This window comes from Lactuca virosa, chromosome 1, assembly GCF_052849685.1.
Source record: "Lactuca virosa cultivar CGN04683 chromosome 1, Lactuca_virosa_CGN04683_v6, whole genome shotgun sequence".
Classification (NCBI taxonomy): domain Eukaryota; kingdom Viridiplantae; phylum Streptophyta; class Magnoliopsida; order Asterales; family Asteraceae; genus Lactuca; species Lactuca virosa.
The window spans coordinates 44,359,090-44,430,601 of NC_136426.1; the positions used below are offsets into that span (position 1 = coordinate 44,359,090).

The 71,512-nt window shown below is 38.5% G+C and overlaps 6 protein-coding genes and 2 non-coding genes across 8 annotated transcripts; 5 read left to right on the forward strand and 3 right to left on the reverse strand.

Moving 5' to 3' along the window:
- The first annotated feature begins 21,652 nt into the window (after positions 1–21,652).
- LOC145118795 (Rieske (2Fe-2S) domain-containing protein) lies at positions 21,653–22,975 on the forward strand. Its single transcript, XM_079054487.1, has 3 exons — positions 21,653–22,173; positions 22,294–22,554; positions 22,635–22,975. The coding sequence occupies exons 1-3, from the start codon at positions 21,793–21,795 to the stop codon at positions 22,812–22,814; spliced, it is 822 nt and encodes a 273-aa protein (XP_078910613.1). The 5' UTR covers positions 21,653–21,792; the 3' UTR covers positions 22,815–22,975.
- A 111-nt stretch (positions 22,976–23,086) lies between these two features.
- Positions 23,087–26,862, reverse strand: HSD5 (hydroxysteroid dehydrogenase 5). Its single transcript, XM_079054423.1, has 6 exons — positions 26,599–26,862; positions 24,570–24,762; positions 24,366–24,451; positions 24,140–24,271; positions 23,868–24,032; positions 23,087–23,587 (listed from the first exon to the last, which is right to left on the reverse strand). Exons 1-6 carry the CDS (start codon positions 26,791–26,793, stop codon positions 23,273–23,275), a joined length of 1,086 nt encoding a protein of 361 aa, XP_078910549.1. The 5' UTR covers positions 26,794–26,862; the 3' UTR covers positions 23,087–23,272.
- Positions 26,066–26,138, forward strand: TRNAK-UUU (transfer RNA lysine (anticodon UUU)). The gene has a single exon. It is a non-coding gene; the product is annotated as a tRNA-Lys (tRNA).
- On the forward strand, positions 26,239–26,311 carry TRNAK-UUU (transfer RNA lysine (anticodon UUU)). The gene has a single exon. It is a non-coding gene; the product is annotated as a tRNA-Lys (tRNA).
- A 911-nt stretch (positions 26,863–27,773) lies between the features above and the next one.
- On the forward strand, positions 27,774–30,952 carry LOC145118983 (putative serine/threonine-protein kinase At1g09600). The gene is made up of 6 exons (XM_079054652.1): positions 27,774–28,121; positions 28,452–28,791; positions 28,883–29,170; positions 29,251–29,900; positions 29,975–30,293; positions 30,378–30,952. Exons 2-6 carry the CDS (start codon positions 28,459–28,461, stop codon positions 30,522–30,524), a joined length of 1,737 nt encoding a protein of 578 aa, XP_078910778.1. The 5' UTR covers positions 27,774–28,121; positions 28,452–28,458; the 3' UTR covers positions 30,525–30,952.
- A 247-nt stretch (positions 30,953–31,199) lies between these two features.
- Positions 31,200–34,418, reverse strand: LOC145118887 (electron transporter, putative (DUF179)). Its single transcript, XM_079054572.1, has 3 exons — positions 34,038–34,418; positions 32,084–32,220; positions 31,200–32,003 (listed from the first exon to the last, which is right to left on the reverse strand). Exons 1-3 carry the CDS (start codon positions 34,276–34,278, stop codon positions 31,326–31,328), a joined length of 1,056 nt encoding a protein of 351 aa, XP_078910698.1. The 5' UTR covers positions 34,279–34,418; the 3' UTR covers positions 31,200–31,325.
- A 1,430-nt stretch (positions 34,419–35,848) lies between these two features.
- On the forward strand, positions 35,849–37,171 carry LOC145113476 (immune-associated nucleotide-binding protein 9-like). The gene is made up of 5 exons (XM_079049560.1): positions 35,849–36,068; positions 36,202–36,476; positions 36,592–36,756; positions 36,854–36,925; positions 37,064–37,171. Exons 1-5 carry the CDS (start codon positions 35,849–35,851, stop codon positions 37,169–37,171), a joined length of 840 nt encoding a protein of 279 aa, XP_078905686.1.
- Positions 37,172–38,572: 1,401 nt separating this feature from the next.
- LOC145119065 (uncharacterized) lies at positions 38,573–41,373 on the reverse strand. The gene is made up of 11 exons (XM_079054726.1): positions 40,975–41,373; positions 40,632–40,806; positions 40,380–40,538; positions 40,213–40,306; positions 40,013–40,083; positions 39,808–39,859; positions 39,604–39,652; positions 39,400–39,537; positions 39,191–39,310; positions 38,946–39,107; positions 38,573–38,815 (listed from the first exon to the last, which is right to left on the reverse strand). Exons 1-11 carry the CDS (start codon positions 41,283–41,285, stop codon positions 38,809–38,811), a joined length of 1,338 nt encoding a protein of 445 aa, XP_078910852.1. The 5' UTR covers positions 41,286–41,373; the 3' UTR covers positions 38,573–38,808.
- Positions 41,374–71,512: the final 30,139 nt, after the last annotated feature.

The following is a 71,512-nucleotide window of genomic DNA, read 5'->3' on the forward strand; positions in this document are numbered from 1 at the left end:
TCTTGGGGTGTTACAGTACTGATAGTTAATGAACAACTAACACAATGATCATGTAATTAGTGAACACATAATTAATTTCATATATTCGGATTATGAATGATATGATCTAGTGATTTCTCATCAATGGTAATGACAATCAACCGAAGCATAACATGGATATCTAAGCTCTCTAACACATCCAAAGTCACAGATTAACATTACCTAACCCTAGGATTTGATCAATCTATAGTCCTAACAGTTTAATGGTCATAAACTAATCAAGATTCAAATTAATGTAATTAGATTGGTCCTCTCAACTACACATAACTCAACAATAGACAATAAAAATCATAAAATTTAACATAGGTGATGGTTAATCAAACACATTAATTACCAAACTAATAAAATCCAAAATCATTGAAATCAACATATAGAATCGAGTTTTATCTACTCCAAACAAAAGCAATAGGTTTTAACACCTGAATTCAGAAAGTAAAATCAAATGGAACATAATTGGAATACTAATCATGATCAGAAAAGCAAACCGAATGATTGACGACATGAATGTGCTCTCGAATCCTTCAGATATTTGCTCCATATCAGCTTAACGACCATCCGGCCGCCTTCTAGACCCTTAAAACGACAACTTGGGGGTTTATAATCGCAGTAATCGATCTAGGGTTGAAGATTCATTAGGGGTAATTTTTGGTTCTATTTATAGCTTTTAACGTCGCCATGGCGTGGTGAAATAGTTGTCGCGCCGTGGTGATGTGATTCCTTGCCGTACATGAACTCCTAGACTGACACAGAGAGCTTTTGGTGATTTTTTATTCTCACGTCGTGAGGAAAGAGGTCTCACATCGTGAGAACTGAGAATTCGCATTTTTCACAAAAATGAAAGTCGTCCAAAATTTTGTCTACTTTTCATAACATTTTGAATTTCGTCAATCGGAGTTACGAGTCATGAGATATGACCAAAATACTGACGATGGGTCAAGTTGTTCAGCAACATCCTTTTTGCGTCTTTTTAGGTCATTTCTCCTGCTTTTCGCTATAGCAACATGTTATATCTGTAAAATATAATTCAAAGCATTATAAGTACATTTTAGTTCTAAATAGCATTAAAACATAGTATAAAATAATAAAAAAACGTCATAAATATATGTATAAAATAAATATTATCACCGTTCGCACCAAAGATGAGAGAAAAACATAAAAAAATGTAACTATTAAAAAGGCTTACCAGCTATCAATAACACTTCCATACTACAACATTTTTCTATATTCTCCACTATTTTATTAATTATTATTTTAATCAAATGATGAAGCAAAAGCTAAACACACCAGATTTTGATTCACCTACCGATCCATACATGTTAAACACAACACCGTGACAATACCCACATTTTGATTAACTAACCAACGACTTCGTAAATTCGTTACAATGGTCCATAAAAAAATTTCAGTTTGGTTTTGTTTGGTCTAAATTTGGTTTTAGTTTGGTTTGGCTTTTGGTTTTTTCGGTTCCAAACCAAATACTTCCCACCCTTAAGACCACACCAAAAAGTCGGATGTTGGTACAAGACCTCAACGATTACACATTTCAATGCATCTATCACGTCAATTTTCCTCCATATACAAATAGTAGGCCAAAAACACCATTCACAAATCCTCATTTTACGTCCAAACTCACACCATTTTTGCTCTCAATAGTTCATAAGAGCTTCTTCCAATCTTCAAACCATCTTCATACAATCTTCAAATATTCATATGCTTGCCCAGTAACCTCATCAAACTTTCCCAAAAAAACTCCTTTAAACCTTGTAAGTAACCTTACACAAACTAGTATTATTTAACATTTAAATTGTTAGTTTATCTAATTTGCACATGTATTATGTGATTAAAACAAATTAGGATACGACTAGTTTCGCGTGTTCTAACCTGAAGAACATTCATATCATTTCGTAAGCCAGCCAAGAACACACCCGAGGTGAGTTGATACCCCTACATTTTCCATGATTTTTCCATGTTTTAGGGGGGGGGGGGGAATAGAAGTAAAACACAGGAAAATCTTGTGTTAAAATACGAACCGTTACATTTATATTTTTACAAAATATAAATATACATATGGATACATGTTTGATTACAATAAAACTTTAATCATTTTGTAACATGTCGAGCAAAAAGGGTATAATTATATAAACGAACATATATAATTATTTCATTTCATTTTATTATCATGATAAATTTGATAATAATATACAAAGGGTTTACTATTTCAACGAAACATTTATATAACCTATAATATGTATAGTTTATGGAACATACACACTATTTTACCATGTTGGGGGCATAGAAAATAATTATTTAAAGGAATAATTATTTTCACACTATGTAAACACTATGAAAAGAAAATACATACATTTACAAGAAAAATGGATTTCAGTACACTATACGTAAACAGGTTAATACAAGGTTGTGAGACACTATCTTCACGTACTTTCCAGAGTACACTCTAAAGTCCTATTTTATAACCAGAGTCTCTTGTAGGGAGAGCGTGACACTTGTGTATAGATCTATACGTGACTGACAGTCCCGCACCTAAACTGTTAGCTACAGTTAGACCGGTAGGTCTGGGGTGACAAATGTCGTACCATTCCGACGCCTGAAGAACGCCGTACAAGCCACTACTCGCTAGTATGGTTATAATAACTCACATGCGGTATTAACTAATACATTTGGTTTACGGAGCTAACTTACATTCAACCAGTTTTATTAAATAATAAAACTACACTACACTATTTCATAGTACAGTTGGTAGTTCCAGATATATACATTCAAGGGGTTTTACACAGAATACAACTACAGTCCACTATATTCAGTATAGTACAACTTACATTTCGGGGAACATATATTCAAATAGTTTTATAATTAGTAAAACTACTTTCAAGTGCAATAATATTCATACATTCTCGGTCTTAGGGTATTTAAGACTACAATTTATTTTACAAGAAAATATTGGATTTTCAGGCATCACATTCATTCATTTTACAAGGAAAAACAACAGATTTCTCATACAAACGCTTACGAACTTACCAACTTAATTGTTGATATTTTTCAAAACTACTTGTATTATCAGGGAATCACTAAGACAAGTAAGAACAAGCTTTTGAAGATGAGATGCTAAGATGTCGGTCAAGTCTTATATCATCATATTGCAATTGATTTTTGAAACATGTAATATTTACAAACCATGTAACTTTATCAATTATATATATGATGGTTGTGTTTGCTTTGATCTCTATTATGCAATTGTTGTGATACTATAAATGACGTCATCCACCCTCGGACGTTTCCGTCGTTTACTCGGTTCGGGGGTGTGACAAATAATATAAAGATAAGAGTGATATAAATGATATGGAGTGAAGAGTATTTTCCTTAGTATGTAACTATAATGATGATTATTTCTTTGGTATATGGTATAGAAGTTGTTATGTTATGATTTGACGTTGATGTGACAATATTTTTGGCGTGGTGGGAATGTGGTTATACCCACGATCTTAAGTTTCATTAAGTTTGGTCGATTAAGATTTCTATCTATATAGTTTTATGGTTTAAATAATATTAGTAATGGTGGGAATGTGGTTATACCCACGATCTTAAGTTTCATTAAGTTTGACCGATTAAGATTTCTGTCTATATAGTTTTATGGTTTAAGTAATATTAGTAATATTTGGCTGATTAAAGGTTATAATTATGTCAATATATTATATAAAAGACGTAAATCTGTAACGAGGAAAATCCTCGATAAGGATCTATATTCTTCATTAAGGATGAGGATGCCGATGCATATATATTCGTGATGTGGTTGACGACGAAGATAGGGATGGAGACCATATCCTTGTATCTCCGTCCCCTCGTTGCCATCTTTACTCACATAATTAAAACTTATTCAAAAAAAGTGTTTAGGAAACTCAAGTATTTTTTAAAATAGTCTTTTAATTACCTTCAAATAGGAGATTTTAAAAACCATGTAAAATTTGATTTTTTAGAACTTTTTTTTTTAGCTTTTTAACTATATAGCTGCTTCAAAGGGAGATTTTAAGTCAAATATTTTTTAATTTATTATTTTATTGATTTTTTCATCACAAAAAGATAATCTAAACATTTTTTTAAACTCATTTTGCATCACCATAAATGAATAAAAACTTTTGTCCAAATACTCTTTTAATGTTAAAAAAAATCATAAATACCCCTTAAAACCAAAAGACCATTTATGTAATTTACTATAATATTTGTTTTAGCACAAGGGTTTTTCTAATTTAATAATTTATCTTAATAGATATTGAAAAATATACTTTTTTTTAGACAAAATTGCAAAAATGGTCCCTGTGGTATGCATTATTTTGGGGTTTTAGTCAAAACCATGATTTTTTGGCTTCGTGGTCCTTTTGGACTAGTTTGCATGTGAAAATGGTCCCTCCGAAAATTGAAATGACTAAATTGCCCTCTTGATATATTTTTTATATTTTTTTCTATTTAATTTAATGTTTTATTAATAATAAAATGGGACCCACACCCCATTCTCTCTCTCTCCGTTTTGCCTCCAAGAAACTCTGTCGGAGGTGATGCGTTTTTCGGCCACCACCAAGGGCAACATACCCTTCCTTTCTCCTTCTTCAATCCCAGCTGCCAAACACCTCTGTAATTTTCAAGAAGCACCACCCAAACACCCCTGCCCCTTCGTGTTTAACTGTCGGCGGGAGGAGGAAAGTGATGGGTTTTGAGCATTCTAACACTTCCTAAGTGTACATGCAACCCTAATAACCTTGAATCTATGTTTTCTCTATATACATGCAAATTTCTTTTTCAAGGTTATTTCCTAACTAACATGGCATGGGGATTACATAAAACATAAAAACTAGTAGAAATACATACCTTGTTGTTGCTTGGGTTCCTTCAAGACTTTGTGAGCCTAGCACCCCAAATGTTGTGCCTCAAATGCTTCACACAACACCACAAGACTTGGAATAACTTGAGATAATACTTCTAGCACTCAAAATCGGTTATGCCCTCTCTAGTAACACTAGGTCCACTAGGTCACCATTTTGCTAGCCATAGGGTTCCTTTTATAGTGTTGTCACAATTAGGGTTTACACATGAATGCCCTTAATTGTCATGACTCTTGATTTCCCATGACCCATGGATTTGTAACTCCCATGGACTATCCATGGAGCTCCATTTGGTTACATCCATAACCCATAAACCATGGATCATTAATCCACCATAAAAGAATTGATGATTGTCATAATCAACCCTATATATTTAATTAGTCTCACTTTGATCACCAAATTAATCCTAGATTAATACTTGATCAATACTAATTAAATAATACTATTATTAATATATTAGAACTTATAATATATTAATAATCATAAGTGCCTTATTCTCTCATTTAGTCTATCCAAGTATTGCAATGCCATGCAACCCAAATGGACCATGCCGGGTCGGGTCAAGTACATACCAAATAAAGTTATGGACTTAGACACTATATCCAACAGTCTCCCACTTGGATAAGTCTAATAACTATATTTGCAAATATGACTTCAAAATCCGACTAGCAATCGTAGCTCTTTCAAAGTCTCTCGGAACTGAGATGATGATGATACGCCATTTAAGATAAGTGATCATATAATCCTCTGTTCTCATGATATCAGCCGGACAAACACATGGAAGATGGTCTTACTTATTGTCCAACATTTGTTTCTCGATCTCTGATTTGTTTCGACATAGAACTAAATTGAACACATCAATTAGGTTCTGACCGGGCCCGGTACATAGGTCAAAACCAAATCATCGAGGGGCCCAGATATCGCTTCTATTTCTAGAAGGAATATATAAACTTCGACTGATATGCTTGTACTAACTACTTGTTGAATTATTCACAAAGGCATGTTTTATAACATCGAGTTACCAATGCGTTTTCGTACAATCAATGAATAACCAACTCATAGTCAACAACTCATATCTCTAGGTTTGAAGATTTATATGATATTACCGTATCACGATCACTCGAGATAAATTCCATGAAGTGATGCAAGTGAGCGTGGGTTGGATCCAATACTCAGCCCTTATGAGTACTCATGAATGTTGTAGCAACCATTGCATTGTCCAAAGCACTTTTAGACAAATCATACAAGCCAAATTCATGACAGTCTTAAATCAATACTTACTTCCAAAGTTTGACTGACTGTGGATGGTTTGAATAATAACATAATTATTCTGGAAGTAAAAACATGCAAAATTGAAACATAGTAAACAATCAACACAAGATAGTAACACCTTACTCATAAATAAATAACAACTTTTATTTATCATCAAATGTCAATTACATTTTACAAGTTTCAGGAATCTAATTATTGAAACTAATATCATCCTTCAGCCCAATGCGCCTCGCATGCTGTAAATGCTTAACCCTGCTCAGTCCCTTCGTGAGGGGATCTGCCGGGTTCTCATCTGATGATACCCTCTTAGCCACGAGGAGTCCTTCTTCTATTCGATGTCTGATGAAATGGTATTTTCTGTCAATGTGCCTAGATCTCCCATGATCTCTTGGTTCCTTAGCCAAAGCAACCGCACTTTCGCTGTCACAGAAAATTTCCATTGGCTCTTTTATAGCTGGTACAACTCCAAGGTCTCCGATGAAGTTCTTTAGCCATATCGCCTCCTTAGCTGCTTCACTTGCTGCTATGTACTCTGATTCACAAGTAGAATCAGCTACTGTATCCTGCTTGGAACTTTTCCAAGTAATTGCCCCTCCATTTAGGATAAAGACCCAGCCCGACTGAGAGCGGAAATTATCCCTATCAGTCTGGAAGCTAGCATCGCTATATCCTTCCACTCTCAAGTCATCACTGCCTCCGAGGGTAAGGACCCAATCCTTAGTCCTCCGCAGATACTTGAGAATGTTCTTTACCGCTGTCCAGTGTGCCTTGCCAGGGTTCCCTTGATATCTACTGACCATGCTCAAAGCAAAGGCCACATCAGGGCGAGTACAAGTCATAGCATACATGATCGAGCCCACAGCGGAAGCATATGGTATATAACTCATCTCAGCTATCTCAGCCTCTGTACTCGGACTCTGAGTCTTACTTAGCTTGGCATTACTCTGGATTGGTAATTCTCCTTTCTTGGATTCTTGCATGCTGAACCTCTTCAGCACCTTATCCAAGTAAGTACTTTGACTAAGCCCAATTAGTCTCTTACTCCTATCTCTCAATATCCTTATCCCTAGGATATAGGCAGCTTCCCCAAGGTCCTTCATAGCGAAACACTTCCCAAGCCAGGACTTAACCTCCTGCAAGGTTTGGACGTCGTTTCCTATGAGAAGTATGTTGGATTAGTGTCTAAGACCGTAACCATATTTGGTAAGTACTTGACCCGATTGTGCATGGTCCTTTTGGGTTGCCTTCACCAAAGCAACTTGACTGGAGAAATAATAGAGAAAGAGGTTATTATGATTTATTAATATGTTATAAGAATAACATATTAAAGGAGAAATCATATTTGTTTAATTAATATTGGTCAATAATTAATTAAGAATTAATTTTGTGATCAAATGTAATTAATTAAACTAGAGGGGCTGAATTGTAATTATGTGATAGTTACAAAATAGGGTAAGGATTATCCCAAGGATAGGTTGGACGAATTTAAGGTGATAAGGCCTTAGAATTCGTCCATGATAAGGATTCAAGGCTTATCTTATGGGTTGCTTGGTGGGCAAGCAACTAGATAAGGATAAGGACTGAAACTCTAATCTTTACACCTATATAAACACCCATTTGGCTCATGAATTTGTATATACCTTCCCAAGGCTTCTTAGGGACGAATTTTTATACCTCTCCTCTCTCTCTATATCATCTCCAATTGCTTGTGGTGTTTGTGAGCCATTAGAGGCACTACACTTGTGGTGCTTGCTTTCAAGACTTATGGTTTTGAAGATTTAAGTTGTTATTACAATATAACAACAAGAGGTATGTAATCTAACCTTTTTGGTTAATTTCGAAAATAGTAAGCATCATTAGGGTTTTATTATGTGTTCATAATGTTGTATAACTAATAGTGATAACATAGATCCAACTCTAGGGTTGCATGCACACATAGGATTGTTTGTATAAAACCCATCAGTGGTATCAGAGACTTTGGTTAACTTGTTTTCAATTAGTATTATTCAATTGTATAAACTTGACATATTAGGGTTTATTGCCAATAAACCCTAGGAGGCTAGGATTTTCGAGATTAGGGTTTGCAAACCCTAATTTGCAAAAGTTTGAATAAGATTTTCAAACCCTTTCCTTAAACCTTTAAATTTCGAAATCTAGGGTTTGTCTTAATCCCTTGATTTTCGAAATTGGCCTCCTCCCCTAGATAAGATCCTAAATTTTAGGGATTTGGATTATCCTATATCTTGTAATTATCCTTTAATGGTTATATATGGTAATTAAAGATTTTGAATTATCCTATCCCATGATTTTCGAATTTTAGAAGGATTAAAAGGATTAGGATAAATTAATTGTTTAATTGGTAATTATCCTTCATGATTTAGATAATCCCTTATGATTTAATAATTTAAATTAATAGTTTAATTCAAGATAATTATTAAATCAAGAGTTTTAATATTTAAAATTTTAATTTAAATAGTATTAAATTTCGAAAATTTTAAAGTGAAATTAAAACCTAATTGTTTTGAAAAGTTTCAAAACTTGCCCTCAAGTTTTGGAATTTAAATTGTTTGATTAAAAGGTTTAATTTTGAAAAAGTCTAAATTCTAAAACCCTAATTTTGAAAAATTCATATTACACCCTTATGGTTTTATTAAATTAGTTAAGTGTATAACTAAAAGAGAGTTAATAAATCCATAATGATATGGTTTATATTTAATTAAATTAAAAGTGTAATTTATAAAATTAAACCACCTAGTATTTTAAAAGTGTAAAATACATCCTTATACTATATATATAACATTGAAAGTCTAATATTATATATGTATAACTAAAATGCTAGTCTTACCGTTAGTAGGCCTCATTCACAAAGCCGATCTATAAAGGGGGTATAAGGTTATGGCCTATAAAATGCCCGTTTAATGGGTGTCCACTCTCACCCACCGCTTCCTTGATTGGTGGAGGGTCGTTAGCCGAACGGGTAGGATAGGGCAAACCCTTTCCATTAAAAGTATAATGAAGTATAAAGTAACTAAATGTTTTTACAAAATTCCCAATCTTAGTTACTTTAGGCAAAAGTGAATTGATGCAATCCCATGAAATTACACTTTGTGCCCTTGCAAAGACGTTAGTGGAGCGCGTGTGGTTAACCGGCACACTAAATGGTTCTAAGCAAAGGTAGCAAAGGATGACTCATTGTTTGTCATAGTTCGGTGGAGCGTGTGTGGTTAACCGGCACATCGAATAGGTGACTGTAACATTGGGGGCACCATGTAAGTTTGCATGGTTATTCACACCCTGTTTTGTGATCCTCGGCATCCCAGTCACAAATCGAGGGGCATATCGAGATTTAAACATGCCATTGAAAAGTTCAATGAATCTCAAAAGATCTAGGAATTTTCAATAGATTTAAAACTTAAATTTCTTTTTCGTTTTTCAAGGTGGAAATTAGTGAATCGTCATTCACTTACCTTCAAATGTTCTGCAATTTGGGTTACGGCATCCCTCTCCCAAATTGTAGAGTATTGTGTTGGGTCCTAGCCTTAATATCTCATTTGGGTGATTTATTAAGGATTCAATCAATCAACTAACTTGAATTTTTTCTCCCGTTTTGTAGATGTCAAAGTATGACAACTATGGTCTTCCCAAATCCCGTGGAACAAGCTTTTCACATGAAAATGATATTCCATGATTCGTTCGGGGAACAAGAGATCATGCTTCACTTCCTCCTCCTATTATTCTCCCTAACCCACAAGTTCAAAAGATTGAAAAGTTCAAACTCACTCAAGTCCTTTTGGCAAGTAAACATGAAGAAGGAAAATCAGTGTGTGCACACGTCCTAGAGATGAAGTCACACATTGATAAGTTGAGAATGTTGGGATCGGTTGTCTGTGAGGAGCTGGCTGTTGACTGGGTCCTTTAGTCACTTCCTGAATCATGTAGTGAGTTCGTTAGAGAGTACTATATGATGCATCACAACGTGACCCTCATTGATCTCACCTATTTGCTTATAGCTGTTGAATCAACAATGATTTGGCATGCTGGTCAAGCAAATTTGTCTGGTGAGTCAAACTCCCAAACTGCAATGGGCACTGGCAACATCGGAAGTCTAGAAAGAACTAAGTCTATGATTGTCCGATGTGCTGTGCCAAAGGAGTCCATTTGATTTTATTGCCAAGAGAAGGGACATTGGAGACGAAGCTGCCCTAACTACCTGAGAAATCTAAGAGATGGGAGAGTCAAGATGCATGGCTCTACTTCAGGTAAAATCCATTAACTAACTCTTTTAAGTTCCTATTCTAGATTCTTAATACATAATGTGATAAGATTACATTTTGATGTTTTATAGGATCGAAGAAAAGAGAGGAAGCTTAAGGGAAGAAGTGAGCTGAATCTAATCGTGAAGAAATGGATTTCGATCGCATTGCTTGAAGATTAGAATTTTGAGCTACTACTTGGAGTTAGAATAGATTGCTATGAAATATGTATTAACATAGTTTTTCAATTAAATTGCATTGTAAGGACAAATTTTTCCGCAATAAAATAAATTTTGATTTTATATTATTTATTTATCCTTGCAATGGCGTGTATGAAAAAATTGATGTTTGTAAGTTTCTATTATTAGCAATAATGGATTTGATTCTTAATTGTATCATTTGTGGAAAGGTCAAGAATTTACCAAATAGGGAAAGTTTCTCATCGCCCAAGTTTCAATTGGATAGAAACTTGGAATCATACAACTTGATTGCATGATGAATGAGAAATTTCATATTTGGAAATTTAGACAAATTCTTTGACAAAGTGTCAAGTGTAGGACTAGGAGATCGAGTACACAAAGTTGTGTGTTGATCAAATCCACCACAAGAGTAACAAAGATATTCGTCATGATTTACTAAGGTTAAGTAAATATGATTATACTCATAAGATTAAGTGTAATTCTGAGTTGATTGAAAGAGCTTCAATCAATAGCAGAACGAATAAGAAGAATCAAGTAAGCAGAAAGATAAAAGTTTCTCTATTCTAAGAAGAAAGGAGAGTACCTTTTATTATGTTTTATGATAGGTCTTAATGATGAAGAACCATATCTCAATTAATCTTCTAAGTGAGTCTTAGTGCAATTGTATGTCTGAGAAGAGGAATCAAGAATTGAAGAAATGGTTAAATCAAGAAGTCAATCATACTTCGTTCCAAAAACAAGTCTTAGAGTTAAGATTGTGACATTGAGTGACAAGTCTTAAGAAGGTTTATAACATTCATCAAATGTGGAAAGTTGTGATGTCTTGGATAAGACAAAGACCAACTAGGACAAATTTTGTGAAGTGTTTTGTCTTGATAAAAGCTACACTAACTCTTGAATATTTGTTTGTCGAGAAATGTTTATTGACAAGAGAATCTTATATCTCAAGGAGTCAGTGGGAGTCTTAATGGTCTTGAAAGGTTTCAAGAACAAATCAAGAATAAACCTTATCATTCATCACTAGCACACGACTTGAGGTTTACAACCTATCGTGTTAACACTAATTTTATTTCTGTGCCATTCCAATCGAGTTAATTATGCATGTGAGTTCTACGAGTTCTCAATGGATTGTATAGGGGCAAGACACCTTGTTCAATGGAAAGTACATTGAAACGAAGGGGTGAGCTGCTCAATAACTTGGAAGTAATGGTGGGACCCTTGATGGCAAGAAATTAAGAAGAACAAGTTCTATCCATAAGAGTTTGGATTTGTCACTGACATTATCTTGTGATTATGGTTATGACGAATTCACATGGACGGGAATGTATACACCACAAAATCTAAGTGTCATAAGGTTTCTCTCATTCATGAAAATGGTTGTGAGGAAACGCTTTCACTAAGAGAGATTTTGAAGATAACATTATGTAATTTGGGTTTCTCAAATTCAACTATGATTACGGCATACCTCTTCATAGTTCCAATTGTGGGAAATGGCAAATGGGTCTGAACATTTTAGACTTGTTGATATGAGTCCTAGAATCGTTTAGACATATACATATGAGTTGTCCAAGGAAAAGTGTATGAGTTTGAGAAGCTTAGATAAAGTCTTATCAAAGCATCTAGTATTAGAAATATGAACTTAAGAAATTGTTTTCTAGAAGTTCAGCTAATTTCTGAATACATGTCGAAGCTAGTGGAAGCGTAAGTGTTATGCTGGTAAAGAAATAATCATCATGTAAGTGGGAGCATGATTATTATGGTAAGTATTGCCAGTTAGCAATATTAATTATAGAAAACAAGAGTTATACTTTGCAAAGTAGTAAGGGTTGAAAAGTTGTTTTGCTATAATTAAGGGAGAGAATATTGTGCTTCATTTCAAATCTAAAGTTTAGATTGAGAAATTTTAATAAATTTAGTCAAAGGATACATAGTGTCTTCTTAAACTTCGATTATGATTACGGTATCCCTCTTCATAGTTCGAATTGTAAGAACGTGACACATAAAATATTATGGCAGAAGATTGATAGAGTATCGTATCTTTATTATGCATCGTGTCCCATACGCTTCGGGTAAAGGATCGATTGCAATTGTAAGAACGTGACACATAAAATATTATGGCAGAAGATTGATAGAGTATCGTATCTTTATTATGCATCGTGTCCCATACGCTTCGGGTAAAGGATCGATTGCAATTGCTATAATATTTGACCATTCTAAAATTTTTCCAAATGTCTAGCGCATTAAGAGGGAAAAAGGACAAGAATCGGTTTTGACTAAGATAATTAAACAACTATCAAAGGACGACCCAAAAGTTCGCTGAGGATTGGTCGCTTGTAAGTAGTTGGAAGTATGGTATTGAATGGATCATATCGACATTATTATGAATAGATAAGATTCTATTAAGAATGAGTTATCATATGGTAAATATGGAAATGTTTCCATAATTGGGAGTTGGAAATTAAGAATTTACATGATTAGAAAATTTTATGCAAAAGGATGTTCAAAGGAATGTACTTTGAGTGAGAGACATCACATCTATAGAATTGTTCTGTAACAATTTTGATAGAGTACCTTGTGATTTCATTGGCCGAGTCTTTGTGATTTTTGTGCCGTGACTTCACAAGAGGATCATTGCATAAAATATTAGAATTTGACATATTCTAAAAGGTGGCAAGAATTTGGTATTCTTACACTAATTATAAGGATTGGGGATTGTGAAATGAGTTGCATTTGAAAAGTTTCAATTAATCTATTTCACAAAGTATGGACCATAGGAAACCAAAGTGTGCATGCTTTGAGCATGGGACAATTGTGGTTATGATTCGAGTTATAAAGTTGATTATCTGAAACATTAAACAATGAATAATGAGTAATCGATATGGTGATAAATGAAAGGTGTTTTATTTATACTCAAAGGTTTGAGACCATATAGGATTAGTATTATTCTTGTGTTTCTCTTTGCATGTTTTGACTTCCAGAATAATTGAGTTTATTAAGAATAATCGAATTAATCAAACGGTCTGCAGTCGTTCATATGTTGGAAGTAGGTATGAATGAAGACTGTCATGAATTGGTTTGTAGATTGTCTAAAGTGTATTAGACATAGCAAAGGTTTGCTGCAACGTTCATGAGTGCTTATGAATATGATTTTGAGCATTGGATTAAACCCACGCTCACTTGGATCGCTTCATGGATTTTATCACGAGCGATTGGTGAGACGATAATATCTTGTATTCTTGAAACCGAGATGTGTGAGTTGTATCTTGCGAATCGGTTACACATTGATAATATGTAAACGCACCAGTAACTTGGTGTTATAAAACTTATTGTTGTGTGTGATTTGGTGAGTGAGTGCAAGCAAACATTGAGTCGAAGTTTATCCGTTCCTTTTATCCAAAGTGGGATAAATGCGATATTTGTGGGCCCCTCGATGATTTAGTGATGACAAACGTAAATGCTCGGCCGGGCTAGGGCTAATTTGATTTGTTCAATTAGTCAGTCGTCGTAAATCGGAAATCGGGAAACAACACATAGACTGAGAGAATGATTTCAATCCATGTCTCACGTCTATACGATATCTAGAATGGAGGAATATATGATCCCTTATCTAAAGGACAGGTTACTGATAAGATCAGAGTTCGACAGCGTCTTTGAGAGCTATGATTGCTAATCGGGTAGTACTTACTATTATAGTTACTAGACTTATCCAAGTGGGAGACTGTTGGATTAGTGTCTAAGACCGTAACCATATTTGGTAAGTACTTGACCCGATTGTGCATGGTCCTTTTGGGTTGCCTTCACCAAAGCAACTTGACTGGAGAAATAATAGAGAAAGAGGTTATTATGATTTATTAATATGTTATAAGAATAACATATTAAAGGAGAAATCATATTTGTTTAATTAATATTGGTCAATAATTAATTAAGAATTAATTTTGTGATCAAATGTAATTAATTAAACTAGAGGGACTGAATTGTAATTATGTGATAGTTACAAAATAGGGTAAGGATTATCCCAAGGATAGGTTGGACGAATTTAAGGTGATAAGGCCTTAGAATTCGTCCATGATAAGGATTCAAGGCTTATCTTATGGGTTGCTTGGTGGGCAAGCAACTAGATAAGGATAAGGACTGAAACTCTAATCTTTACACCTATATAAACACCCATTTGGCTCATGAATTCGTATATACCTTCCCAAGGCTTCTTAGGGACGAATTTTTATACCTCTCCTCTCTCTCTATATCATCTCCAATTGCTTGTGGTGTTTGTGAGCCATTAGAGGCACTACACTTGTGGTGCTTGCTTTCAAGACTTATGGTTTTGAAGATTTAAGTTGTTATTACAATATAACAACAAGAGGTATGTAATCTAACCTTTTTGGTTAATTTCGAAAATAGTAAGCATCATTAGGGTTTTATTGTGTGTTCATAATGTTGTATAACTAATAGTGATAACATATATCCAACTCTAGGGTTGCATGCACACATAGGATTGTTTGTATAAAACCCATCAAAGTATGTCATCCACATACAACACCAAGAAGCTAACTATGCTCCCACTAGCCCTGACATACACACAAGACTCATCCTCACTCCTAGAAAAGCCAAACTCTTTGACTTTCTCATCAAAGCAAAGATTCCATCTGCGAGATGCTTGTTTCAATCCATAAATGGATTTATCAAGCTTACACACTCTATTAGGGTATCTTGTATCGACAAAACCCTCTGGTTGAGCCATGTAAACATCCTCAGCCAACTTTCCATTAAGGAAAGCGGTTTTGACATCCATTTGCCATATTTCATAATCATGAAATGCAGCTATGGCTAACAATACTCTAATAGACTTAATCTTAGCTACTGGTGAGAAGGTCTCATCATAGTCAACTCCCGGAGTTTGAGTAAAGCCCTTCGCAACCAGTCGCGCTTTGTAAGTATGTACCTTCCCATCCATGTTGGTCTTCTTCTTGAAGATCCATTTGCACCCAACTGTCTTACGACCTGGTACATTGTCAACCAAGTTCCAAACTTGATTGTCATACATGGACTGAATCTCGCTGTCCATAGCCTCCTTCCATTTAGCAGACTCAGGGCCTGCCATGGCTTCCCTGTAATTATTAGGTTCATCCAAATCTATTAGTGTACTATCACTAATAAATGTATCACCTTCAGTGGTGATGTGATAACCATAATAAAAATCAGGTGTGTTCCTCACCCTAGTGGAACGTCTTGGAGGTACAGACTCATCTATCGGATCAACAGGAGTTTCCTCCTCAGGTTGGTCGATAGCATTTGAGGTTCCTTCACCACTTGACTCTTGAAGCTCTTCAAGGTCAATTTGCCTCCCACTGTCCCCTTGGCTTATGAATTCTCTCTCACGAAAGACTCCTCTTCTTGCTACAAAAATCACATTATCACTGGGTCTGTAGAAGAGGTAACCAAAGGATCTTTGTGGGTAGCCGATGAAAATACACCTCTCACTTCGAGGTTCAAGCTTATCATGAGTCTCACGCCTCACGAAAGCTTCACAACCCGAAATCTTGATGTGGTCCAAATTGGGAACTTTCCCAGTCCACATCTCGTGAGGTGTTTTGGCAACCTTTTTAGTAGGGACTAGATTAAGGATATGGGCGGCAGTCTCTAAGGCATACCCCCAGAAAGAGATTGGTAACGAAGCTCGACTCATCATGGAACGAACCATATCCAACAAGGTTCGATTGCGCCTCTCAGCTACACCATTCAACTGTGGTGTTCTGGGAGGTGTCAATTGTGAGACAATCCCACATTCCTTAAGATAGTCAAGGAACTCAATGCTAAGATACTCTCCTCCCCGATCAGATCGGAGCATCTTGATGTTCCTGCCCAATTGATTCTCCACTTCCTGCTTAAACTCTTTGAACTTTTCAAAGGTTTCTGACTTATGCTTGATTAAGTAAATATATCCATATCTACTGTAATCATCAGTAAAAGTCACATAATAGCGATTAGCATCCCTTGTAGCAACTCTGAAGGGCCCACACACATCCGTGTGTACAAGGTCCAACAAACCTTCACCCCTATCACAAGTACCTGTGAAGGGTGACTTTGTCATTTTTCCAAGTAAACAAGACTCGCAACTATCATCTGACTTGAGGTCAAATGATTCCAAGACTCCAGCCTTTTGGAGTTGGCCTATGCGCTTCTTGTTAACATGTCCAAGACGACAATGCCACAAGGATGCTTTATCCAAGCTATCTGAAGAATCAATATACAACACATTATTTCCTAGATTGTCTACAACATTCACAGCTTCATATACACCATCACAAGGTAATGCTTTAAAGTAAAATACGTCATTGTAATAAACATTAATAGCACCATTTTTATTATCAAATGAAAATGAAAAACCTTGTTTGTACAAGCCATGAAAAGAAATAATATTTCTCGCCATTTCGGGCGAGTAACAACACTTATTCAAATCTAACATTAACCCATTATTAAGCAATAAAGAATAAACTCCTATATTGGTAACATGTGATGCTTTCCTGTTGCCCATGACTAAGTTTATCTTCCCGTGCTCCACTTGCTCACTTCTTCTTAGTGCCTGCAAATCAGTACAGATGTGAATACCACAACCTGTATCAAGCACCCAAGAATTAGCATTAGATGAGTTGTTAGACAATATTGTGTAAATACCTGTATGGGTGGGTTTAACCTTCCCATCCTTTAGATCTTGCAGATATTTAGGGCAGCTTCGCTTGAAGTGTCCCTTATCCTGGCAATAGAAGCACTGTGCTTCCTTTGGGTTTGAAGAAGGAGTAATGGGACCTTTCTTTGTCCCACTTGAAGAGGAACCATCAAGAGTCTTACCCTTGGTACCCTTCGAAGGGTTTTTCCTCTTCTTACCCTTTCCCTGCCCAATAGCCAGAACAGGGGCTGTTGAAGGAGTAGAAGTAGCAACCGCTTTCCCCTTAAGGCCATTTTCAGCTGTCCTTAAGAGTCCTTGAAGTTTGCTAAGTGTGACTTCCTCCTTGTTCATATGATAAGTCATACGAAACTGATCATAACTTGGAGGTAAGGAATGGAGAATGATGTCAATCGCCATTTCCTCAGGAAAGTCAACATTTAGCTTCAGCAACCGGCCAACGAACCTTTGCATCTTCTGCAAGTGACCGGTGATGGGTTCACCATCCTTCATCCTTGCGGTTATCATGGAGGAGATGATTTCATACCTCTCCTGACGCGCGCTCTGATGGTACCTTTCCATCAGATCCAGTTGCATCTCATAGGGGTAGAAATCTTCATAGGATTTTTGAAGTTCAGGAGTCATGGTGGCCATCATGATGCATGCTACTTTAGTAGCATCCTTTTCATGTGCAACAAACTTCGCAAACTCTTCAGGAGTAGCAGTGGCTTCACTCACAACCTTAAGCTCCCTATCGAGGACATATTCTTTGTCCTCATAGCGGGTAATCATTCTGATGTTTCTGATCCACTCATTGAAATTGGATCCATCAAAGATGACCTTACCACACAAGTTTATAAGGGAAAAGGAGCCTGTTGGGTTTGAGCCAGAAGCATTGTTGGAAGACATCTGAAAGGAAAGAAAGACAAGTTTCATTAGATTAGGAATCCTTAATAATTCACCCAAATGAAATATTAAGGCTAGGATCCAACAAACTATTTATAGTTGGAAGAGGGATGCCGTAATCCATACTATAAAATATTTGAAGGTAGGTAAATGACGATTTACCAATTTCCACCATAAGAACGAAATATTTTATTATTAGGTTTTATTGGTTTTTAAACTCCTAGATCTTTTGAGATACATTGAACTTTTCAATGGCATGTTTGAATCTCGATTGTGCCCTCTCAAGTTTGTGACTGGGATGCCGAGGATCACAAACAAGGTGTGAATAACCATACAAATTGACTTGGTACCCTCAACAATATTACCTAATCGATGTGCCGGTTAACCACACACGCTCCACCGATCTATAATAAGGTCAAGTTACCCTTTGCCACTCTTACTAGTCCATGTTAGTGTGCCGGTTAACCACACACGCTCCACTAACGACTTGGTAAGGTACAAAGTGTAATTTTATGGGCTAGCACCAATTTCACATTTTCCTAAAGTAACTAAGATTGGGAATTTATAATGTATAGTTACTTTATAATTCATTATACTTTAACGAGTATTTAAAGTCGTATCCTACCCGTTCGGCTAACGACCCTCCACCGATAAAGGAAGCGGTGGGTGAGAGTGGACACCCATTAAGTCACCATTTTATAGGCAACAACCTTATACCCCCCTTATAGACCGGCTTCGTGAATGAGGCCTACTAACGGTAAGAATGACATATTCTTATACATATCTATATAATAAAATTATAATAATAGTATAAGTGTTGATTTTTAAACCTTTTAAAAATCTAAGGTTTAATTTGGAATTAAAGTATTAAAGTGTAAGACTTTTCAAATTCCAAAACTTGAGGGCAAGATTTGAAACTATTCCAAGTCTCTTCAATTTGTAACTTATGAGTTTTAATGGTTCATAAAAATGAAGACTCTTCATTTTATGAAACCTCTTTAGTTCTTTAATCATAATTAAAAGAAGTGACTCTTGGTTATCCATAACTTGAGGACAAGTTATGGACACCATCATAGCCATTAAGATCATGAATTAAACACACATGGTGGTTACACATAATTCCTATGATCTTCTAAAAACTCATAAGAACACAAATTCATGTCAAGCAATTTCAAGAAATCATATAAACATATACAATACTTGAAAATTGATAAAAGTCATGTAAAATGGGTTAACATAATCATTATCATTTTGAAAAACAGATTTTACAAGTCCAAAACAGATTGGGATAATGATCTTAATCCATTTCCAGCAACAAAACTCGAAAAAACTGCCCAGCACGCTCCTACTCGCCGAGTGCACTATTCTACTCGGCTAGTAGAATGAATTTTTTCATGGACTCGGCGAGTCCTCCCCATGGACTCGGCGAGTCCAGTCGTCAGAATGCAGAATTTTCGATTTTTAAGCAGTTTTGCATCAAGTATACAGAAAACAAACCTGGCTCTGATACCACTGATGGGTTTTGAGCATTCTAACACTTCCTAAGTGTACATGCAACCCTAATAACCTTGAATCTATGTTTTCTCTATATACATGCAAATTTCTTTTTCAAGGTTATTTCCTAACTAACATGGCATGGGGATTACATAAAACATAAAAACTAGTAGAAATACATACCTTGTTGTTGCTTGGGTTCCTTCAAGACTTTGTGAGCCTAGCACCCCAAATGTTGTGCCTCAAATGCTTCACACAACACCACAAGACTTGGAATAACTTGAGATAATACTTCTAGCACTCAAAATCGGTTATGCCCTCTCTAGTAACACTAGGTCCACTAGGTCACCATTTTGCTAGCCATAGGGTTCCTTTTATAGTGTTGTCACAATTAGGGTTTACACATGAATGCCCTTAATTGTCATGACTCTTGATTTCCCATGACCCATGGATTTGTAACTCCCATGGACTATCCATGGAGCTCCATTTGGTTACATCCATAACCCATAAACCATGGATCATTAATCCACCATAAAAGAATTGATGATTGTCATAATCAACCCTATATATTTAATTAGTCTCACTTTGATCACCAAATTAATCCTAGATTAATACTTGATCAATACTAATTAAATAATACTATTATTAATATATTAGAACTTATAATATATTAATAATCATAAGTGCCTTATTCTCTCATTTAGTCTATCCAAGTATTGCAATGCCATACAACCCAAATGGACCATGCCGGGTCGGGTCAAGTACATACCAAATAAAGTTATGGACTTAGACACTATATCCAACAGAAAGAAGCCAAGGGAAGCCGCCAGAGCAGCCTCTGTTTCCTTCGTGATTCACCACCGGAAAATCGACTCCCATCCTCCCTCGTTCTTTCCTGTCGAACAACAACATCCAAACACCCCCTGTCCGACGCTGCTACTGCTACTTTGTTCATTCTTTTTCTTTACTGCCGACGACAAGAAAGGATCCCACGAGGGCTCGCCGAAGAGAAAATATCCCCTCCACCATTTGCTCATCGACTCCACGGCAAAACACCCTCGAAGATCCTTGCTCCCTTTGCTCATCGGAGACGCCGACTACTGCCCCTCGTCGACGTACGCAGCCCCTTCTGCCATTTTTCGGTGCTACTATTTGTTGCTTACCTTCCCCTCGATCTGTGGCTGCCGACGACAAAGTCAAGCCAAAAGGATCGTCGTAAAAACGGGTTCCCTTCCCCCTTGACATAGCTACCATCACAGGTGGCTGGAATGGAGGCAATAGCCTCCTTTCTTTTGTTTTGTTTTTCTGGTGAGTCGAAGAAGAAAAGAGGGAGAAAGGAATCAAGAATTAGCAACAGAAGATGAGGGTGTTTAGGTGGTGATTGTCGCAAAAAAAGGGAAGAGGATGATGGGAGCTGTTTGTCTTCCTTGGTGGCCGAAAAACACCGTTTTCGGTGGGTGGTCTTGCCGGAAATCAAGAAGAAAGAAAGAACCGTGTGTGTGTGTGTGTGAGAGAGAGAGAGAGAGAGAGATAATAGGGTGTGGGCCCATTTTATTATTAATAAAACATTAAATTAAATAGAAAAAAATAGAAAAATTATATTAAGAGGGCAATTTAGTCATTTCAATTTGCGGATGAACCATTTTCACATACAAACTAGTTCAAAAGGATCATGAAGCCAAAAAAAATCATGATTTGAACTAAAACTCCCAAAAAATACATTAGTCATTTCAATTTGCGGATGAACCATTTTCACATACAAACTAGTTCAAAATGATCGTGAAGCAAAAAAAAAATCATGATTTGAACCAAAACTCCCAAAAAATACATGACGGGGGTACATTTGCAATTTTGTCTTTTTTTTTTTTTTTTTTTTTTTTAACCCAAAGTACATAAAATATTGGGTTATCTAGTTTATGTGGCTATGGAACCTGTACGTATGGCAAGGAGACCAGTCCACTCTTTCTTCTCTTTTGGATAATATGCCGATGCAGATCCATTCATCCACTCAATTTCCAGTTTTCCATTCTCCTCCGTCAAACGCCCACTGCCCATAACCGTCGTAACAATCAATTATGGCCGCTACGGCCGCCGCCAAGCTCGCTTCTGGCCTCCTTTCCTCCCCTTACACCCAACACCACCGCCGGAAACTACCACTTTTACCATTGCATCATCAGTATTGCCAACCAGGAAAGCATGTAACTCTGGCCCTCCGGAGAAATGGGATAACGTGCAAGGCAGCGGATGTGTCGTCCTCAGGCGTTTCTGAAGATACAAGGAATTGGATACCGGTGGTGCCAGTATCGGCGCTTCCGAAAGGTGAAAGGAGAGTGATAATACAAAATGGAGAGGAGATTCTCCTGTTGTGGTATAAAGATGAGGTGTTTGCTATCGAGAATAGATCACCTGCCGAGGGTGCGTATAGTGAAGGCTTGATCAATGCTAAGCTCACCCAGGTTTTGCTTTCCCCTAATTTCCCCCAAAATTTCTAGGTCGATTTCGAAATCGATGAATGTACTAGTTTAACAACATCAATTGTTCTTCCATTTGTGAGTGATGTTAAGAATGTTGTGCAGGAGGGGTGCATCGTGTGCCCAGCAACTGATAGCACATTCGATTTGCGAAATGGTTCCATCAAAGACTGGTTTCCAAAGAATCCTGTGTTAAGAGTGCTGACACCCGCTTTAAGTAATTTATTTGTTTATCCAGTAAAAGTTGATGGTGAAAATATCTACATAAGCATGGGAAGATCAGCACCATCGGTTGCATCTGCAGAAATCGTGTTTAGTGGAAAGGCTCAACCTGGTATAACCGCTACTGATGTCAACGTGGATGAGGTAACTAACTTTGTTTCCAACTACCAATTATAGCATTGTACTTCTAAGAACTTTTCCACTATATCTGTTTTGGTGTTCAGGTAAGAATGGTGGTTGATGAAGGGTCTGGAGGATTTGGTTTTACAAATAAAAACGAATTGATAAATGGAAAAGCAGCCATTATCGGGTTCCTGTTGCTTTTGGATTTTGAACTTTTGACTGGTAAAGGGATCCTTAAGGGGACAGGCTTCTTGGATTTTCTTTATTCCAACATCAAGTAAGCATTATTACCGAGCCAGTGTGAAAACAAACTGACAGGTAAACTTGTAAGGTATACATCCGTTTTGTTGTGTTTCCAACAGTTTCACAAAGTTTGTGATTGAGTTATATATGTTGGTTTGAACATAAATATAAGCAATGTACTTTATTTTTATTTTTTTTACCTACAAGCAAGCTATACAAAAAAATAGTTGTTCTTCATGTCATATGTATAAATCACACAAATTGGTTTGCATAAAATACTAATGTCCACGAATAGCTCAATCTACGCTGGAATTAAAATCTCACGCCGCGGCTGCTAAGACTTAGAAACATTGCAGGAGTGAAATCGGTACGACTTATTATGCATTTAAAATCCTTATGCTGAGGTAGAAAATATGATAAGAGAACATTACTTCAAAATCACTACAAACGACCCGACCATGATTATTCAAAACATCATTTACAAACACAAACTGCCCTATTCGTCCAATTGCCTTAGCTGAAGTCGAGGAGACATGTGTTGGGTGGTACGAGGTTCTCCTCCAGTGAGAAGTCGTTTTGGTGGTGATGAAGCTTCTAGAAGAGGTCTCCCCGTACCCATAAAAGACGTTGCCCTTACCCCTTGGTTAGACAAAAGGAACCGAAATGTCCATGTCAATACGTCTGGTGCAAACACCCTGTACAGAAGGAATACATCGTACCAGCTTGGGTATTTAACATTAGCACTCCCCCGCACTGCAGCCGATACAATTAACCTTGCAAACTCTTCCACAGGACTACCCGCAGCTTGCACCTTGCGATCATAACAAACAAACACAAATTGTATACCGATTTCATCCAAATAGACCCTTTCAGACAAAACTGGATTATAGACCGAACAAACTTTCAATGGTAACATCTTTTGCACAGACAAGAGATCATCGGCAAGTCCTTGTGCAATTACTTTCCAATTTTTGGGCGGGACAAAAAGTTGCAGTTTTTATCTGGGGACATTAACCACAATCCTAAGGAAGTTGCTAATAGTCATAAGGGTATCGCTAATATACTATAAGCTAGCATTTTAGGTAACTTACTTCTCGTTCTTCCTTCCATTGCATCTCAGCGCCTTCTTCCAACATGAATTTCCCCCGGGCCATTTCGGCACCAATCCAGCCGTGGGTAGCAATTGTGATTCCGACATCACCGTTCAATTCCAACCTCAAAGTCTCATAGAAGTTCACTAGAGCAGCTTTAGCCGCCTAGTCAAGCAAAAGGTAAGATAACTAGAGTTAAAATGTGGTCCCCGTTCATAAAAATTGAAAAAAAAAAAGGAACATAATCGGTTTGTCAACCGGAATGCACTCACAGAATATATACTCATCCTTGGTAGAGGTAACCAATTCTCAACCGCAGCATTAACGACAATCCGCCCGTGATTCTGGCGGAGGTATGGAAGAGCCACATATGTAGGATAAACATTCCCCCAAAAATTGATATCCTGAAATTTAGCAATAAGTGTATGACGTCCATCAATTAAGAAGTTAGATAATGTTCATTGATCGGAATGTCCCTAAGCCGAGTTTGAGTTATACCAACAATATAGGGAACACCGAAGCATCATTTGCTTCCTCGAAATAGAAAGTATGCCCTAAGCTTGCCGTGTTTACCAGATGATCAACTGCAAACAATAAAAAACAAAATGAAATATTTCTTTTCTCTTTCTATTTAGGATTGTTTATATAAAGTGTTGTATGGATAAATGATGTTTATGCACAAATAATGGAGGAATAGATTACTTCGTCCAAAAACACTGATGGTCTCGTTGACGAATCTCCTACACTCGTCTTCTTTGACAACATCTGCAGCCACTATTAAGACGTGCGGTGCACCCAGTCGTTTAGCATTCTCGCTGATTCCATGCAGTCGGTGATCTCTCCGTGCAACTAATACCAGATTTGCTCTCTTCTTTGCATATTCATACGCGATTTGCTGATAACAATGAAAAACTCAACATATTTGAAACTCACAGTGTGCTTGATTATTGAGTTATTGGTGAGCTATGTTTCTCAATTTAGCCCAAACCAGATACTAGAGGTGTTAAGATTACATATACAGACACCACCAACTTATTATAAAAGTCATTTTCATTTCACTAGGACGCCTCTCATCTTCTACAATAATCTCTTTTTTGTTACTTTATCTGTTCAAGTTAACCTTTTTCTAAAAAATAATTATTTTGTCACATAGATTTCAATTAGTTTTATTTAGCAAAAATCTATTATTATAAACAATTCCATTGGTTGACCCTTTTTCTAAAAAAACCTTTTCCTAAATTAACCAATTCATGCAAATCTATGTATTTGATGAAACCCATAATCTAATTTGTTACATTTAATATATCAAATGCCACAAACAAGCAAAACTAAAAAGATACTATATCCACTCCTTTTTATTGAAAAGATATAAATGATAAAATTATTATATATTTTATACAAATAAATAATAATAATAATACAAATATTATACAAACGCTTACAAACCTAATAAGATAAATTAGCCGGAAAAGTTATAATTATTTGAAGTTAAAATAGAATTAGAGGAGTATAATAAAAAAATTATTGAATGAACGGTAAATTGTATACAAAAGCAATAATAACATTTAGTGAATAGCACATGTTATAAACATGAACCTCCACTATACTCGCATGATGTGCGTCCTATGCACATAAAAACACTATTGTTCAAACACTCATTATTAATCGTTGGAAAACCTGTTGATGAATTTGCAACTACTCACATCAACTCAATTTATGATTATTCGATCTGTTTTACTGGAAAGGATCATCTGCATCATTTGATGACTCCTTATCCCATAATCATCTAAAATCCTACATTCAAACACCCTTTAGGCTTTAACCCACTAACGACTTGTTTGATATGAGTGAATATTACGATTTGCAGAATCAAATAGTCCATATGAACCCACTGTATGTTTTTTTTTAACATCAGAAAGAATATTTTTATGTTTGACTAGAGTTTATTTTTTTCTTCAGCTGACCACTGCTTGAGTTCTATAAAGACTATCATGGTTTCGAATTTATTCTATTTATTTGCTTTTTAACCATGATTTTTATCAACCAATCATGGTTAACTAGAAAAATAATCTTCAGTTTGTTTTTCAGTACCGGTAAAACTCGGTGGTTATTGTGGAAAAAGGAAATGATAGTTGTTAACGCCGGCAATCATGTTCATTTTCGTTTAAGAAACTATAATTGTTTATTGTTTACAAGAAGCCGTTCTAGCTCAGTTGGTAGAGCGCGTGGCTTTTAACCACGTGGTCGTGGGTTCGAGTCCCACGGATGGCGGACTTATATTTTTTGGTCTTTATATGATATTTAGTTTTTTGAGTGTGTGCTTATATGGTTTATGATTTATTACTTAATTAATTTTAAAAAAAGCAAACAGGCCGTTCTAGCTCAGTTGGTAGAGCGCGTGGCTTTTAACCACGTGGTCGTGGGTTCGAGTCCCACGGATGGCGAGTTCTTTTTTTTTTAAAGTTTTTTTGTTGCGTATGTGGTCTATTTATTTACACGACGTCATAATACATTAATACTAACCCATTAATTGAAAAGGGAGGAAGCAAGAAATCTCCATAAATCATTTCCAAGATTGAAATTGAGTTCATATAAATTTATTTCGGCTCCAAATTTCATCCATTGCAATAATATAATATGACTACATATGTTGAATCTTAAACTAGATTTTGAAGAAAACAGCAGTTAATTGTTAAACGAATATATAGGTAGGTAAGAACTGAGAGCATACCTCGCCGATTCCAGAAGAAGCTCCGGTGACGATGACAACTTTGTTATACATATCTTCATGATAAAGAAAAGAATAGTAAAGCCATTCACAGGTGTTGATGAAAGTAAGTGCCGGCCATGAGAAGGCCAGCATCACTAGACTTGCAGGTGGTACAACCCAATTAAGCACAGAATTGATCGTATCCATCATCACCATATGTCACCAACACCAAAACAAACACCTTACAAATTAAGATATGCTTTGCTGAGTGAGAGAGAAATAGAGAAGATCGAGTGGATGGTTGGATAGATAATAAACAATTTCAATGATTATGAAAAATTAAAGCGGCGAGTGACGACGAATCCAGAAGAGAAATGAGCTGCCTGCTGCTGTTGCTACTGGCAGTAAGGTGGTGGTGGTCATGCATGCGAGGAACACGTGTTGCCTTCTCAGGCTGGTGTCGTGACGGAGTGGGATGTTGGATGACGCTACCGGCACTGTCCCCAAGACAGATTATTGTCATGTTATGTTATAAAAACCAAAAGCATCTTACGACAAATTTGATAATTTTAGAAAGACTTATTTTTCCACCAACCTTTTTAATAAAAATTCCGAGTTCATTCTCTATGTAAAATACTTTATAAAAATCTTCATCTATTTTGTCATTAATTTCCTAAAGACATGTCATATTTTTAAAAGAAATATTTCTTGACGATAATAAATAAAAATATTCTAGAATATTTATATTAACCTTAATTAATTAGTCAACATAATAAACATTTGAAGTTCAAGTATAATTAATAGAGTAAAATGATTGTTTAATAAATTTGTTAGGCACAAAACCAAAAAAAACTCTAAGCAGAAGGAATATTTTTGAGAATACAAGGACTAAAATAACAAAAGTTTAGAATTAAAGGACTAACTCTGTAAATCTAACAGGTATTTAAACTAGAAGTACTTTTGTTCCCGCCATAAAAACCGTTCCTCACAAATACAATCTATCTGCAAAAGAAAATCTTTGGTTGAGCTGATTTCAAGGGTTTCAATTCTGCTGTTTAACAATGGCCTTAATTTCGGAACCTAGTTTTCCATGTTTTTCTGTAAGTAATTAAACTATTATCCAGTTTTATTTAACTAACATGTATGCTCTTAATTTCTTTATATCATAATGGATGGGTATCCAATAATGCTGTTGTATTTGTTTATAAGTTTTCCATTTTTGGCTTTTCAGAAAAATGCTTTCGTCAAATCTGTTATAAAATTCAGATACGAAGCAAAATCCAGCAAGGGAAAAGCTTTTGGAACCCCCAAATCACCTTCTGGGTTATCTCACAGAAACGACCAGAAATCCAATCATCAGATTTCACATACAAATTATTCATATACATATTTATATGATTTAATTTGTGTGGATCTGATGCAAGATTTCTGGTTTGTGTTCTGAACATATCTTCCCTTCCGTTATTAATTTCTTTTTTTTTGTTGATTGTAATCAATCAATCTGTTTTCATCCCTGGTAGCACTGATCTGAATCATTCAAAATGGTATGTTGTTAACTATTACACCAAAAAACTTGAAAATTTCGGTATAATCTTTCAGTTTCTTGAGATTTTTTGTTGAAAAACATATAGAAAAGAAAACCCACGTTTCCTTTGGGGTAAGAAAAAAAAGCCTGGAATTGTAAATTCTGGGAAAGTGGGAAGCTCAAAAAGCTTCTTGCATTTTGTTTTCCCCAAAAGAGCTTCATGAAAGCTGTAAGAAAACACAAAGGTCTAATCCTGGAAGTTTTCCACACTTGGGTTGTTGAAAATTGATTCTCAATCGAGATAAACCCTTGTATCTATTTTTTTTTTTTTTTTTTTTTAAAAAAAAAGGAGCAAAATGGGTGGGATATGCTCAAAATCAAGCTGCGGAAGGGATAGAAATGATTGTGAAGAAGAGGAAAGCAAATATTCTGATGTACAGGTGGCTGCACCTTCAAAGAGACAGGGTGTTTCACAACATGGTAAAAATGAGACAAAAGATTGCCATAAACAATCACTATCTGAAAGGGTACTTGGTTCAAAAAGAATGCAAAAGATTAAAAGCATAGTAGGTGGCACTCAAGGTGCACAAAAATCAGCCCAATGGCCCTCATGGCTAACCTCAGTTGCTCCAGAAGCCGTACACGGATGGACCCCACGCAGTGCTGACTCATATGAGATGCTAAACAAAGTTAGTACTCATTTTATTTACTCATATTTCATGCTTCATGCTTCATGCTAAACAAGCTTAGTAACAGAATATGATAATTTTTTGAATACAGATTGGTCAAGGCACATATAGTAGTGTTTACAAAGCACGTGATTTGCAAAATGATAGAATCGTTGCTATAAAGAAAGTACGTTTTGTTAATATGGATCCAGAAAGTGTCCGTTTTATGGCCAGGGAGATTAGTATCCTGCGTAGGTTAGACCACCCGAATGTCATGAAGCTTCAAGCTTTGGTTACTTCAAAGTTTTCAGGGAGTTTGTATCTTGTTTTTGATTATATGGAGCATGATCTTGCTGGGCTTTTAACATCTGCAAGAGTCAAAAAGTTCACAGAGCCACAGGTTTCTTGATTTCTTCATATTCTATAATCAAAATCTTTCATATTCTTCTATAATGAAAATCTTTGTATTTACGTGTATAGATTAAATGTTATATGCAACAACTTCTTCGTGGAATGGAGCACTGCCATAATCGTGGTGTTTTGCATCGAGATTTAAAGGGTTCAAATATTTTACTTGACAACAATGGAATTCTCAAGATTGGAGATTTTGGTTTGGCTGCAAGATTTGAGCCTGGTCAAAAAGAACCGTTGACTAGCCGTGTTGTAACTTTATGGTATAGAGCTCCTGAACTTTTATTCGGTTCCACATCATATGGTGTCTCCATTGATATGTGGAGTGCAGGCTGCATCCTTGCAGAGCTTTATACAGGAAGGCCTATCATGCCAGGAAGAACAGAGGTTGAACAAATACATAAGATCTTCAAGCTTTGTGGTTCACCTTCAGACGAATATTGGATGAAATCAAGATTACCTCATGCGACTAGTTTTAAACCTAAACATCCTTACGATCGTAGAGTTTCTGAGATATTTCAACAGCATATGCCTCCTTCTGCTTTGGCTCTTTTGGATACCCTCCTTGCAATCGATCCAGAAGAACGTGGTACTGCAACTTCCGCACTCGCTAGTGAGTTCTTCACGACGAGCCCTCTTCCTTGTGATCCATCGGAATTACCGGAATACCCTCCGAGCAAAGAATTTGATGCCAGGTATCGAGCAGAGGAAGCTAGAAGGTAAATATCTGACCTAAAACGACATGGATTTGTCCGATTTCTGTTGTATACGAACCTAATTTTGGATTTTTCAGGCGGAAAGCTGAAGCGATGAAAGGACATGTGCCTGAATCTGTTAGGGTTGGTGTTGTCGAATGGAAAGCACAATCTAAAGCACAGGTGGCGATGAATGCGAGAAACTTCAATGCTCAAGGGGAGAATCGAAACGTGAAGAAAGGATTCTCGTATTCCAACTCGGAGATCCATCAAAGTGCAGTTGCGGGATATTCTAAGAATATAAACGACGATGCTTGTACAAGTTTAAGGATGGGGCCTTTACGGATTGATCCTGCTATGAAGCGACCGATGTCTAACACCCATCAAGCAGCAGATCCCATGAAGCTTGATAACCCTGTAATTTTGCTTTACCATGTTTACTTGTTTTTGCAGTGTATTATGTGAAGAAGAGCATTTGATCAGATTATGAGTTGTTTTCAGGGGCAAGGAAAGAGTGTAAACAGAGAGTATTCTGGACCGTTGATGCCAGGTGGAAGGACGGAGGACATGCTGAAAGAACACGAAAGACATGTTCAAGCTGCAGTCCGAAGAGCACGAGCAGACAAGAACAAAAGTAGAATGGCATGATGGAATTTTACTTTCATGGGAGTCAAATGATGATATGTTTGAACGTGAAGGAGTGCGGCTGTTGTGAAACATAAGGCAAAATAGAACGAAGATACAAAGGGGTGAAGCTGCGGGTTTCATGGTGGAATCGGTGGTGATGTATGTTGTTGTTGTGTGGCTGGAAGGAATTATTCAGGCTTAAAACAATAAATAAGTAAAGCATACCATTGTAAAAAACACAAGTTGAAATGTTTGAAATAGAGATTCAGTCGCTTTCTGGTTTACATAATAATGATTCCTCTCCTCGTGTTATAGCAACATGTTGATGGTGATTGCAACGTAAGAAGTAAGAACCACTTGTTATGAACATGACGCACCTTACACTATGTTTAAGGTATATTGAACTGCGACTCATATCAACTGAATAAAAGTTACAAATCTTTGTCCTACCCAACCAGGTGGGAGTTGAACAGGTTAAGTAGCGCTACATAGCAATATATTTTGTCATTTTAACCAAAACAAGCAACATACTTTTGTATCCATAATAGCAACCAACTTACATTTTTCTACCAATTCAGACAACATGCAACTTAGAAACCTTAAAATGCCAACATGGCATGGGTTTAATCCCTATTTACCCAAGTATAATATTGCAAGTTAAATGCACAAAACATGATTATAAGTTATAACTACAAGTAGAGCATAAAAAGGTTCATATAAAAGTTTAAGGAAAAAGTTTTCTACATTGACCCATTCTGTACAATTCGAGACTACACATACAATAGTTCCTTTCATTTTATTTCAACTCACAATACATTCCAATTAAAAATCCTGCTTTGGCTTGCGGCTAAGCTCCGAGTAACTTCCTCCCATAAGCTGCAAAATCTCCTCCCACAACCCATCAGAAGAAGAAGACAAAGAAGAACTCTGGGTCCCACCAAATATCAAATTGGAACTACATGCCGCCACATGCCATAAACCCGCATCAATCTCTTCCTTCAACTGATCAATTTGCCACCCCGCATACCCAACAAAAAATCTAAAATCTTGTGGCTTTAGCACCCCGGATTTCACCAAACCCGAAGCTTCATCCAAACTGTTTCGAGAACCAAAGGATAAATTCGGAATAACTTCTTCAAAATCAAGAACGGTTTTTTTGGGCCCGGATCTCAACAGGAATATGCTGGCTTCAAGGGGCCCACCGAAATGCAACAAACAGTCGGAAAATGTTGTTGCTAAATGGAGATTTGTGGGTTTCATGTTTTTGATCTTTTTGTGGAGCGGGCGGTTTATGATTACGCCAAACGGGCCTTCTTGTGGGTGGCGGGTCCCAGATCCAAGTAGGAAGACAACGGATCTTTCAAATGTTTGAACCCCATCGAGCTTTTCTGTTGCCACAAGGACACAGCCGGTTTCTGGGGCGCTTAGGGGGTGGGCCCATTTTGACCCTAGACTTTTAGACTCATGAACTACCCCTTCATCTTGTTTGTTAAGCATTGACTGCATAGTAAAAAGTCAATTCTAGTGTTTTGTGTTGATATTTTAGGTAAGGAAAATGGAGTGTGATTTGGAAATGTTACCTGCTGATTGAGGTAGAGGACTGCTCTAAATTCTCTCCAGTCTGTGGCTTTATAATGGGATTTTGGATTGCTTTCAGGCTCAGTGGGATTGTTTCCTTTCAGGCCCTCTCCTTCTGGAATAGAATGATCCCCATTGCCTGGATTTATGTATATATAATATAACACTTACAAATGAATACATATGTGAATGTATGTATACATTTAGGTATTATGTGTATGTATGTGAGTAGAAGGTATATATACATATGTGTGTATGTATATAGGTTCATAGATGCATATGTGTGTTTGTAACTTTGTATACATAATATATATAAACAAAGAAGGTATGTATGTATGCAGCAACTACAAGACGAAAATTTAAAGTATGTTGCTATATTGTGTAGACAATCATACATTGCCTAAAAATGGACCAAAACTATAATTTGTTACTACTGTGTGTAATAAATATATTAACCAGATTAAAAATTGGTTGGTAATACTATTCTTATTATGTGTATTCAATCCTTACAATAACAGTACATAAAAACCAGACTTTTCCCCATTAAACTATCACCAAAACTTTTGATTAAATTATTAAATTGACTTTTTTTGGTTGACTATATTTGCATTTTTATTTGACTCACAGCCTTGCTAGTTGAATATAACGGGTTAATTAAGAATTAGATAATAGTTTGAAAAAAAAAAAGAGAGGGCATACCTAACACTAAAGGCAAATTGCACAGAAAAGAAATGTATTTCAGTCAAATTGTTGTGTAAGTTATAAGTTTATAATCAGATAAGGGACCCACCAAATCCTAATCAGTTAAAACAGAAATTGACTTATTGGTAACTGAGTGTTGATTTGGTAACCAGGTCCATTATAAAAGAGGTCCAATATCAAAATCAAGTGGGGTCAACTAGATTTTATGCAACTTTATCAACTGAGCTATAGATCACAATTTGATATAATTATCTAGATAATACCTTAGTAAAAGTTTCCATAGTTGGAAAAGTCAATGTGTGAAATGATGGATAACAGATTTGAGTAAAGAAGACGGATTAAAAGGAAGAAAAAAAAAGGTGGAAGGGAGAGGATGCAGATGAATTTATAGAAACATAGGGAATGGTAAGGAATTTGTTTGCTTACTGGTGAAAGAGGAAGATATATAGAAGTCCAACTTTTTGTTCACATTCATGAACTTTCGATAATCTGTTAGTTTTATTATTTGAATTATCTATTTGGATCATCTGTCAAAACTTGTTTAGAATTGAGATTTTCAGATAATGCCTTTTAGGTTATGATTGTTTTAAAAGTCAAACTTGCAGCATATTACTTTGGTTTTATGTGTTCATTTAACTGTTTGCGAATGTGTTCTCTTCATTAATGCATCCTCCGTCTTTTGTCCACACAAATGGACTCATGCAGATCAAATTTCAGTTACAGTCTGCAACTTAAATGATCACACTATGGATAGATTCATCCAAGAAGTATATTCATCAAGTAAAAAATTAGGTGACATTCAGCCACATCCAAAAACTTTGATTATTTTAATCTTATAATTGTCTGTGTTTAACGTATTTTACATTGTGATTGAAAATGACTCGTAGTACAGATAATCTAGACAACTTTATCCTTCTTAAGGTTATTAGACAATTCAAAACAACCTCCATAAAAGGGAAATGCATCAATATTAGTGGAAATCAACAAAAACTCTGAAAAACTAAGAACTCAAACATGTTCAATTTGTTACCATAAGCTAGGTCGTTTCTGGTTATGTTATAAATGCACTATCTTTCATGTAGTTTTAATCATCAGAAACCAATTTAATTAGAAAACAGCTACATATTTTATAAAAAAATGGGTAATCCCAAAAACATATTTTACAAAACAAGCGGTATTCAGAAGAAGATGAAAGACAACACATCAACAAATTAGAAAACCCTAAATTATTGAAGAAAAAAAATATAAACGCACCTGCAGAAGATGATGAATCAGAGTTATTCTGCGAATTCTTCTTTCCCATAGCTCGCACGACGAAGGATTGATGAGAAGAAACAGTTCCTCTTGGTACCCTGATCTCGCATACCTTTCCAACATCGAAAGAAGCCATCTTTCTTGATTTCCATGACGAAATAGGTTTATCGCACAAGTGATTAGTCTTCGATATATAAGGGCATCGAGCTGCAGTTTTGATCTGTACGGCGCACAGATCCATCAAGATCCTCCTCTCTAGCTTTTTCTTGATAATTACGATCGGTAAGATTGGGATTTTTATAAGTTGAATTGGAGAGTTTTTTAGTTTGATTTCGCAGAAATCATGGTAATGTCAGATGAGGTCATCGTAAAAGGATGATAAAGGAGGACCGAGTGAGGAATTCAGTGGTAATTAATGCGGATGTGCGAGATAGAGAGTAACGAAGATGAAAGGGAAATGGAGAGGAACGTGTGTGTGTGTGTGTGTGAGAGAGAGAGAGAGAATATGCCAAGATATAAACCGTTTTTTTATTGGTAAAGAGTCTAAAACGACTGGGGCTACTTCCATTTTAATCCATCCATTATCTATTGCAAAATATTAAGAAAATCATTAACCACACTATCGTTTTGACATTTTTTTTTTGTTTTAACCATCTAACTAATACTTTTCTGATTTATTCCTTTGGACTTTGATTTTTATTTCTTCCTAAAAAACCATTCTAACCGAATTTCATAGGTTTTCCAGGTCAGAGTGATGATATGGTTTTCTTCAATAAAAAACTTGAATTATGTGGCATTATAATCAAAAGTTGTGGCCAATTTCATTTAAAAAAAATTAGATGTCCAGCCTAGCTACTTCATTTATCGAATGTCATGTATTTTTTTAAATGAATGTCATGTCTCTTTTTATTATTATGATGTCTTTTATTTTAATTGTTAACGAATGAAATTTTTGTATGATAATATTTGTATTTAGATCGACTATGGTGGGTATTTCTAAGTGGTGCCAATGTGGTGTTGAGGTGGCCGAAATTTTGGATGGTGGAGTGAGACCATGCCACGTAGCCTAACTAGGACATAAAAGAAAATTATGAAAGGATAATTACGAATAACAATTAATAAGCCTAACTGATCTCTTAACATATCTTGTGAGACGTGTATGTATCCTAAATTAATGATAAAACCGGTACTTTTCTTCTCTCTTCAAGCATGTTTTGTGTTTATTAAATTTTTTATTCTTCATTAACAGCAAACCCTAGAGATCTTTCGCTTTCAGGTATTTGTTTTGTACTTTTTGCATGATTTATTCTAGCGCTTTGAATTGCCTTCAAAATGTTCAGCGCTTTAATGATATTTTTTGCAATCAAATCACAATACTAATGACTATTGTTGCTCTAGGCTAGTACATCAACCTTGTTCACATTGTTACTATATGGCAAATAATTGTAATTTTAACAGTTATATAGGCATGCGCCTTTATTCTATTTCAGTAGAGAAAGGGATTGAGGAAGAGTACACATGACACTTTCTCGATTCTAGTTGTCATGTACATATTTATTAAGCTTAATGCAGTATATGATCGGGAATCATGCTATTATAGGCAAATGTAAATTAAGTTATGTATTTGATAATTTCTCTCTCACCAAGTACACGCTTATGGAACAATTGGTACTAGTTTGTTGTGTTGTGCATCTGATATACGTGTAAAAGACAATTTATCTTATGGTGGCATTGATATACACTTTTCTCATCACAATCATGCCACTTAAACTGATTTGGAATTTGTTTATGATAGATTTTCAAATTGTATGATGGGGGGATATCCATTTGAGGAAGATTGTGAGTTTATATGGCCTCACACTCTTGTTTTGGTTGGAAAGACTGGAAATGGGAAAAGTGCTACTGGGAATAGCATCCTTGGAATGCAGATGTTCAAATCAAAGCGCAGTTCATCTGCTGTAACAACTACTTCTGAATCGAAAACAATTGCATTGGAAGATGGCCAAACTCTTAATGTGATTGACACTCCTGGTATATACATTGACTAAGCCACAAAAGTATACTACTTATGACAAGTCTAGTATTAATTTGCAACTACTTTGATGATATTCTTTTTAGTGTTATATTGTTTGTTTATAGACTGTTAACACTGACACTCTGGCAGGATTGTTCAACTCTTTTTTTTATATTGATTTTGTTGGGAAGGAGATTCTCAAGTGCATCAGTATGGCTACGGATGGTATTGATGCCTTTCTTGTTGTCATCTCAGTTCGTTGTCGCTTTGCAGAAGATGAAAAAACTGCTATAAGTAGATTGCTCACTTTGTTTGGAAGAAAATTTTACGATTACATGATAATAGTTTTCACTGGTGGGGATGAACTTGAAGATGATGATGAGAGCTTAGAAGAGTTTTTACGTGACTCTCCCAAAGCATTACAGGTAATGTAGTCACATAGCCCAACAAATTTTATAGCATTGCCTCATTGCTTGTGTATATATTAATATAAATTCCTATGTTTGTCTTTGCTTAATCAACAATTGTTTATTATTTCAGGAAACCCTTAACTTGTGTGGGAATCGGTGTGTTCTCTTTGACAACAAGACAAAAGATCCAACTAAGAAATCAAATCAAGTGCAAAAGCTGCTTTCTCTTGTAAACACGGTTTCAAAAAATAATGGAGGAAAGCCATATACCAACGAGATGTTTACTGAACTGAAGGTGAAACTTATTATTATTAATTTATTGCAAATCTACACTTGACCTGTAATTATGACACCACGTTGCAGTCATCACACCAACAATATTTGTTTTACAGAAATGTACCCAGGAACGTGATGAGCAGCAGATATCAATGTTCTATGAGCAATTTAAGCGAATATATGAAATGGTATTCTAACACAGTGCATTATTTAAAATTTTATTAGATTTACATATGTATCAAATGACATATGCTAAATATCATAGCATGTTTTGAAATGTTTGTGGTAGAATTCAAAATAGTCATGACTACTTTGTAAAAAAAAAGATTAAGCATGATGGCGGTCAACAGGTTGAGTCAAAGCTGAAGGAGACAACTATGAGGGTTGAACAAGTATTGGCAGAAGAGCAGACTGCTCGGTTGAAGGCTGTATAGAATACTACAACTGCTCAAAAGAACTTAGAAAAAATGTTACAGAAGGTGAGCAACTATTGACTGAAGAACGGATGTTATGATATGTTTGTGGTTAATTAGTCCAAGTAGTCCATACCTACTCTTAAAAATGAAAATGATTATGTACATGTATCTGAGATGTTATTGGTTGACAGGTTGACTCAGAAATCAAGGAGAAAACTTCGAAGCTTGAACAACTATTGACTGAAGAACGGATTGCTCGGCTGAAGTCTGAAGAGAATGCTAGAATTGCTCAAAAGAAATCAGATGAGGAGATTCAGAAGGTCAAACTTATTATATTGTTCATTAGTTGTTATTTCAGATTTACACTTGACATATCATTACAAGACCTTGTAATATTAACAATGTTACACAATTTAAGTATGAGAGACTTATTATTAAATAAGATTAGGCATGTGATGTTATTGGTTGACAGGTTGAATCAACGTTCAAGGAGACAACTTTGAAGCTTGAGCAACTATATGAAAAAATGTTGACAGAAGTTCTTGATTCGACTTGAGTGAGAAGTTTGCGAATGGTGTCTCCATGGTCACATCTCTAGCTTTAGCCATCCATTATCCAACCATTGCAGCTGCTCCTCGCATGCTCATCAATGGTTACATGAATGCTTTGTCCATTGCTGTTGCAACTAATTACTCTTCTGGTGGTGGTGCTCCGGTGGAAGAGATGAAGGAAGTGCCAAAAGTGGAGTCCGATGATGACATGGGCTTTGGTCTGTTCGATTAGATGATTGATGTTTGGGAGTTCAGACTTTATGGTTTTTAGACAAGTTTCTGTGTTTGTTTTGGTTGAGTAAGATTGTGTGTTGTTTATGCTTTTTCAGTAATCGTACTTGAATGTTGGGTTTTTTTTTACCCTTTTATCTTGATAACATTTTTCATTAAAAAAATAATAAATAAATAAGAACACACACTACACTTATTATTTCTCTTGACGCTTGGTATACAACATCTACTAAATGAAGCCTTCTATTTATAGTAGAGGCTTGGTGTTAACGACATCATTGCTTCATATATGTGGCATAGTCCTTTCCATTTAGACTACATGCGTTCAACAGGGTATGCTAAATATCATGAGCAGTTTGTAAACCGGGGTTACGAACATCGCTTCTTCACTGAATAAGAATAATATATAGCTCGTTGATAATATCTTAAGTCCTTAAAAACACAATTATAAGGATTAAATTAAGTTGATTGCACTCTACCTAAAGCAAGGACATGTAAAAAGAATGCAACTATTGGTTGAGGATCATGTTACTTCAAGTGATCTTATTTGGAAGAGCAATAAACAAACATGTCAGACAGTTACTCACCTCAAGGCTCAACATCTCATTTCGACCCATTTACTAGTTCATGTCGATACTTATGAAGTATTTGTTGAAGGCATTTAGTAAAAATACAATTTTAGTTGAATATAACAATTAATTACTAAACTATGTGTGTGTTTAATCCAAAATTTTATCTTTTAAGTCAAGTAACAAACTCATCCAAAATTTCTATATTTCAAGTCCATCCATTAACAATAATCTTGATCTCACGATTGACACAATCGATCCCCCCGTCAGCTACAAAACAAACATTTCCATTTTCCAAAGATCACTAGGCCCTGAAAATGACCACAAACAGATCCAATTTTAACTTGGTAAAAGAAGCTTCTAATCATACTTTTACTTTAAAATAAGGCCATAAACTAGAAAACAACAGGGTAAGAGTTAGTTGATCATAAACAAACCTACCTTAACCTTACTGGAGTTTCTAATTCACAAGCGCTCAGTGAAGCTGCGAAAAGATGATCACGCCTCTTCTCAATGAAATTCTGCCTTAACTCTTCAAATCTCCCTTCTGTAATTGCTTCTCTAATAACCCCAAAGAAGGACAAATAGTGATGTGTATTATGTCTGCAAGAACAACAACAAAAAAAAAGTTGAAAAAATATATTGGGAATAACAAAAGTAATAAATTGAAAGGATATGTTTTTTACATTTCAAGAAGAATATGAGCCAACATCTCATGGACATTAAGCAAATGATTGATGTATGCTTTGGTATGGTTCTGGCATGTGTAGCAAATGCACCCATCAACAATCCGTGATGCATCTTTCCTGCCCCATAATAATAAGTTATTATTAATGTTTTTCTATCATATAATAACTAATTACTTATAAATGATACATGTCAAGTAATAATATACCTATAAATGGTTGCTTTTAGATTTATCTTTGTGCCATCACTAGCCATAGCACTTAGCCCAGGGTCAGACACATGTTTACACTTTCCATCAAGCGGGAAGACAAGCGCAAATCCTCCAAGGGTAAGATGGTAAATATACCTGTTCAAACACTTGTATCAGCTTACAGTCAACAAAAGGTCAAAGCAGTTATTGAAACCTACTTACGTGGAGTCAAAGAGGTCAATGCCTGCAGCAATACCCTGCAATACCTCCTCTGCATTCATGGAAGAAAGATTCTTTGGTTAATAAAAGAACAAAATGTCAGCTATATTACTTTCATGCTTCATGAATAATAAAAAAATTTATAAGATATGTAGACAATTAAAATGAAACATAAACTAAAAGCTTCAAATGTAGTAAAAATAATACCTGGAAGTCCAAGGCCACAAACATGTCGAGGCTTTTCTTTTGGTAACAAGTCCTGAAAACAACCATTACAACTCTCTTGACATCAATATTTACATAAAACTAGTATTAAAAATGCAAAGTGTTAATTAATACATTTTCCATATAATTACATGGAATTCTTTAAATGTAAGTGTTTCTGATAACAGCTAGACTATAGTAATAGTACCGTAACAGCATGTAAAAGTGTAGCCCGTTCATCAACACTATCTCCAAGCCCAAAACCGCCAATATAGAAACCTGGAATGCCACATAAAAATGATTACTTTAATTAGAATTTTCTTTTACAAAATGGAATCTATAGTTTTTATTCAATATCTTGAGGATTTAGCATGCTTTCACTTTAAATAACTTAAGAACATAGCATACCGGATACGTTTCTCTTAGCTACCTCCTGAGCACAACGTTGGCGTTCTTCAATACTGCATCCTCCAACAATGGATCCAAAAAGAGCTCCATCTGTCTACATTCCACTAATTATTACAAGAAAATTTGCAAGGAATAATGGTGTTCATATGAAAAGTAAGATGGATTACTGATTTTAGAGAAATGCAATCATCAAGCCATTTGATAGTTCGGTCAACAGAAGCTTTATTCCTCTTTGTTGTAACTGAAGCATGTACTTCATCAGCTAAACTGACCCACAAGTCTGGTTTCATTGAAGAGATCATCTTCATGTACTCCACAGGTTTCACCTGAAAAGATACAAAGCATTATGAGTATAATGGTAAAGGAATAGAAGACTGGGTATAGATGATATGAATTCAAGGGAGGTGTTAGGGAATTGCCAGGAAACGCCCACATGGAGTCTCAAATGATGCTCCATTCTTATTACTACTATTACATTCTGGAAGAGATAGAATGGAATCCCTTGGAACAGCAACAAATCCATATTCATGCAAACCAAGAAGCTGATGCACTCCTCCAATAGCTGATATTGTCTTCGAATTAGGACCCTCCATACTGCAAGATAGAACAAATGACAGGGGGTGGTCAAAGAGAACAATGTATTCCTATCAAATTGATTATTTAACCCCTCAATTTTACAATTTCACAATCCATGAAACATATCCAGATCCAACAGATATTAAAAACCTACTTTTGGGGAATGAAAAGTTACGGATTACTTACAAGTGCATGGGGCTAAACTGAAGGAGACGAGAATCGGGATTTGGAAGGGATGAAAGGTGGTCAGGGGATATGAAAGCAGGTAAGCCTTTGCGAGTTGTGAGGAGAAGAGCTGGTGTCTCTATCTCTATCTCTTTCTCCGGTGGTCCTCCTTGCGCAAAGCTACTGCTGGTACTGCTTAATTGGAGAAGGCCCACCCTTGCCCGCCCGCCTTTGCTCCACGCCTTCACCGCAAACTTCATCTTCTGAGTCTCTCGTATGCTCTCTTGCAGTATGCCGTCGAGGATGCGTTCTCGCCGTTCCGCCTGTGGCATCGATTTTTTAGTCTGTCGCCGCCGCCTGCAAAACTTTAGAATTTTGGCGGAAGGTTTTGGGTTTAGCAACCAAAGTCGAGGCAAAAACACATTTTTTAACTTAGGGATAATGATTTAACGGATAATGGTCCCGTTTACCTCTTAAAAATTCAGATATGGCTTGTTTGGTATCCTCTTATAAAATACATCTCTTATAAAATACATCTGAATTTGATAAATACCTCTTAAAATTTCAGACTTCAATAGGCATCTGAAAAAGAAAAAGACGCGTGTTGCCCTCCCTAGGTCTCGCTCTTTCTTTTTCTCTCACGCCTCCAGTTTTCTTGATCGACGCACACAGCCACACCTGCGTCCGATCTACTGAAAGCTTTGTTCCCTCTCCGCCATCGCAATCACCGGCCTCCTCTCCGTCTCTACCTCCGTCGCCGACATCTTCTCCGCCCCAACTCCGATTGCTGCACCATAACGACACCGACTCCACCCCCGACGACTTATGCAGGTAATGTCTTCGGCCTCCCTCTTTCTCTTGCTATGTAATCAGATGTGCTATGTCGATTAGGGCTTGAAATTTCGAGTTTTTTTTCCCCTGAAAAGTACGATTTCACAGAATGGTCGTTGTTCTTTTTTTTTTTTTTTTCTGAAATCACAGTTGGAATCATATGTGTTGTTTCTGTTTACTGTATATGTTGAAATCAGATGGTTTATGTTAATTAAGCTAGGTGTTCATCAAGAAACCCAAGGAGAGCTCTAAATTATATCACTAGAGGGATTGCTTATTTGATGTTAAAATTCATGTAAAGATACTTTTTGATTAAATCCAAGAATCTATCTTCCATCAATATGTTCTTCAGACCCTTTTAGGGCCTCTATTGATGGAGAATTTTGAAAGGAGATATATAAGTTTTAAAAGTTCTACAAAAGGAGTAGAAGAAGATAAGAAGGAAAAGGTTATTGATGTGAAAAATCTGAATAAAATGAGTTGTGAGAAGGTAGTATCTGTGAGAAGGTAGTATCTGTGAGAAGGTATCTGCTTGGACAATGAAAGAGTTGATTAACGTTTTTCTTCACTTTCTAATGCACTTAAGGAAAATGAAGATGATGTGGGACAAAAAGAACAAAAGGATGGGATAATTACATAGGAAGCTATTATGTTGGTTATGCCATATTTGAGGCACAAGTATTTATTCACATCGACTTTAGTTTGGATTCTATGTATACAAGTAGTATTTGTAACGATCAAATATATGAAGTTGGACCTTATTTGATTTGTATTTGTGTTAAATTTTGATTTATGTTTAATTTGAGTTGTGTATGGCGTTTATATTTTTCCTTGTCATTATTCAAGAGGTTGATTCGATTATTTTATAAACAGAAACTTTGAACTTAGCAAAAACTTATACAGAAGGGTAAAATGGTCATTTCATAATTCAGCACAACAGTTCAGAGGTTCCAACCAAACAACATATTAAAAATTCAGATCTTAAAAATTCAGACCCTCTTAGAAATTCAGACATCTTAAAAATTCAGATCTTAAAAATTCAGACCGTGCCAAACAGCCCCTTAGGAGGGTAATAACGTTTTCTGTTTGTTCATTTTAGGTCTCTAACATATTTTTTGTGCGTATTACACCATTAAGGTTATTATAACCGTTTACAAATAGTCCTTTTAACATGAAGAAACCGGTAAAAAGGATTATTTCTAAACGGTTATAACAACCTTAATTGTGTAATACACACAAAAAAATACGTTAGGGGACCTAATATGGACAAACGGAAAACGTTATTACCCTTCTAAGTCATTATCCTCGTATGAAACTATAAACCCCTATACTGAATTTTTACTTTTTAAATAAGAAACTTGTAGGTCTTGGGGTTGGTAGTTTGAATGCTTTTAACCTCGGCCTTCTTTATAAATGGAAGTGGCGGTTTCTTAATGACAAGGGAGCTCTTTGGGTTAAAATTGTCAAATTTTGTCATGGGGAAGGTGGTGGTTTTTCGGACGATTCTAGAATAGGAACTGGAGGGGGTGTTTGGCAAAAGGGTGTAGGATCCATTAATCATCTCCATGAGAATGGTTGTATTCCTTCTAATTCCATGTATAGAGTGGTGGGGGATGGGACTCAAACGAGGTTCTAGAAGGATGTTTGGTGCTTGGATATTCCTCTTAGGGAGCGGTTCGGGAGGCTCTTTGCTTTGGCCTTTAATGAAGATGCTTGAGTAAGTGAATAATGGGATTCGGGGGGATGGAATTTTCATTGGCGTCGGGGGATTAGAGGAGGGGCTGAATCGACCCAATTTGATTATCTTGTGGAGATATTAAATCCTATTCGCATAGGGGAAATGTCGGATAAGTGGTCTTGGGAGCTTGAATCGTCGGGTATCTTTACTGTTAAATCAGCACGAAATTGGGTTAATGATATGACGCTTCCTGTGACATCCCCTAATTTCTCGGCCAGAAAAGACCGATTTAATTTATGCTTTTTAAAATAAAATCAGAGAAATCCTTTTAAAAGATGTTGCGGAATTGGTCCCGAAAACAAAACATGATAAAAGTTTATCAAAACCTTTCTTTAAGAAATATATAATTTCATTTCATATCAAAACCTCGGGATGTCATGTTCCGATACAGATCAAAAGCATAAACAAGACATTATAAGCCTTACAACAGTTATTTACAACTACTGACCTATAACCCAAAAATCTCTTATCATCCTCCGACTATGCTCGGGGTCCACTACATGTAACATAAAAAGTTGAGTGGGTCAGACTTGGGAGCCTGGTGAGCATATAGGGTTTTCAACCCACAATAATAATAAACTTATTAAGTTCACCAATCAACAATAACCCTGATTACCCATTCCCGTTGTCCTCACTTTACGTCCCTAAACACCTATCACAAGGGACCTAGCCTAAGGAATATCATCGGGATGGACACTACTGCTAAGGGGACTCCTCAGCCATACATGTCCTAAAGGCAACCATGAGGGGGATGGAGTACGCCAATGAACATTTAGTTCACCAACACCTACAAGTTGCGAACCTGCTAGTGTTCCACTGGACTGTCTAGAAAGGTCTGTGGTCGTCATCTATACTCCGCTAGTCGACTACAACAACAACAACAACAACAACACCGAGGCCTCTCACCATTTTAACACACATCGACTATTTCGTCTACCCATGTTCTACCCAACATATTTGTAGATAAAATACATATACAGTTTAAAACTTGTATAAAACATCTGTTCAACAATCACCTCAAATAAACACTTAATATAATTACACATAGCACGTATTTTATAGAAAATACTTCATATCTAGGTGTAAGATGAAAGTGACTACACACTCACATGATTTGATGATAATCGGGCAGCACTTCGTTCCCTAAAACGATCGTTTCTAATAAAACCGGGAGTTTTATTGAGAAACCGGGCTCTGCGAGGGTCGGGCTTCAAAACCGAAAAGATAAATTTCTCGGGCTTCTCGGGCACTTCGGGACGTGTTTCGGGTGTTTGGTATAATACCGGGGCTTTGGGGGAAGTTAGAATGAAAGAAATATTGAAAGAGGGGTGAAAATTGACAATTTTTCAAAGTATCCCCGGGAGGTCTCGCACCCTCCTATTTATAGGGGCGAGACTCCTGATCCAAGGGCTGAGAAGCCTCCACGCGTCAGCAGATCCGAATCGAAGTCATGTGGGTCGCACATGCGAGGGTCTTGCTGTGGCCTTCTGATTGGACCGAGGTCTAGTGGTCCGAGGAGGGGGGTTCGTGGCACACCTGCGAGGCTCGGACACGTCAGAAGAGGGTACGCGTCGTACTCCCATTGGACCGAACTTCGGATGCGAGGGCAGGCGACACGCCTCGCCAGGTGGCTTCGGTGACTCATCAAATTTTGGACACGTGGCACGTTTTGAGCGAGGGTGACGTGGCCGAAGTCCACCTTGCGAAATTTCTCGGATTTTGCAATTTTTCTCGATTTTTGCGCCAAAACTTCTAAAATCCATAACTTTCGCATACGGGCTCCGTTTTTGACGTTCTTTATATGCACGCGTAGGTAAAATTACGCTCTACAACTTTCGTTTAGACTTTGTCGGCTAATTTTGTAACATCCCAAAATACGAGCCAAAAAAAATTCATTTTTTGAACCATATACTTAGCAAACATTAGAAATAAAACATTCACTGATCATATCATTTCATAAAAATGTCGCGTGTCCGGAAACCATTTTATAAAAACATAATAATGTCAGAGTACAAATCCCAGAATAACTCATGATGCGGAAATCAATGTGTGTGTATGATGTGCCGCTACCGCGCCAGCTCTTTCCCCTTCGACGAAGAGGTACCTGAAAACAAAACTATAAACTGTAAGCACAAAGCTTAGTGAGTTCCCCCATCATACCACCTACCATACAGTTACATAACATACATATATTGTCCGGCATATCTGGGTGCCCGACCTACCCTTCGGTCCTCCCGACCGGATACTGTCTAGCATATCTGGGAGCTGGCCTCCCTTTCGGTCCTCTCGACCGGGTTCTGACTAGCATATCTGGGTGCTGGTCTCCCCTTCGGTCCTCTCGACCGGGTACTGTCTAGCATATCTGGGAGCTGGCCTCCCCTTCGGTCCTCTCGACCGGGTACTGACTAGCATATCTGGGTGCTGGTCTCCCCTTCGGTCCTCTCGACCGGGTACTGGGGACTATTTCACCCCCTTACTACTACCACATAACACATTTATCACATAATCTATCTAGCATGGCTGGGCACGACCGCCCCTTCGACCCTATTGGCCGGTAATCTGGGGACTATCTCCCCCTACAGTCACTAGTACATAGCATCATGTCATTTTAGCACATAAACATATCACAGGTAGTAACAACCCTAGATGAATATCACAGAGACAATCATCTATCATGCAACTCCTACTGGTGGGCCGGCATTGTGGCCGTAGACCCACCGCTACTGGAAGGTAACTCACCTCGTACAAGTAATCGCTGATAATCTGTGCGGGAAACCTCCGTCCGCTGCTGCTCCGGAAATCCTCCGGCTACAACCCCACAATACTCAGTTAGGAGCTGATCTCTATACTTAGGGTAAAATGACCATTTTACCCCCAACCAAGTCAAGTCAAAGTCAAAGTCAAAAGTCAAAGTCAAAGTCAAAGTCAACTTCCAGTTGACCCGACTCGCCGAGTTGGGCCGTCAACTCGTCGAGTCCCCCACTCTCTACTCGTCCTCATCCGTGCACCTACTCGTCGAGTTGAGCTGTCAACTCGACGAGTTCCTCTCCCATTCGAACTCCACATGAAAACTCATCCGACACGCCGAGTTGATGAACAACTCGTCGTGTTCACCTTCATCTGATGAACAACTTCTGTCCTCAACTCGCCGAGTTGATGAACAACTCGCCGAGTTCTAAGGAGATTGCCTTGGACTCGCCGAGTCCGTTCATGCACTCGCCGAGTTCCATGAACTTCTAGAATAATGGCTTAGTCCAGAACGTTGGGTCACTCCCTGGGACCCCTTTGAAACCTTTCCACACTCAACTGGGTTCTTTTGACCCTTAACAGATATGGGGCTCAAAGCCTCAGACTCGCCGAGTCCAAAAACGGACTCGCCGAGTCGGTCATGTCCACACTCTAAATCCTTGATTTCTGATATACAACCTTTGATCAAAATATAGATCCAAGCTTCTATAATCGATCTAGCACGTAAAGTTACAACCTTTACGTGCTTGCATGGGACTTTGAGCTCAAAAGGTCCTAAAACAAGCTCTTACAAAGCATGGGGCCTTCTTTGAGTGCAAAAGCCACTCCTTTCTGCCTTGTAACCCCTCTAAGGACCTAGATCCGAAACATCAACCCCAAACCACGCTTGCAATCATGGTTGGTGACCAAAATGGCTTAGAAAATCCCTAAAACTCCACAAAATGGGATCTATCAAAAGAGCAAGCAAGGTATAGACTTTATACATTCTGAAGACTGCAAATGATGGTCACAACTGAATCCCTCAAGCCTCCTCTTGATCCTTCAAGCTTTTCCTTCTTCCTTGAACCACAAAATCACCAAGATCACTCCAAATGCCTTAAAATTCCTCAATAACGGCTAGGGTTTGCTATGGGGGTCTTCTGGGAGTAAATGGGACGAAGGAGGCCGAGTTAAGTTGTTTAAATAGGGTGCACACCCCTGGATTAGGGTTTTTGTTCAAACAGGGTCTACTCGCCGAGTCCAGGAACCGACTCGGCGAGTCCATCACTTAAGACCCGCGATCTTTCTCGCTTCTACTCGGCGAGTTAATCCTTCGACTCGCCGAGTTCAAGGCCAAAAATGCAAATTATTAAAAGATTAAATGAAAGGATACGTACCAAGAACTAGGTGCTACAAATCTCCCTCACTTATTTTAGACTTCGTCCTCGAAGTCTGCTGCTTGCTCCTGAAACAGCTCGGGGTAATGCATCATCATCTCATCCATCGGCTCCCAAGTCCACTCCGACCCCTTCCGGTGCTGCCATTGCACCTTCACGAGTTCCACTCTCTTGTTCCTCAGATCCTTCGACTTCCGGTCGAGGATCGCTACAGGCCGCTCGATGTAATTCAGGATGTCATCAACCTGAATGTCCTCCAAAGGCACCACTGCGGTGTCGTCCACCAGGCACTTCCGCAGCTGGGAGACGTGGAAAGTGTTATGGATCTGACTGAGTTCGGCTGGCAGATCCAGTCTGTAGGCCACCTTGCCCACCCGGGCTATAACCCTGAAGGGTCCAATATACATGGGACCCAACTTGCCCCGTTTCCTGAACCGGATGACGCCCTTCCATGGCGACACCTTCAGGAGAACCATATCCCCGACCTGAAACTCCAGGTCCGATCGGCGCTTGTCGGCATAACTTTTCTTCCGACTCTGAGCGGTCTGAAGCCTGCTCCGAACTTGCTGAATCCTCTCTGTCGTCTTGAGCACCACTTCGGTGCTCCCCATGACCCTCTGGCCAACCTCACCCCAACATATCGGGGTTCTGCACTTCCTCCCGTATAACATCTCGAAGGGAGGACGGTCAATACTCGCATGATAGCTATTATTATACGAGAACTCGGCCAACGGAAGGTAGGTATCCCAACTACCTCCGAAGTCTAAAACACATGCCCGCAACATATCCTCTAGCGTCTGGATGGTCCGCTCGCTCTGACCATCTGTCTGCGGGTGAAAGGTGGTGCTAAAATGCAGACGAGTACCCAGCTCGTCATGAAACTTCTTCCAAAACCTGGAAGTAAACCGAACATCCCTGTAGATCACTTATACTTGGCCAATGCTCAGCTATTTCCGTTGTGAATGACTTGTCACTTCCTAATAAACCAGCTATCCTGCCCGTACTTGCACTTAGGGCACAATTACTAACATTGCCCAAACGCTGAAACTGCCCGAACACTGAACTGCCTGAAGCAGTATGCTGCCACATGGTTGCTTTCCAAAATCTAACGAGACCTTCCTGGTCTCAGTTCGTTCACCAATTATCTGAAATACCGGGTTCCAGCCCGGTTGCGAACCGAAAGGACTCCCACTTAGTCGCCTCACACGACTTATGAACAATTCCCTTCTCTAGAACTAGTTCCCACTAGTTTCCATGCCACTGAGACTCTAACAACCTCTCGATCCAACCGATCGGGTTCGTACGTCGAATCCTGAAGTACCAAATACAGGCTAAAAGTGATTGCTACCTAACCGATGGTAGCCCTATATCACAAGCAACCTTATACAATCCATTGCTTCCCTGATCCCACAACTGCAGTGGCATTCCTGCAGTCGTATCACTGACTCAACCTGATCTAATCCTTCTGGGTAATTCCGAAATCCAATCCATGGATTTCCATATCCTTACTGCTACACCCGAACTGGTGGGTACTACTGCTCCTTCCGCGTCCTAACAACGCGCTCACGCTATCTACCGACCAAGTGAAGGCTGCGGCTACACCCTCAGACTTACATCACTCAAGCACTATCTGCTGCTAGTGAATGCTACGGCTGCACCCGCAGACTTACAACACTCTAGTACTATCTGGCTGCTAGTGAATGCTACGGCTGCACCCGCAGACTTACAACACTCTAACACTATCTGGCTGCTAGTGAATGCTACGGCTGCACCCGCAGACTTACAACACTCTAACATTATCTGGCTGCTAGTGAATGCTACGGCTACACCCGCAGGCTTACAACACTCTAACCATACAGCCGCTTGGGCTGTCTTCCTTCCACACAAGCACGCGAAACTTATCCCAGTTTCAAAACTGCTCCTACTTATGAATCCTTGGATGATTCTCCCCCACTTTGATTCAACTAACGTTCCACAACACACAATACTGGAAGGATTCTCAATCCTTCTTATCACCTATGACCAATCTGCTAGAACCCACGCTTACCATTGCTAGGGTTTCAATACCAGCTAATCCAAAAGATCACACAACTTCTAAAATTCCGAATAAATCTCCGATAATAACCCGCTAGACCCAGGAAGTTCCGAATCTCAATTGGAGACCTCGGAATCTCCCACTGCATCGCGGCCTCTAACTTGGCCGGATCGACTGGAATGTCCTTCTGATTGACAAAGTGCCCAAGAAATTGCACCCCGCGCAACCAGAACTCACAATTGAAGAACCTTGGGAAAATTCTCTCCCTCCTCAAAGTCTCTAGCACCTCCCTCAGGTGCTTCTCGTGATGCTCCTCAGTCTTGGAAAGGATTCCCCATCCTTCCTATCATCTAAAGGCTCGATCCGCTGACAATCAACGTTTATCTCTGCTGGCGCTTCAACTAACCCTTCATCAGACCTAACCCAGCCTTGTCAACTAGTCGAGCACCTTTCAATCCCCGATTGTTCCTGCTTCAGTGACTGCATCCTGAGAACCTGCGCTTAAGGGGAAACATCTTCGAACTACTATCCTATCGTCCTATGGTTACCCTGCTGGGAACTCAAGCTTACCACTGTTGAGAATATAACCGATCTAAACACAAATAACACCTTCCGGAAAATAGTGAGACACTACCGAGTCCTATTCATACTTGCTACTAATACTGCATCCGAAGCAACCTGCTCTGCAGGGAACGTCTTCAACTATCATTCTAGTATCCAAGGTATGCAGATGGCATATAACTCAATCGTAAGCAGGCCATAAAATTCCGAAATATTATTATCCTTACTGATGCAGAATTATAACAATAAAATCATAACACAAGCTGATAGGGAGAGGAAGATTCATACCCGTAACCTTCTCTAAAGAACCCCCGAATCCTCCTTCCTTCTGAGGCCTGCGATGATACTGAGGCCGTCCCATCCGCTGAGCGGGGTAATTTGCCTTGACATGACCAGGCTGATGGCAACGATGGCATAACTCTACTCCTACTGTGCATTCTTGGCGTCTATGACCCCTCCATCCGCATCTGCCGCACTTAGACTTGATGCGCACGTCATCCCATGCTCCCTCCTTCCTCGTGCAACCATCTCGACCCTGCAGGTCCCTGACACCAGCTATGGCGGTGTCTATCTGCCCATCTTGCCGAACTAGGCCGGAAGACCGCCTCCTCTTCCTCAACTGACTATCTGAACCAATCTCTTGTTCCCGTGTCACCGTGACCATTTCACCTATCGCCTGGATAGCTGAGGCCCGCCTTTCCATCCCGGCGACCACCCTATCAGTGACACGCCCGATGGTGTCTGGTAACTCTTTGCGGAGGGCCCGCGAAACCTCTACAGCAATCCAATCCTGTAATTGACTCTCCTGGGGACAGGGTGCCCCACTCACTCCCGACCCCTGATGGAAGGAGCTAAGAATGGGATCCCCCTCCCTGATGGATCCCTGGGATCCACAAGAATTGGGCTCTAGACGAGCCCCAAACTGCCCTGAAACTAGCCCGACCATAAAGGCCTCAAGACGACTGTCTAAAAGCTCCACGACGGCCTCCTTGATCGAACCGAAGATCACAGGAGTCTGATCAATGATGTTGCACATAATTTCTGTTGAAATAAACTCCCTCATTCGACCATCAAGCTGCCCGGCTCCAGAGTCAGAGCCAGATCCCTCCCCGGTACCTGAACTGCCAACTAATATCTCGCGCAACGTCACCATGCTGAAACCATATCACAAATACTGTCAGAATACTCATCGCTGTTGAGGGTTCTCACACATACTCCACAATTTCCTTGGTTTCGTCTTGGCCCCTCTTGAATCGGGTACGGATCCTCTGCTTTCAGTAGTACGGGCCCATACTACCTTCCACATCTATCCGTACTTTCCTCAAGAGTTACCTTAACTCAACCAAGTCTCTTTTACTGCTACGGATCTCTACTACTCTCCTCCTAGGCTTACCCTAGGGAAATCTCCGACTCTACCCAAACCAGTCCTCAGCTGCTGAAGGCCTCCTTGTAATGCCAATTAGCCATCACCTGAATACCATCACATGTGACGAGGCTCAGATAATCCTTCGAGTAAGAGACTCGTCCCTATAACGGTTAGACTCAAACGAGAGCTGCGCAATAGGGCCAAATCCAGCACTCTTAGATTATTCAACCCTGATCACATGTGACGTGACGTATTCACCTAATGGCTAACTCCCATCACCCCGAGCCCTACTAAGCAAGAAGCAAGCATCATTCGGACACAGGAAAACTATTCAAGCAATCTGTTCTCATAGCGAGAAACTGCACTAGCATACAATGCTAAGCTCATACTATCAGGCATAACCTAAACAGGCTATCCTACTGCTGTCTACTCAATGCTAGCATGCAATTCACATAAGCTGAAGCACATAAAGCAGGCACATAAGGCATCATTCCTAGATCCTTAGTCCTATTCTAGCATGCTGTTCTACCGAAACTGGTAAAACATAACATAAACTTGTATGGGTACTTTGGGGAAAACTTACTTGAGCTCGGCCGGTCGCGCACATCACACACTTTGTTCTTTCTCGAAACTCTTTTACTTAGCCTTTAGAAAATCATTTATTTATAAAACTCTTTTAATCCCTCGATTTGAGTCCAGACACCCAGAAGGTGTGTCCGAATCCCTCAAACCAGGGCTCTGATACCAACTTGTAACATCCCAAAATACGAGCCAAAAAAAAATTCATTTTTTGAACCATATACTTAGCAAACATTAGAAATAAAACATTCACTGATCATATCATTTCATAAAAATGTCGCGTGTCCGGAAACCATTTTATAAAAACATAATAATGTCAGAGTACAAATCCCAGAATAACTCATGATGCGGAAATCAATGTGTGTGTATGATGTGCCGCTACCGCGCCAGCTCTTTCCCCTTCGACGAAGAGGTACCTGAAAACAAAACTATAAACTGTAAGCACAAAGCTTAGTGAGTTCCCCCATCATACCACCTACCATACAGTTACATAACATACATATATTGTCCGGCATATCTGGGTGCCCGACCTACCCCTTCGGTCCTCCCGACCGGATACTGTCTAGCATATCTGGGAGCTGGCCTCCCCTTCGGTCCTCTCGACCGGGTTCTGACTAGCATATCTGGGTGCTGGTCTCCCCTTCGGTCCTCTCGACCGGGTACTGTCTAGCATATCTGGGAGCTGGCCTCCCTTTCGGTCCTCTCGACCGGGTACTGACTAGCATATCTGGGTGCTGGTCTCCCCTTCGGTCCTCTCGACCGGGTACTGGGGACTATTTCACCCCCTTACTACTACCACATAACACATTTCTCACATAATCTATCTAGCATGGCTGGGCACGACCGCCCCTTCGACCCTATTGGCCGGTAATCTGGGGACTATCTCCCCCTACAGTCACTAGTACATAGCATCATGTCATTTTAGCACATAAACATATCACAGGTAGTAACATTCCTAGATGAATATCACAGAGACAATCATCTATCATGCAACTCCTACTGGTGGGCCGGCATTGTGGCCGTAGACCCACCGCTACTGAAGGTAACTCACCTCGTACAAGTAGTCGCTGATAATCTGTGCGGGAAACCTCCGTCCGCTGCTGCTCCGGAAATCCTCCGGCTACAACCCCACAATACTCAGTTAGGAGCTGATCTCTATACTTAGGGTAAAATGACCATTTTACCTCCAACCAAGTCAAGTCAAAGTCAAAGTCAAAGTCAAAGTCAAAGTCAACTTCCAGTTGACCCGACTCGCCGAGTTGGGCCGTCAACTCGTCGAGTCCCCCATTCTCTACTTGTCCTCATCCGTGCACCTACTCGTCGAGTTGAGCTGTCAACTCGACGAGTTCCTCTCCCATTCGAACTCCACATGAAAACTCATCCGACACGCCGAGTTGATGAACAACTCGTCGTGTTCACCTTCATCTGATGAACAACTTTTGTCCTCAACTCGCCGAGTTGATGAACAACTCGCCGAGTTCTAAGGAGATTGCCTTGGACTCGCCGAGTCCGTTCATGCACTCGCCGAGTTCCATGAACTTCTAGAATAATGGCTTAGTCCAGAACGTTGGGTCACTCCCTGGGACCCCTTTGAAACCTTTCCACACTCAACTGGGTTCTTTTGACCCTTAACAGATATGGGGCTCAAAGCCTCGGACTCGCCGAGTCCAAAAACGGACTCGCCGAGTCGGTCATGTCCACACTCTAAATCCTTGATTTCTGATATACAACCTTTGATCAAAATATAGATCCAAGCTTCTATAATCGATCTAGCACGTAAAGTTACAACCTTTACGTGCTTGCATGGGACTTTGAGCTCAAAAGGTCCTAAAACAAGCTCTTACAAAGCATGGGGCCTTCTTTGAGTGCAAAAGCCACTCCTTTCTGCCTTGTAACCCCTCTAAGGACCTAGATCCGAAACATCAACCCCAAACCACGCTTGCAATCATGGTTGGTGACCAAAATGGCTTAGAAAAGCCCTAAAACTCCACAAAATGGGATCTATCAAAAGAGCAAGCAAGGTATAGACTTTATACCTTCTGAAGACTGCAAATGATGGTCACAACTGAATCCCTCAAGCCTCCTCTTGATCCTTCAAGCTTTTCCTTCTTCCTTGAACCACAAAATCACCAAGATCACTCCAAATGCCTTAAAATTCCTCAATAACGGCTAGGGTTTGCTATGGGGGTCTTCTGGGAGTAAATGGGACGAAGGAGGCCGAGTTAAGTTGTTTAAATAGGGTGCACACCCCTGGATTAGGGTTTTTGTTCAAACAGGGTCTACTCGCCGAGTCCAGGAACCGACTCGGCGAGTCCATCACTTAAGACCCGCGATCTTTCTCGCTTCTACTCGGCGAGTTAATCCTTCGACTCGCCGAGTTCAAGGCCAAAAATGCAAATTATTAAAAGATTAAATGAAAGGATACGTACCAAGAACCAGGTGCTACAAATTTTGACTTTAATTTTTATATTATTATTTTTAACAGACCGGGACAGGAAATCCGTTAAAAATTCATAACTTCTTCATCCGACGTCCGTTTTCGTCTGTCTTTTTACCGTTGTGCTACTATTGACGAGACCTTCAATTCTCGTTTAGGTTGTCTCGGCTAAAAATCACTCGATCTAAAATTCGAGTTTTTAGCTGTCTACTGCTAAGCTGAAACTTAGAAAAATCATAACTTCGTCATACGAAGTCAGATTTGGGCGTTCTTTTTATACATATTATCGGTTTAACGAGCACTACGAATTCCGTTTAGATCACTAAGGCTAAAAAGTAGTTTATCAAAAAATCACTTTTTACGACATTCGGCACCGTGTCGGTTTTGTCGCGAAACTTCGACATGTCATAACTTCTTCGTTATAACTCGGATTTCGGTATTCTTTATATATCTGTAATCCTTGTCACGACCACTACAACTTTCTTAATAGATATCGGCTTTATCTAATATTTATTTTCGACGCTCATTTTTATTCTTAATTAATTAACTCTTAGTAATTAAGCATAAAACATATAAAACACATAATATTCACATAATTCCTTTTCATTTCTTCAAAATGAGTTACAAAGGTTAACCTTGACTATCACATCAATATTAATGCCTAGCCTAGAAACACGGGCATTACACTTCCTATGGGTAGTATGTCTACTAGGTGGAACCGTTTTGTCCCTATTAAAATTAACATTTTTTATGGTGTGTGCTTTTGGATCGCATTCCGGTAAGAGCTAAACTAGTGGAAAGGGGGGTGATGATAGATTCTTTATTGTGTCATGTGTGTCATAATTCTCAAGAAAGTGTGAAGCATTTATTGCTGCAGCTTTCGGTTGCTGATCAGGTTTGGAGTCGGGTTGGGCATTGGCTTCATTTGGACCTTCCTGTGTTTTCATCTATCCGTGATGTGGTAGATTGGGTGGATTCTAGACCTACGGTTCACATGGAACGCCCGATTGTTGAGTCGGTGTTCGTGGTGTTCATGATGATGTGGTTACAAAATCCAATCCAATCCAATCCAAACTTTTCTACTTTTTATTCTTTTTAATTTCAACAACTTTATATGAAACACATATAAAAATAAATACTAAAAATCTTAAAAATATATATTCAAAATAATAAATACTAAAAATCATAGGAGGGTAATAACGTTTTAATGTTTGTCAATTTTAGGTCCCTACGTATTTTTTGTGTGTATTACACCATTAAGGTTATTCTAACCGTTTACAAATAGTCCTTTTAACAGGAAGAAACTGGTAAAAAGGATTATTTCTAAACGGTTATAACAACTTTAATGGTATAATACACACAAAAAATACGTTAGGGACCTAATATGGACAAACGAGAAACGTTATTACCCTCCTAAGTCATTATCCCTTTAACTTATTATTTTTGTCTTAGGCCCCGCCCCGTTTGTTTACCTCTTAATTGTAAAATTAAGAGGCAATGTCTGGAAAATTCAGATTCAGATCGTTTGTTTGGGTCTTATTTTTTACCTCTTAAAATCTAAAAAACCTCTTAATTTTTCAGATACAGAACAAAGTCTGAAATTAAAAAAAAAAAAGAAACGCGCATCTTGTTTTGCCCTAAACCACACGGTCGAACATAACCCACCTCCTATTCTCCTGTTCTTGCGTCCTCCTCCTGCGTTTTCTTCCCCAGTTCGCGTCTGCTTCCTTCACCTGGTTCCCGTCGCCGACGACCGCCTGAAACGACGCTGCCCAACCGATCGTCGACGTCCCAGCAGCCTTGCAACACCATTTGTTTCGTCCCAGCAGCCCTCCCAGCGTTTTCTGTGGCTTAAAGTCGAAAATTAGAAACCGATAATAGGTTTGTTCTCTTCTTCTGAAAATTGATTGCTCTTCTTCTGTTATGCTCGAATCAGTTCTTATGTTTGTTGGATTAGGTGTCTAAGCCCATAACTATAATTGATATGTACTTGAATTGATAACAGCACAGTCCTTTTGGGTTGCCCTCAAACCTAGCAACTGGACAAGGAAATTATGAAATGAGAGATATTGATTTATTATAAGATTAATAAATTAATGTAAATGATTTATTAATATGTTAAAAGATTAATATATTAATTAGAAATCATAAGGTTTAATTAATAGTTAGCCAGAAATTAATTAGAATTAATTTGGGGTTAATTGTATTAATTATAAAGTGCAGGGACTAGTTTGCAATTATCAAATAGTTGAGTGGAATGCTCCAGAACCTCCTTGGAAGGGGGTGGACAAAATCTATAGGGGAAACCCTAATGGTTTCGTCCAAGGGGCTTGGATAAGGCCTTTGGATAAGCTTAGGCCCCAAGCAAAGGAGTATTAGGGTTTTCCCTAAACCCTAGATCCCTCAGCTATATAAGGAGCCTCCTGGCTCTCAAAATTGGCCACTCCTACCTTGAAGAAACCCTAGGCTGATTTTTGCATACCTTAGCTTCTCTCTTCATAAGTTTCTTTCTTGCTAGCTCTTGGGTGTGACTCCATTAGAGGCATTACATTTGTGGTGCTAAGCTTCCAAGAAGATCAAGATCAAGAGGATTACCAATTGTTTGCTATAACAATTGAAAGGTATGTAACACTTAAACCCTAATTGGTATTTTCGAAAATAGCCTCTCTCCTTAGGGTTCCTGTTTTGCAATTCAAAGTTATATGTTCAATAGTTAAAACATAGATCCAAAGTAGGTTGCATGTGAACTTAGGAATTGTTTTTCTAGGTTATTTGTTTTACCCAAAACACATCAGTGGTATCAGAGCCATTGTTTGTTTTAAATTGAATTGCTATAATGGTTGAATTGCAAATTAGGGTTTATAGCTATTAAACCCTAAATGGCCATGTCTTCGTTTTAAGGTTTTTGGGTTCAAAGGGTTTTTCGAAAAACCCTAGCCTCCATGAACCCTAATCGAAATTAGCGTTAGGGTTTTGAAAAACCCTAGCCTCCTCCCTTGAATTTCGAAATTTGCTTCTTATTTTAGGGTTTTATCTTATTTTGGATAATTATTGCCTAAATGGATAATTGAGAAAAATAAGGAAATTATCCTTTACCCTAATTTTCGAAATCTAGAGGGATAAGGATTAGGATTAAATTAATTGTTTAATTTGATTAGATAATCCTTACAAGATTTAATAAATTAATTAAAAGTTGATTAATAGATAATTATTAAATCTAGTTATTTAGTTTATTTTAAATTTAAATTAATAGTTTAATTTTCGAAATTTATATAAACCCTAAAGTTTTAAAAGGGTTTAAAACACACCTTATATATATATTATAATTAAAAGTTAAATATTATATATGTATAAGAATTGGTCAGTCAAATCGCTAGTATGCCTCATTCACGAGGCTAGTCTATAAGGGGGGTATAAGGAAACTGCCTATAAAATGGTAGTTGAATGGGTGTCTACTCTCACCCACCGCTTCCTTGATTAGTGGAGGGTCGTTAGCAGAACAGATTTGATAGGATAACTAAATCTCATTAAAAGTATAATGTTATTAAGAAAGTACTAGAACATTATTTTACAAAATCCCAACTCTAGTTACTTTAGGAAAAATGTGAAAAGTATGCTAACCCATGAAATTGCACATTATGCTTTATTGGTCGTTAGTGGAGTGTGTGTGGTTAACCAACACACTAATAGGCACTAATAAAGAGTAGTAATGGGTATCTCATAATTATCATTTTGATGGAGCGTGTGTGGTTTAGCGGCACATCAATAGGTAATTATAAAGACAATGAGGTAACCAAGCACATCTGCATGGTTATTCACATCTTGTTTGTGATCCTCGGTATCCCAGTCACAAATAGAAGAGCATAATCCGAGATTAAAACATGTCATTGAATAGTTTCAATGTATCTCAAAAGAATTAGGAATTTCACTTCATTTCGTCTTATGGTGGAATTGGTGAATCGTCATTCACCTACCTTTATGAAATTTACACTTGGATCTCGGCATCCCATTTCTAAGTTGTGAATCATCATAGTTGGATCCTAACCTTAATATTGTATCTTTGGGTTATTATATTGAGGTATCTTGAAATCTAACTAAAACTATCTTTTTTTTTCAGATGTCTACTCCTGGAAACACTTATGCTTCATCATCCTCCAACCACAACTTCTCTATGCTCAACATTTGCTCCAAAGTCGTTATGGATGGCTCAAACTATAACGATTGGATGCGCAACATCAAAATGGCGCTTCGTTTTGAGGACAAAGAGCATGTCCTTGAAAAGGAGCTCAAAGAAATTGATGAATCCAAAGCCACTCCCGAAGAATATGCTGCCTACAAGAAGCACTATGACGATGCCACCAAAGTGGCATGCATCATGGTCGCAACCATGTCCCCAGAACTGCAGAGGTACTATAAGGACTACTGGCCTTTTGAGATGAACAAGGACCTTATGGAAAAGTACCATAAGCGATCTCGTCAAGAAAAGTTTGAGGTAGTCAAGTCACTCATGGCTTGCAAGATGAAGGAAGGGGAGTCGGTTGTTAGTCATGTGCAAAGAATGCAACGCTACATAGAGCGTTTGGTCAAGCTCAACATTCACTTGACATGGTCTTGAACTCATTACCCGATTTTTATGGTCAGTTTATCCTAACTTACCATTTTAACAACACTGAGCAGACACTGACCTAATTGCACAACTTGTTGCAGACAGCTAAAGCAGGGAAGAAGGGTAAAAGTATAGCCTCCACTCCTACAAGTGCCCCTGTCTTAGCTATTGGACAGGGAAAGGGGAAAAAGAGGAAAGGTCCTCCTAAGCAAAATTGGAAGAGCAAGGCTCAAGGTGGATCATCTAGTAATGGCCCAAAGGCTAAGCCCAATGCTACCATTCCCCATGTTTCTGATCCAAAGGATGTTGATTGTGTTGATACCTTAGGAAATAGTGTGTTTAATATTGACTTGTCTAATAGTGTAGACAAGGCATGCTTGTGGCATTGTCGTCTTGGACACATTAACAAGAAACACATAGCCCAACTCCAAAAGGATGGAGTGTTGGAATCATTTGACCTAAAATCAGATGATATGTGTGAATCTTGTCTTTTGGGAAAGATGACAAAATCACCATTCACAGGGTCTTGTGAGAGAGGTGAAGGTTTGTTGGACCTCATACATACATATGTATGTGGGCCCTTCAGATCAACTACAAGGGATGCTAATCGATCCTATGTGACTTTCACTGATGATTATAGCAGATATGGATATATCTACTTAATCAAACATAAGTCAGAAACCTTTGAAAAGTTCAAAGAGTTTAAGCATGAGGTCGAAAATCAATTGGGCAGGAAGATAAAGGTACTTAGATCCGATAGAGGTGGAGAGTATCTTAGTATCGAGTTCAACGGCTATATAAAAGAATGTGGGATAGTCTCACAACTAACTCCTCCTAGGACGCCACAGTTAAATGGTGTAGCTGAGAGGCGTAATCGAACCTTGTTAGACATGGTTCGTTCTATGATGAGTCGTGCTTCGCTTCCTATTCACTTCTGGGGGTATGCCTTAGAGACAGTCGCCAACATCCTCAATCTTGTCCCTACAAAGAAGGTTGCCAAAACACCTCACGAAATGTGGACGGAGAAAGTTCCCTCGTTAGCACATATTAAAGTATGGGGTTGTGAAGCTTTCGTAAGACGAGAGACTCACGACAAGCTAGCAGCTAGAAGTGAGAAATGTGTTTTCATTGGTTACCCAAAACAGTCTTTTGGATATTTGTTCTACAGACCTAGTGAAAACGTGGTCTTTGTAGCACGAAGAGGAGTCTTTCTAGAAAGAGAGCTCATATTCAAAGAGGATAGTGGGAGCACCATTAACCGTGAAGAAATTCAAGAGTTATCTAATGAAGGAACCTTAGATGACACTAGATCAACCAGAGGAAACAGTTCATGTTGAACCAGTTGATAATTCATTACCTCTTTGAAGATCCACTAGGGTGAGTGTGCCACCTGAGTTGTATGGTTTTCATATTACTTCATATGGTGACACATTCATCAGTGATAGGACACTGGTAAATTTAGATGAACCAGTTACTTACAAGGAAGCAATGGCAGGCCCATAGGCTTCCAAGTGGAAAGAGGCAATGGACAGCGAGATTAAGTCCATGTATGACAACCAAGTTTGGAATTTGGTTGATAGTGCACTAGGTCGTAAGACAGTTGGGTATAAATGGATCTTCAAGAAGAAGACAAACATGGATGGAAATGAGAACACATTCCAGGCTCGACTGGTTGCAAAAGGTTTCACTCAAACCCCAGGGGTTGACTATAATGAGACCTTCTCGCCAGTAGCTAAGATTAAATCTATTAAGATAGTGCTCGCCATAGCTGCCTTTCATGACTATGAAATCTGGCAGATGGATGTCAAGACTGCCTTCCTTAAAGGAAAGTTGGTTGAGGATGTTTACATGAATCAACCAGAGGGTTTTGTTGATGCAAAGTTTCTCAATAGAGTGTGCAAGCTTGAGAAGTCCATTTATGGATTGAAACAAGCATCTCGCAGCTGGAATCTTTGCTTCCATGAGAAAATCAAAGAGTTTGGTTTCTCTAGAAGTGAAGATGAGTTTTGTGTGTATATCAAGGCTAGTAGGAGTATAGTAACTTACGGTTTTATGGGCTGAAAATGACACTTTATTCAAATTTGGACTTAAAATGTTATTTACACCAAGTTTGGGCCGGAAATTTCGTTTTTATCAAAAATGGGCTAAAAATGTAGATTCTCATAATAACAGGCTGAAAACAGAAATATATAAATATTTGGGCCAAAAATGTCAAATTATATATATATGGGCCGAAAATGTTATTTTTACAAGACTTACGCCGAAAATGTCATTCTACCTAAAAAGGGGCTGAAAATGTAAATTATATATATATATATATATAGGTCGAAAAGGTAAATTTTATATTAATGGGCCGAAAACATCAATTTATAGTTACTTGGGGCCAAAAATGTCAACTTACATATAATTGGACTAAATTTTCATGTTTATTGGGCCTAACATGTATAAGCCATGTTAATGGGCTCTAGTGGCCCATTTACATGCTTATTGGGTATGGATTATACTTTACATGTTATTGGGCCTTAGCGGCCCATATGTATGCTTATTGGACCTAAACTATACATTACATGTTTATTGGGCCTTATGGTCCATTTACATGTTTATTAGGCCTAATATATTCATTACATGTTTATTGGGCCTTTGTGGTTCAGTTACATGCTTATTGGGGCCTAGATTATACATCACATGCTTACTGGGCCTTGGTTGATCTTTTGCATGTTTGTTGGGCCTTATACATCCACATACATACTCGTTAGGTTTTTCGAACAAGAGACATACAAGTAAACATCATATAACATAATACAATATTCGCATAAACCCAGTCAGTGATGCTAGTGAGACATGTCGGTTGACACCTCTAGAGTGTACGATCGTAGCCTGTAGTTATAACCAGAGTCTCCTGGAGGGAGAGCGAGAGTTTGTGTATAGATCTATACATGGTGACTCCCCACACCTGAGCTGTTCGCTACAGCTAGACTAGGCCAGTCTAGGGTGACAAACCTTACCGTAAATCAAACCGGCGTCTAAGGACGCCATGACAGGCGAATTCGTCAAAAATCAAGTATGGTTAAAACGGATCACTTAGAGATCTTCTCCAACATAATTTTATGGAACATCTGTAAAATCTTGTTGAAACAATAACATACATACACTGATATTCGGTCTTAGGGTTTAGACCACAACATTTTTATAAACAGAAAATATAGGATTTTCTGTGGAAATACACAGTTAAACAATGCCTTTTACTTACTACAGAAATACAGTATTTCATTCGGATCACATTTTATATACCTTTCAAAAACGAAAAACACACATGCGTTAATACTTGATTTCTTCACATTACTATCATGCTATTGTACAGGAAATATCGGATTTTCTGGTGTTTTACAAATAAATCAAAACTTTTCATTCAATTATGCTTATGAACTCACCAACATTATATATGTTGACGTTTTCAAAATAACTTGTATTCTCAGGGAATCGTTAAGCAGAAAAAGTCAGCATGAAATGTGGAATTTGTTATATTTTGTTGTCGTCATACATTAAACATTATGGCATGTAATTTATGATATCATACTTGATGTAAACAATGCTGGTTGTATTTTGATATGTATGATGATGGTGTTTTCTTGTTTCAATTATATAAAATTATGATGATATTACAAGATGAAGTCACGCGCAAGCCCCCGGACGTTTCTACCGTCTGGTTTGGGGGTGTGACAGATTGGTATCAGAGCATTGTTTATAGTGAACTGGCATATCTAATCATACTTGATATGCAAATATAAATATAATGGCACTAAAACACTCTGAATAAAATGAATACCTAGGCTTGCATTAAAACTATAATGCTAAAAGTCTCTGGAGGAAATGGAACATTATGATTAAACCCGAACAGTTATGTAGTCATATTGGGGATCAATATAGCCTGATCAACTATATTTATTCAAAATATGACCAACATGTGTTTGGGGGTAATCATGACGGGAAATGGACCTAGAAGCTTACCTTGTATCAAAAACTTCTCAGGAACTCAAACACAAATAATTAAAATACTATCGAAGTATTTTGGAAATACTATATGCGTACATTTTTTTACAACGTCTTACACCCCTCGTGCAGACTCTATGGCCGAATTTCATCATCTTGGAGATCCCTATTTCCCCAATCAGGTAAATGGTGGATGGTTAGAACCTAAGGAAGAACCATAAGAAGAACATGAAGAGGAGCCCATTGAAGGACCGGCAGAACCGGTAGCCGACTCGGACGAGGAGGAGGCAGAGGGCAGCGACACAGATGACTCGGACATGGGGTCCGAAGTCATCAATCCTTCGTACATGGCCAGGGTGCCCCCATACAGGATGGGCCCCAATGGACCTACGCCCCCATGGGCACACGACATCTAGAGATGGAGCCGCCAGCAAGGGGTACGACCCCCATTTGGTATGAACCGGGACTACTACGACTTGAGTCACGGTGGACCCACCGACCGAGTCTTGCATGTGATAGTGAGGAGGACACACGATATCGGCGAGCAAGCGCATGCAACCGGTGGCCAGATGGTGGCCATGAGAGCCGCAATTGAGCGCACAGAGAGGATGACACACGAGGTAGTCAGGGACTACCAGGCGCGTCAGGAAGCTTTGGAAGCCCGGCTTCGGGACGCCAAGCACCCCCTGGCCAGGCTTCAGGGCGCCACCAGACCCACCCCGTCGCGACTAGTACCTATTCATGTACTATCTTTATGATTTTCTTTTTATGTTTTACTCTTTGTACTATCGACCATATGTTTAAGTGATTACACTATTCATAGGGTCGTCATGCTGTCGGATCATATGTTTCCACTTGTATTGTATGCCTTTTTGGCAAATTTTCTTTGTATTAAAATGGTTATTACTAGTGGAAATGATATATATATATATATATATATATATATATATATATATATATATATATATATATATATATCTTATCGTGATGTTGTGATCTGCTATGTGTTCTATTACTTTTACTACATATTGATTGGATGCATTCACTCACTTATACACAACCAAAATCACTGACACTGTGCTATAACCAAGAAATCGTGAAACTAAATAGATTGGATACTCAACATCTTTCCGTTCTATGACAGAAAGATGCCTCAAAGACCAAACCGTGGGAACAACGCGACACCAATGCCGCCAGAAATAAACTCAGTCGCATTCCAAGCAGCAGTGTCCGCTGCGGTCACTGCAGCACTTGCGCAGATTCACAACGGAAACAACGGAGAAGGCAACGGGTAGGGAACCGGAAGCACAAACCAGGGAACAAACCACAAAACCACAAGAACCTGCACCTACAAGGATTTCACCAACGCCAAGGCTCGAACCTTGAATGGGACAGGAGGCGTAATAACCCTGAAACGATGGATTGAGAAGGTGGAATCAGTGTTTGAAATATGTGGATGTCCGGATGGGTGCAAGGTCAAGTTTGCGGCCTGCACATTCGTTGATCAAGCTCTCTCTTGGTGGAATGGTCACATAGAGGCCATGACGCTCCCGGTGGCGAACGCGATGCCATGGGAAGAGCTTAAGGAAATGTTGTTGGATGAGTACTGTCCAAGGGGCGAAATTCAGAAGATGAAACAAGAGCTGTGGAACCTCACGGTCCAAAACTCCGACATCGATGCATACATGTCAAGGTTTAGTGAGTTGTCTCTCTTGTGTCCCGAAATGATTAAATCTGAAGGGAAGAAGATCGAGAGATTTATCTGGGATTGACCGCGCCAATCCAAGGGAATGTAATTGCAGCAAACCCTGAGACGTATGATAGTGCAAAGAGGCTAGCCAATAAATTGTACGATCATGGAAACAAAAAGGGTGCCAAAATAGGAGAAGCGGAAGTTAAGAAAGAAGGTGAGAACAAGAAGGGGAAAAACAACAAGCGGAAGGGAAAACAAAATTCAGAATCATCAAAGAAACAACAAACTATGACTGTCCATGCTGCTACTCAAGCTACCACAACACCACATGCTCCAGCCTCATCCACTCCAAATAATCCCAAGCAATACTCAGGGACCCTACCAAAGTGCAGCAAATGCAATTTCCACCATCATGGAGAATGTAGAGAGATGCACTGCACAAGCTGCAAACGAAAGGGTCACACGACAAGATACTGTAGAACTTATCCTCAACAGAACCAACAGTCGAACAACAACAACAACAACAACAACAATCGCAACAACAGTAACAACAACAATGTTGGGACCAGTTACACCTGCTATGGGTGTGGAGAAACCGGCCATTTCCGGCGCAACTGCCCCAAGGCAAACAATCAGGGGGCAGGAACATCAGGAAGACTGTTGACAATTGGTCAAGGTGAAGCAGTGCAGGACCCAGCAGTTGTTACTGGTACGTTTCTACTTAACAACACATACGCATGCATCTTATTTGATAGTGGGGCGGAGCGAAGTTTCGTTAGTAATAAATTCAAACACTTACTAAATCAACAACCCTAGAAGCTCAACGAAGCCTTCACGGTGGAAATGGCTAATGGGAAAATTGAAACCATCAAAGATGTCTATGTAGGGTGCACATTAACACTAAACAATCACTCTTTTCAAGTAGATTTGATGCCAGTAAATATTAGGAGTTTTGATGTGATAATCGGCATGGATTGGTTAAGCCCCCACCATGCTGATATTATGTGTTGCGAGAAGGTCGTTCGCCTTCATCTTCCCAATCACGAAACCCTAATAATCTATGGTGATAAACATGGCGCCAACCTTCGCATTATCTCGTGCATCAAGGCACAAAAGTGGCTATACAAGAAGAACTACGCATTCCTCGCTCATGTAGTGGATAAAACCAAAGAAAAAATAAACATTCAAGACATTCCAGTGGCATGTGACTACCCGGATGTGTTTCCTGAAGATCTTCTGGGAATACCCCCAGAAAGTCAAGTCAAATTTCGGATCGACCTCGTACCAGGAGCCATTCTAATTGCCAAATCACCCTATATGTTGGCTCCCGCAGAAATGCAAGAATTATCTAGCCAACTAAGCGAAGTCCTGGATAAAGGATTCATCAGGCCAAGCTTCTCACCATGGGGAGCTCCGGTTCTTTTCGTCAAAAAGAAAGACGGGTCCTTTAGGATGTGCATTGACTATAGGGAACTGAATAAGCTCACCATCAAAAATCGGTACCCACTCCCTCGAATCGATGATCTATTTGACCAGCTTCAAGGAGCTAGTTATTTTTCAAAAATAGATCTGAGATCCGGTTATCATCAACTCAAATTCAGGGATGAGGACATTCCAAAAACTGCCTTTCGAACACGGTATGGACATTAGGAATTTGTCGTGATGCCCTTCGGTCTAACGAATGCCCCCGCTGCATTTATGGACCTCGTGAATCGAGTTTGCCGCCCATTCCTTGACAACTTCGTAATCGTTTTCATCGATGGCATTCTCGTATACTCTCGAAGTAAAGAAGAGCATGGTCAACATCTCCGTCAAATCTTAGAAACACTAAGAGCTGAAATACTTTATGCGAAGCTATCCAAATGCGAATTATGGATCCGCAGTGTAAACTTTTTGGGTCATGTAGTCAGCAAGGAAGGGATTCATGTAGATCCTTCCAAGATCAAGGCCATTGAAGGCTGGGCTATCCTGAGAACCCCAACAGAAATCCGTCAATTCTTGGGTCTCGCAGGCTACCACCGGAGGTTTATCCAGAATTTTTCTAAGATCGCCAAACCCCTTACCACCATGACACAAAAGGGTGTATCTTTCAAATGGACGGAAAAAGAAGAGGCCGCCTTCCAAACCCTGAAGCGAGCCCTTTGTAGTGCACATGTGCTATCCTTACCAGAGGGAACCGAAGATTTCGTAGTCTACTGCGATGCTTCGAATCAAGGGTTAGGTTGTGTCCTCATGCAACGTGGAAAGATGATAGCCTACGCATCCAGGCAGCTAAAGACGCATGAAGTAAATTACACCAGTCATGATCTCGAGCTGGGAGCTGTGGTCTTCGCCCTAAAGATTTGGAGGCACTACCTCTACGGTACAAAGTGCACCATCTTCACGGACCACAAAAGCCTCCAGCACATTCTGAATCAGAAAGAATTAAACATGAGGCAGCGAAGATGGGTTGAGCTGCTAAATGATTATGAGTGCGAGATCAAGTATCACTCGGGAAAGGCTAACGTGGTAGCCGATGCCCTGAGCAGAAAAGAATACTCAGGTTACTAGGTGAAAACTTTAACAATAACAATCTAATCCCACATAACCTCACAAATCAAGGAAGCCCAAACCCATGCATTGAAGCCGGAGAACATCGCAAATGAAACTCTGCGTGGGATGGACAAGAACTTTGGAGTCAAGAAGAACGGAGCTTATTATTTCATGAACAGAATCTGGGTCCCTAAACTTGGGGGATTCAGAGAAACGATCATGAACGAATCCCACAAGACACGATATTCCATCCATCAGGGTTCGGATAAGATGTACCTGGACATAAAGCAACATTATTGGTGGCCAAATATGAAGGCAGAGATTGCCACTTACTTGGGCAAGTGTCTCACTTGCGCCAAGGTGAAAGTGGAATACCAAAAGCCCTCGAGACTATTGCAACAACCAACGATACCTGAGTGGAAATGGGAAAGGATTACTATGGACTTCGTGACCAAATTACCTAAGATGACAGACGGATTGGATGATATCTGGGTAATCGTAGATAGGTTAACAAAATCCTCTCATTTCCTGCCAATAAAAGAAACTTACAAGATGGAAAGGTTGACGCGAATCTACATCAAGGAGACCGTAAGACTCCATGGAGTGCCAATGTCTATTATCTCGGATCGAGATAGTAGGTTTACCTCACGGTTTTGGTAGTCACTTCAGAAAGGCAATGGGAACACAATTGGACATGAGCACCGCTTACCACCCTCAGACCGATGGCCAAAGTGAACGAACCATACAAACACTCGAGGACATGCTACGAGCATGTGTGATTGACTTCGACAAGTCATGGGATACCCACTTGCCCTTGGTTGAATTCTCATACAACAACAGTTATCACACGAGCATCAAGGTTGCTCCTTTCGAGGCTCTTTATGGTCGTAAATGCAGATCGCCTCTATGCTGGGCTGAGGTGGGTGACACCCAACTAGCAAAAGGACAATCACCAGACAACACTCTCATAGGGCCAGAGATCATTCGAGAAACAACCGAAAAGATAATCCAAATCAATGCCCGACTTCAAACATCGCGAGACCGACAGAAGAGTTATGCTGACAAACGGCGAAAGCCTCCGGAATTCTAAGTTAGAGACCGGGTATTATTGAAAGTCTCTCCCTGGAAAAGAATGATTCGCTTTGGGAAACGGGGAAAACTGAACCCGCGAGACATCGGACCGTTCGATATTCTCGCCCGAATTTGTCCGGTAGCCTATAAGCTGCAACTACCTTCAGAGCTCAGCAATGTACACCCCGTGTTCCACGTCTCGAATTTGAAAAAGTCCCTATCAGACGAAAATTTTGTCATTCCTTTGGAAGAGATCGAAATAAACGAGAATCTCCTGTTCGTCGAAGAACCGATTGAGATATTGGATAGGGAAGTGAAGCGTACGAAGCAGAGCCGCATTCCGATTGTGAAGGTTCGATGGAACACTAAGCGTGGACCGAAATTCACATGGGAACGCGAAGACCAGATGAAGCAGAAGTACCCTCATCTATTCTCTTATTATTGAGTCCATCTATCAAAAGAATTTCGGGACAAAATTCTCTCTAGCGGGGGGATGATGTCACAACTAGCATTTTGGCTAGGAAAATTCTAGTCTCATGTAAACATTCTCTACTATGATACTTGTAACCCTAATTTGATAGTATAACCTATGCTCATTCAATGACAACAAACTTAATCAACATTCTTCAGTATAGCTCAAAATCCTATACAATACATCTCTTATAGTCAATTATGTGTTGAAAACCATAAAAATTTTCAGTTCAAGTTTAATATGAACTAGGATTCTCTTATTGGGCCTAATGGACCAATAAACCTTCAACTTGACTATCTTGGGCCTAGGAACCCTAATTGGGCTCTAATTAGACCCACACTCATAAAACTTTAACATTTTGGGCCATGTGGACCTAAAAGGGCTCTTTTACCCCTAATGGGCCATGATGGGCCACAACTAATTCCATTAGTCCTAATGGGCCGTAAATTACCTATTGGACTTCTATTGGGCCGTAAACCCCCCTAAGGGCCCAATGGGCCGAAAATTTACTATTGGGCTTCATAAATTCGAACAAATCAAGAGAAGGTCCAAATTTCCTCAATTCCTTTCTCCTAGCCCAAATTCTCGGCCCAATGTGCTTATTAGACAAAAAAAGAGGAATTATGTGCTTGTGACACCTCATGTTTGCATGGTGGTTTTCCATGCAAACATCACTTTAATCTTCTCTTCCCCTTCTTCTTATTACCCTCGGCCGAAACCCCTACCACACCACCTCCATTTTTCCTTTCAAACACCTTCAAAACTCTCTCAAAAACTCCTCCTTCCTCCTATAAATTTTCGAGATTTGTGGGTATTTTCAAGAGATTTTTCATCAAGATCATCATTCTTGGTAAGTTCTTACTTGAATCTATGGTTTAACTTCTAAGATTTCATCAAAATATCTTCTTAACCCATATCATTTCATGATCTAACTCCCTAGAACCATCTAAGTTCAAAAATCATCTCAAGGAGCTTGTTAGGGCCGAGAATCACATCATCTCTTCCCATCTCTTCATTAAACCAAAAACTTCAAAGCAAAGTGAGTTTCATACCCCTTGTTTTCGGTTTTAACATGTTTTGGGGGAGAATACAAGTTTCTATGTGTTAGATCTATGTAATTATGCATATTATGTGTGTTTTTCTTGATTTAAGTTGTGATTATGTGATGAAACACTATAGATCTCGAAAATCTCAACTAAAAAGTGATATTTATAAACTAAAACACTTGATACAACTTAGTATAAAGATAAATGTGTTAAACATGTGAAGATTCATAAGAAACTAAACAAAATCTTGAAAAAGGGTCATTTTTGACAAATAAACAAAAAAAGAGACCTTCTTGACATTTACGGTTTTTGCAGGGGTCAAAAGAGTCATTTATTTTTAAAAAAGTGGGTCTTTATGACATTTAAGGGGCCAAAAGTGTAATTTTTCGCATAATGGGCCATATTATGGGCCTTCACGGCTTATTGGGCTCAAATGGTAAAAGTTTTGGTTTTTGTGGACTAAAATGTCATTTTAGACAAAGTTGAGTAAAAAATGAAAACTTACAGTTTTATGGGCTGAAAATGACACTTTATTCAAATTTGGACCTAAAATGTTATTTACACAAAATTTGGGCCGAAAATTTCGTTTTTATCAAAAATGGGCTAAAAATTTAGATTCTCATAATAACGGGTTGAAAACAGAAATATATATAAATATTTGGGCCAAAAATGTCAATATATATATATATATATATATATATATATATATATATATATATATATATATATATATATGGGCCGAGAATGTTATTTTTACGAGACTTGGGCCGAAAATGTCATTTTACCTAAAAAGGGGATGAAAATGTAAATTATATATATAGGCCGAAAAGGTAAATTTTATATTAATGGCCCGAAAACATCAATTTATAGTTACTTGGGGCCAAAAATGTCAACTTACATACAATTGGACTAAAGGTGTAAATTTTCATGTTTATTGGGCCTAACATGTATAAGCCATGTTAATGGGCTCTAGTGGCCCATTTAAATGCTTATTGGGTCTGGATTATACATTACATGTTATTGGGCCTTAGTGGCCCATATACATGCTTATTGGACCTAAACTATACATTACATGTTATTGGGCGTTATGGTCCATTTACACGTTTATTAGGTCTAATATATTCATTACATGTTTATTGGGCCTTTGTGGTCCATTTACATGCTTATTGGGGCCTAGACTATACATCACATGCTTAGTGAGCCTTGGTTGACATTTTGCATGTTTGTTGGGCCTTATACATCCACATACATACTCGTTAGGTTTTTCAAACATGAGACATACAAGTAAACATCATATAACATAATACAATATTCTCGTAAACTCAGTCAATGATGCTAGTGAGACATGTCGGTTGACACCTATAGAGTGTACGATCGTAGCCTGTAGTTATAACCAGAGTCTCCTGGAGGGAGAGCGAGAGTTTGTGTATAGATCTATACAGGGTGACTCCCCACACCTGAGCTGTTCGCTACAGCTA

Bases quoted from the DNA above. Each gene is read 5' to 3' on its own strand.
- LOC145118795 (XM_079054487.1), top strand. From the start codon at position 21,793: ATGGCCGCTACGGCCGCCGCCAAGCTCGCTTCTGGCCTCCTTTCCTCC. The intron at 22,174-22,293 runs GTTTTGCTTTCC...AATGTTGTGCAG, and splicing joins TCAATGCTAAGCTCACCCAG to GAGGGGTGCATCGTGTGCCC. The intron at 22,555-22,634 runs GTAACTAACTTT...TTTGGTGTTCAG, and splicing joins CTGATGTCAACGTGGATGAG to GTAAGAATGGTGGTTGATGA.
- HSD5 (XM_079054423.1), bottom strand. From the start codon at position 26,793: ATGGTGATGATGGATACGATCAATTCTGTGCTTAATTGGGTTGTACCA. The intron at 24,763-26,598 runs GTATGCTCTCAG...CATTGTTATCAG, and splicing joins CTTCTTCTGGAATCGGCGAG to CAAATCGCGTATGAATATGC. The intron at 23,588-23,867 runs GTAAGTTACCTA...TATGATCGCAAG, and splicing joins AATGGAAGGAAGAACGAGAA to GTGCAAGCTGCGGGTAGTCC.
- LOC145118983 (XM_079054652.1), top strand. From the start codon at position 28,459: ATGGGTGGGATATGCTCAAAATCAAGCTGCGGAAGGGATAGAAATGAT. The intron at 29,171-29,250 runs GTTTCTTGATTT...TTACGTGTATAG, and splicing joins AAAAGTTCACAGAGCCACAG to ATTAAATGTTATATGCAACA. The intron at 29,901-29,974 runs GTAAATATCTGA...TGGATTTTTCAG, and splicing joins CGAGCAGAGGAAGCTAGAAG to GCGGAAAGCTGAAGCGATGA.
- LOC145118887 (XM_079054572.1), bottom strand. From the start codon at position 34,278: ATGGATCTGTGCGCCGTACAGATCAAAACTGCAGCTCGATGCCCTTAT. The intron at 32,221-34,037 runs GTGCGTTTATAT...ACATAAATCCAG, and splicing joins TGATTCATCATCTTCTGCAG to GCAATGGGGATCATTCTATT. The intron at 32,004-32,083 runs GTAACATTTCCA...TTTACTATGCAG, and splicing joins TCCTCTACCTCAATCAGCAG to TCAATGCTTAACAAACAAGA.
- LOC145113476 (XM_079049560.1), top strand. From the start codon at position 35,849: ATGGGGGGATATCCATTTGAGGAAGATTGTGAGTTTATATGGCCTCAC. The intron at 36,477-36,591 runs GTAATGTAGTCA...TTATTATTTCAG, and splicing joins ACTCTCCCAAAGCATTACAG to GAAACCCTTAACTTGTGTGG. The intron at 36,926-37,063 runs GTATTCTAACAC...GTAAAAAAAAAG, and splicing joins TTAAGCGAATATATGAAATG to ATTAAGCATGATGGCGGTCA.
- LOC145119065 (XM_079054726.1), bottom strand. From the start codon at position 41,285: ATGCCACAGGCGGAACGGCGAGAACGCATCCTCGACGGCATACTGCAA. The intron at 39,860-40,012 runs GTACTATTACTA...GGTTGTTTTCAG, and splicing joins CACTTTTACATGCTGTTACG to GACTTGTTACCAAAAGAAAA. The intron at 39,108-39,190 runs GTAAAAAACATA...TTGTTCTTGCAG, and splicing joins GCTCATATTCTTCTTGAAAT to ACATAATACACATCACTATT.